Source organism: Notamacropus eugenii, chromosome 5 (genome assembly GCF_028372415.1).
Source record: "Notamacropus eugenii isolate mMacEug1 chromosome 5, mMacEug1.pri_v2, whole genome shotgun sequence".
NCBI lineage: Eukaryota > Metazoa > Chordata > Mammalia > Diprotodontia > Macropodidae > Notamacropus > Notamacropus eugenii.
The window spans coordinates 59,864,011-59,936,099 of NC_092876.1; the positions used below are offsets into that span (position 1 = coordinate 59,864,011).

General features: G+C 39.4%; 1 protein-coding gene and 1 long non-coding RNA gene across 2 annotated transcripts; one reads left to right on the forward strand and one right to left on the reverse strand.

Annotated features, from left to right (window-relative positions):
* Positions 1-22,683: 22,683 nt before the first annotated feature.
* LOC140504323 (phospholipase A2, membrane associated-like) lies at positions 22,684-29,021 on the reverse strand. Its single transcript, XM_072609132.1, has 5 exons — positions 28,964-29,021; positions 25,855-25,924; positions 25,404-25,548; positions 23,285-23,391; positions 22,684-23,027 (listed from the first exon to the last, which is right to left on the reverse strand). The coding sequence occupies exons 2-5, from the start codon at positions 25,892-25,894 to the stop codon at positions 22,885-22,887; spliced, it is 435 nt and encodes a 144-aa protein (XP_072465233.1). The 5' UTR covers positions 25,895-25,924; positions 28,964-29,021; the 3' UTR covers positions 22,684-22,884.
* LOC140504324 (uncharacterized) lies at positions 28,081-50,747 on the forward strand. Its single transcript, XR_011967053.1, has 3 exons — positions 28,081-28,692; positions 32,975-33,108; positions 46,795-50,747. It is a non-coding gene; the product is annotated as an uncharacterized lncRNA (long non-coding RNA).
* Positions 50,748-72,089: the final 21,342 nt, after the last annotated feature.

Here is a 72,089-nt window from a genome sequence, read left to right on the forward strand (position 1 = left end):
AGAATGGAGCAGATGGAAACTAATGGCTTTATGAAAAATCAAGATATTATAAAACAAAACCAAAAGAATGAAAAAATAGGAGAAAATATGAAATATCTTATTGGAAAAACAACTGACCTGGAAAATAGATCTGGTAGGGAGAATTTAAAAATTTTTGGACTACCTGAAAGCCATGATCAAAAAAAGAGCCTAGACATCATTTTTTCAAGAAATTATCAAGGAAAACTGCTGTGGTATTCTGGAACCAGGAAGTAAAACAAATATTGAAAGAATCCACCGATCACCTCCTGAAAAAGATTCCAAAAGGAAAACTCCTAGGAATATTGTAGCTAAATTCCAGAGCTCCCAGGTCAAGAAGAAAATATTGCAAGTAGCCAGAAAGAAATAATTAGAGTACTGTGAAAGTACAATCAGGATAACTAAAGATCTAGCAGCTTCTTCATTAAAAGACCACAGGGCTTGGAATATGATATTCCAGAAGTCAAAAGAACTAGGATTAAAACCAAGAACATCCTACCCAGTAAAACTGAGATATTTCACATTGTCTTCTATTCTTTTCATTCTTTTAGTTATGTTTTACAATTTCTTGGTTTCCCATAAAGTCGACTTCTATCTGTTCCATTCTAATTTTTAAAGAACTATTTTCTTCAGTGAGCATTTGAAGCTCCTTTTCCATTTGACCAACTCTGCTTTTTAAAAAATTCTTCTCCTCATTGGCTTTTTGAACCTCTTTTGCCATTTGGGTTAATCTATTTTTAAAGATTTTATTTTCTTCAGCATTTTTTGGGGTCTCCTTTAGCAATCTGTTGATTTGTTTTTCATAATTTTCTTGTATTGCTCTCATTTCTCTTCCCAGTTTTCCTCCACCTGTATTACTTGATTTCCAAAATCCTTTTTGAGCTCTTCCATGGCCTGAGACCATTGCATATATTTTTTGGAGGTTTTGAATGTAGAAGCCTTGACTTTGATATCTTCCTCTGATGTTTGTTCTTCCTCATCTGAAAAAATGAAAAAAAATATGTTTTCACCAAGAAAGTAACCTATAGTCGTATTTTTCCCCCCTTTTGGGCATTTTTCCCAGCCAGTTACTTGATTTTTGAGTCCTTTGTCAAGCTCAGTTCCTCCAAGGTGACACAACCAAGAGTTTACTCCTCTCCTGGCCTGTGCTCTTGTCTGGGAGCAACCACAAGCACTCTTTTCTTCCCAGGATCTGAGAGTAGGGGTCCCTCCACAGCTACCACCAGCTCCACCATGCCAGTGCTCCTCCTCACCCCAGGACTGCCATTCAGAACTGAGATCCAGATCAGCTGCTTGATTGCCGAGGAATCTAAAAGCGGACTCTGCTGCTGGAGTGGCTGCTGCCACCCTGGAGCCAGACAGCACAGCCGCTACTCATGATTCCACATCCCTGAAGACTGCTCCAGTGCTGTCCACATCATGCCATGGCCAAGACTGGGCTGTGTTCCACTCTGAACCTGATGTGATAGATATTTTCTGTTGGCCTTCCGGGCTGTCTTAGGCTGGAAATCTCTTTTACTGTGTTGTTTTGTGGCTTCTGCTGCTCCAAAATTTGTTTAGAGTCGTTTTTTACAGATAGTTTATGGACAATGGGAAGAGAGTTAGAGTAAGCCTGACTTTCTACTCCGACATCTTGACTTTTTTTCCCAGTCAGTTACTTGACTTTTGAGTTCTTTTTCAAGTGGAGGGTATACTACTCTAGACTTCAGAGGTTTTGTGCAGCTGTTCTCTGATATATCTCTAGGGACCTGTAAGTTACCAGTTCTTCCAAGGTGGCACAGTCAAGGGAGAGGAGTTTGCTTCTCTCCTGGCCTGTGCTCTTGTCTGTGAGCAACCGAAAGCACTCTTTTCTGCCCTGGAACTGTGAGTATGATTCCTTTTCCACAGCTACCACCAGCTCCACCATGCCAGTACTCCTCCTCACCCCAGGACCACAACTCAGGACTGAGACCCAGATGAGCTACTTGACTCCCCCATGGTCTTTAGGACAAGGGCCCCCAAAGTGGATGCTGCTGCCTCAGTGACTGCCACTGCCCTGGGCCCAGGGCTGGGGTAGGACCACACTCCCCTCTCACTCAGGTGAAAGAGCTTCCTTACTGACCTTTGAAACTGTCTTTAGCATTTGTGGGTTGAGAAATCTGGAAACCAAGGCAGCTGCCATTGATTCAGTGCCCTAAAACCTGTTCCAGCCCTATCTGTGCTTGCATGACCCATGCTAGGCTGAGCTGCACTCTGCTCAGAGCCTGATGTGATAGACCTTTCCTGTTGGCCTTCTAAGCTGTCTTGGGCTACAAATCTATTTAATTCTGTCATTTTGTGGTTTTGACTGTTCTAGAATTTGTTTAGAATCATTTTTACAGATACTTTAAGGGCTATGGGGGGAGAGCTAGAGTAGATCCATCCTTCTACTCTACCATCTTGGTTCTACTCTGTTCTTGATAATTTCTTGAAAGAAGATGTCAAGGCTCTTTCTTTGATCATGGCTTTCAGTCCAATAATTTTTAAATTATCTCTCCTGGGTCTATTTTCCAGGTCAGTCATTTTTCCAATGAGATATTTCTCACTGTATTCTACTTTTTCATTCTTTTGGTTCTGTTTTATAATTTCTTGATTTCTCATAAAGTCATTAGCTTCCATTTGCTCCATTCTAATCTTTCAGGAATTATTTTCTTCAGTGAGCTTTTAGATCTTCTTTTCCATCTAGCCATTCTGATTTTTAGGGCATTCTTCTCCTCATTGGCTTTTTGGACCTCTTTTGCTATTTATGTTAGTCTATTTTTTAAGGTATTATTTTTGTCAGTATTTTTGGTTGTCTTCTCTAGCGAGTGGTTCACTTCTTTTTCATGATTTTCTTGCATCACTCTCATTTCTCTTCCCAATTTTTCCTCTACCTCTCTTACTTGATTTTCAAAATCTTTTTGGAGCCACAGAAGTATGGCCTGAAACCAATTCATATTTTTCTGGGAGGCTTTTGATGTAAGAGCTTTGCCTTGTTGTTTGCTTCTGCTTGTATGTTTTTATCTTCTTTGTCACTAAGGTAAGAATCTATAGTCTGAGTATTTTATGCTATTTGCTCATGTTCCCAGCCAAATATCTGACTTTTGAACTCTTTGTCAAGGCAGGACTCTCTTTCAGTGGGAGTGGGATTACTGCCCCAGACCTCAGGGGTTTTGTATCAGCTGCTTGATTCCCCACTGTCTGTGGGCCCAGAGCTCTGGAAGAAGCTGCTACCATTTCTGCAGTCATTGCTGCTGCAGTTGCCACCATCTCCCCAAACCAGGTCTGGGGCTGGACTCCAGTACCACTGTACCCCTCCCCCACTCAGGTTTGACAGTTTTCCCACTAATTCTCTATGCTGTCTTTAGCATTTGTGGGTTAAGAAGTCCGGAAACTGTTACAGCTGCCAATGATTCAGTCCCTCAGGCCTACTCTGGCCTCATCTCCCATGTTGGACTGCATTCCTCTCCCAACCTGGTGTGATATGCCCTTACTGTAGATCTTCCAGGTTTTGGACTGAAGATTTGTTTCTCTGTGTCATTTTGTGGGTTCTGTAGCTCTAGAATTTGTTTAGAGTCATTTTTTACAGTTATTTGGAGGGATTTGGGGGAGAGCTCAAGCAAGTCCTTGCTTTTATTCCACCATCTTGGTTCTGTGCCTCCCTCCTCCTGAGTTTCAGATTCTCTGGAAGGATATTCATATGCTCTGTGGAAAATGGGAAATTCAGAAGGAGAGGTAATGAGTTTTGTTTGGACATGTTGAGTTTGAGATGGGTTTGGCACATCTAGTTAGAAATAAGCAAGTCTGTGTGTGTGTGTGTGTGTGTGTGTGTGTGTGTGTGACAGAGAGAGAAAGAGAGAGAGTGAGAGAGAGAGAGAGAGAGAGACAGAGACAGAGACAGAAAGAGACAGAGAGGGGGTGGAGACAAGATGGCGGAGTGAAAGCAATGACTCACCTAAGCTCCTGGAAAAACTCCTCTGGATATCTCTGGGGGGAGAGTCTGACCAGACTTTGGAGGTGTAAAATCCAGTGGGTGACGGACTTTGAGGGATTCGGAGCCCAGGCTGGACCGGAGGGTCCACGGGAGGGATCTGTTCCGCGGGGGTAAGACCCCGGCGCACAGCGCAGGGCGGTCGGCGTGGCAGGGCGGAGGGGACCAGAGGAGCCCGAGAGTGGTGGGCGAGACCAGCGGAGCAGGAGATAAGCCAGGCCGAGCCGGTGAGAGCTGCTGAGTGCCAGACATCACCGCAGCAGCCCTTGAAATATTCAGCCTGAAGACGGACTTCGGTGGGTCACTACTTGAACTTCCAGGAACTGGGATGGCAGAGTGATGAGTAAGTGCTCTCTCCTCCCCCCTGATGACCATGAGGGAACCATAAAATTCTTCCCCAGATTAATCCTGGATCAGCGGGAACAGCAGAAGGGGGCGGGTGGTCTCATAACACCAGAGTCTGGAAAAGTGGCAAAGGGGGATTCTTCCTACTGTGGTGGAGGCGATCTGGAGGGACAGATGACCCAGGGAAGAGAAAATTCCCACTGAGACCCAGGCAAGCCTCAGAGCCAGGAGACAGGAGACGAGCCCCAGGAGGGGCGGAACACGCGTTAGCTTCTAGGCGTGCCCCAGCCCTTCAGGGGAAAAGGGAAGACAATAGGGAAGCTGGGATTACCATCCCCTGACCATGCCTTTGCCTCAAGTCAGCTGAGGAGATAGCCTGAGACCAGACCACACCTCCCACACACCTAACAAGATAACCCCAGGGTTGATCGGGGAAACAAAAAACAAAAGCCTGCTTTTAGCCCAGACACACATCAGCTCAACTTAAAGATCTGTACCTTCTGACTGAGAGAACCAAAATCTACAACACTCAGCCAACATCATGAATTGGAAAAAGCAGACGAAAAGTGAAAAAACCATAGAATCTTTCTATGGGGATAAGGACCAAAACACAAACACCAAAGAGGTTAGGGCTGAGACTGTACTTCCATCTGAAACTTCAGATGGGACTATGAATTTCTCACAAGCACAACTAGATTACCTGGAACGTCTGAAGAAGGATATAAAAGAAAAATTGGCCAATGATTTTAAAACTATAAAAAAAGAATTCACTGATGAGAACATCACCCTGAAAAAGAAAATTGAAGAAATGGAAAAGGAAGTTCAAAAATTAACTGGAGAGAATAATTCCCTAAAAGGAAGAGCTAATCAAATGGAAAAGGAAACCCAAAACCTAATTGGGAAAATTGATCAGATGGAAAAGGAAACCCAAAACCTAACTGGGAAAATTGGTCGATTGGAAAAAGAAGTACAAAAATTAAATGGAGAAAATAGCTCCCTAAAGGGAAAAATTGGTCAGATGGAAAAGGAGATGGAAAAGCTAACTGAAGAAAACACTACGATGAAGATTAGAATTGGGCAAGTAGAAACTAATGACTCAATGAGGCAACAAGAATCAGTCAAACAAAATCTAAAGAATGAAAAGATAGAAGAAAATGTAAAATATTTAATTGGAAAAACAACTGACCTGGAAAATAGATCCAGGAGAGAAAATCTAAGAATTATTGGCCTGCCAGAAACCCATGATGAAGAAAAGAGTCTGGACAATATCTTCCAGGAAATCATCAAGGAAAACTGTCCAGAAGTACTAGACTCAGAGGGCAAAATAGTCATCGAAAGAATCCACCGTTCCCCTCCCGAAAGGGATCCCAAACTCAAAACCCCAAGAAATATAGTTGCCAAATTCCAGAGCTATCAAGTGAAGGAGAAAATACTACAAGCAGCCAGAAAGAAACAATTCAAATATCAAGGACACACAGTCAGGATCACACAGGACCTTGCAGCTTCTACATTAAAAGATCGAAAGAATTGGAACCCAATATTCCATAAGGCAAAGGAGTTGGTACTTCAACCAAGGATCAACTACCCAGCAAAGTTCAGCATAACATTTCAGGCAAGGAGAAAGTCATTCAACGAAATAAGGGATTTCCAGAGCTTCCTGACCAAAACACCAGAACTCAATAGACAATTTGATCTTCAAATGCAGGTCTCCAGAGAATCATAAAAAGGTAAACAGAGGGGAAAAAACAAAAACAAAAACTTGCTACTCAATTAGGGCAAACTGTTTACCTCCCTATAAGGGAAGATGATACCTGTTAATCTTGAGAACTGTGCAGCTATTATGATAAAAGGGATATATGTAGAGGGAATGGGCATAAAGTAAATGATGTCATGTCAAAAATATGATTTAAGTATGAGAAGGGAATGTAATAGGAGGTGCGGAAAGGGGGAAGCAGAAAATGGCAAATTATATCACAGGAAGAAGTACAAAACTATAGTAGAGGGAAGGAGGGGAGGGAGATGAGCATTGTTTGAGAGGTACTCTCATCTGATTTGTTCAAAGGAGGGAACAATAATCTTAAGTAGATAAGCCTAACTAGCTCTATAGGTAGTAGGAGGGGAAGGGGGAAGAAAGGGGAGGGTGGCTAAAAGGGAGGAAAGAAGCAATAAGAGTAAAGGGAACTAAAAGGGAGGGGGGTCAAAAGAAGGAGGGGAAGGCTGCAGGAGGAGGGGGAGAAAAGTGAATACTATTGAGGAGGGGAAGGGAGACGGGAGAGCTAAAAGCACAAATGGTGGGAAAGAGGTTGGAGGGAAATACACAGATTGTAATCATAACTGTGAATGTGAATGGAATGAACTCTCCCATAAAATGGAGATGGATAGCAGAATGGATTAAAAGCCATAATCCAACAATATGCTGCTTACAAGAAACACATTTGAAACGGGGGGATACACATAGGATAAAGGTCAAAGGATGGAGCAGAATATATTGTGCTTCAGCTCATGTAAGAAAGGCAGGAGTAGCAATCCTAATCTCAGACAAAGCAAAAGCAGAAATAGATCTAATCAAAAGGGATAAGGATGGAAACTATATCCTGCTAAAAGGCACCATAGACAATGAAGCAATATCATTACTAAACATGTATGCTCCAAGTGGTATAGCATCCAGATTCTTAGAGGAGAGGTTGGGGGAGTTGAAGGAAGAAATTGATAGCAAAACTATACTAGTGGGGGACCTCAACCTCCCCCTCTCTGAACTCGATAAATCCAACCTCAAAATAAACAAGAAAGAGGTTAAGGAGGTAAATAAAACTCTGGATAAGGTAGATATGATAGATCTTTGGAGAAAATTAAATGGGAATAGAAAGGAATATACTTTTTTCTCAGCGGTACATGGAACATTTACAAAAATTGACCATGTACTAGGACATAAAAATCTCACAATCCAGTGCAGAAAGGTAGAGATAATCAATGCATCCTTTTCAGATCATAATGCATTAAAAATTACATGTAATAAAAGGCCATGGAAAGAGAAACCAAAAATCAATTGGAAACTAAATAATCTAATTCTAAAGAAGGGTTGGGTTAAAGAAGAAATCATAGAAACAATCAACAATTTCATTCGAGAGAATGACAATAGTGAGACAACATACCAAAACTTATGGGATACTGCAAAAGCAGTTATTAGGGGAAGTTTTATATCTCTGAATGCTTACATAAATAAAATAGAGAAAGAGGAGATCAATGACTTAGGCTTGCAGTTGAAAAAGCTAGAAAAAGAACAAATTGAAAATCCCCAAGTAAATACCAAATTAGAAATACTGAAAACCAAAGGAGAGATTAATAAAATTGAAATTAAGAAAACTATTGAATTAATAAATAAAACCAATAGTTGGTTTTATGAAAAAACTAATAAAATTGATAAACCTTTGGTCAATCTGATTAAAAAAAAGAAAGAAGAAAACCAAATTACTAATATTAAAAATGAAAGGGGTGAACTCACCTCCAATGAGGAGGAAATTAAAACAATAATTAGAAACTACTTTGCCCAACTTTATGCCCACAAATTCGATAATCTAAACGAGATGGATGAATATTTTAAAAAATACAAATTGCCCAGATTAACAGAAGAGGAAGTTGAATACTTAAACAACCCCATCTCAGAAAAAGAAATTGAACAAGCCATCAATGAACTCCCTAGGAAAAAATCTCCTGGGCCAGATGGATTCACAAGTGAATTCTATCAAACATTTAAAGAACAATTAATTCCAATACTACATACACTATTCTTGAAAATTGGGGAAGAAGGAGTCCTCCCAAATTCTTTCTATGATACAAATATGGTTTTGATACCCAAACCAGGAAGAGACAAAACAGAGAAAGAAAATTATAGACCAATTTCCCTAATGAATATAGATGCAAAAATTTTAAATAAGATTCTAGCAAAACGAATACAGCATCTTATCACGAGATTAATACATTATGATCAGGTAGGATTCATACCAGGATTACAGGGCTGGTTCAATATTAGGAAAACTATTAGCATTATCGATCACATCAACAACAAAGCTAACAAAAACCACATGATTATCTCAATAGATGCAGAAAAAGCTTTTGACAAAATACAACATCCATTCCTACTAAAAACATTGGAGAATGTAGGAATAAAGGGAACTTTCCATAAAATAATAAGCAGTATCTATCTAAAACCTTCAGCAAGCATTATATGCAATGGGGATAAGCTAGATGCATTCCCAATAAGATCAGGGGTGAAACAAGGTTGTCCATTATCACCACTATTATTTAATATGGTACTAGAAATGTTAGCTGTAGCAATTAGACAAGATAAAGATATCCAAGGAATTAAAATAGCCAAAGAAGAAACTAAGTTATCACTCTTTGCAGATGATATGATGATTTACCTAGAGAATCCCAGAGATTCAAGTAAAAAATTACTTGAATTAATAAACAACTTTGGCAAAGTTGCAGGTTACAAAATAAACCCACACAACTCTTCTGCATTCCTATATATTAGCAACAAAGCCCAACAGCAAGAGATAGAAAGAGAAACCCCATTTAAAGTTAGGGTAGACAGTATAAAATACTTAGGAGTCTACCTGCCAAAACAAACCCAGGGATTATATGAACACAATTACAAGACACTTTTTGCACAAATAAAGTCAGATTTAAGTAAATGGAAAAACATTAGTTGCTCATGGGTAGGCCGGGCTAATATAATAAAAATGACAATTCTACCCAAATTAATATACCTATTTAGTGCCATACCAATTAAACTATCAGACAATTACTTTCTAGAGCTGGACAAAATAATATCAAAATTCATTTGGAAAAACAAAAGGTCCAGAATATCAAAGGGACTAATGAAAAGAAATGCTTGGGAAGGTGGCCTAGCGCTACCAGACCTCAAACTGTACTATAAAGCAGCAATTATCAAAACCACTTGGTATTGGCTAAGAAACAGAGAGGTAGACAAGTGGAATAGACTTGGCACTCAAGATGCAGTAGGCAAGGAATATAGCAACCTTCTGTTTGATAAACCCAAGGACCCCAGCTTCTGGGATAAGAACTCATTGTTTGACAAAAATTGCTGGGAAAACTGGATAACAGTGTGGCGGAAATTAGGCATAGACCCATACCTGACACCGTACACAAGAATAAAGTCCAAATGGGTACATGATTTAGGTATAAAGATTGATACCATGAATAAACTGGAGAAGCAAGGAATAGTGTATTTATCAGATCTATGGAGAAGGGAAGAATTCTTTACTAAAGGAGAGATAGAATGCATTATGAAATGCAAAATGGATAACTTTGATTACATTAAACTGAGAAGTTTTTGCACAACCAAACCCAATGCAACCAAAATCCGGAGGGATGTAGTAAATTGGGAAAGAATTTTTACAGCTAAGCTCGGGGATAAAGGCCTCATTTCTAGAATATATAGAGAACTGATCCAAATGTATAATCATACAAGTCATTCCCCAATTGATAAATGGTCAAAGGATATGAACAGGCAATTTTCAGAGGAAGAAATTAAAGCTATCTATAATCATATGAAAAAATGCTCTAAATCACTATTGATTAGAGAGATGCAAATCAAAACAACTCTGAGGTACCACATCACACCTATAAGATTGGCAAACATGACAGAACAAGAAAATGATAAATGCTGGAGAGGATGTGGGAAAGTTGGAACACTAATTCATTGTTGGTGGAGCTGCGAGCTGATCCAACCATTCTGGAGAGCAATTTGGAACTATGCCCAAAGGGCTACAAAAATGTGCATACCCTTTGACCCAGCAATATCGCTACTAGGACTATATCCCCAAGAGATCATAAAAATGGGAAAGGGTCCCACATGTACAAAAATATTTATAGCAGCACTCTATGTAGTTGCCAAAAACTGGAAGTCAAGGGGATGTCCATCAATTGGGGAATGGCTGAATAAATTATGGTATATGAATGTAATGGAGTACTATTGTGCCATAAGAAATGATGAACAAGAAGACTTCAGAGAGGCCTGGAAGGACTTATATGACCTGATGCTGAGTGAAAGGAGCAGAACCAGGAGAACTTTATGCACAGCAACAACCACAGTGTGTGAGAGTTTTTTCTGGTAGACTTAGATTTGTGTAATAACACAAGAACTTCTTACCAAAAAAAAAAAAAAATCCCAATGGAGGATCTCAAGGCAAAATGCCTGCCACACTCAGAGAGAGAAATATGGAAGTCACTCACATATTGTAGCAGATCATGTTTGTGTATGTGTATGTGTTTGTGTATCATGTTCTGATTTGTTATACGATTTCTTTCATTTATCTTAGTCTGACTACATAGCATGACTATAGTGAAAATATACTCAATAGGAAAGTATATGTAGAATCTATACAGAATTGTATGCAGTCGTGGGGAGGGAGGGGGGGAGTAGGGGGTAGGTGGGGGGGATAAAATCACAATTGTATGGCAGTGATTGTTAAACATTACAAAATAAAAAAAAAAAGAAAGAGACAGAGAGAGAGAGAGAAGGAGAGGTGAGAATTATATATACAGAACTATGAGAACTGTATGTAGAGAATGTCCTCTCCAAGATGTTAAGTAATTTGATAGAGGTGGTACATGTGCAAAACATTTCTATGTTAATCATGTTGTGAAATAAGACAGATTCAACACACACACAAAGTGAACAATAGTATGCTTTCATTCATCTTTGATTCATGCTTCGATCAGACTCTATCATTTCTTTCTTTGAAAGTGGATGGCATTTTTCATTATGAGTTCTTTGGAATTGTCTTGGATCTTTGTATTGTTGAGAATAGCTAAATCATTCAGAGTTGATCATCACACAATATTGCTGTTACTGTGTACAATGTTCTCCTACTTCTACTCACTTCACTCTGCATCCATGCATGTAAGCCTTTCCAGTTTTTTCTGAGATCATCCTGCTCATCATTTCTTATAGCATAGCGCAGCAGTATTCCATTACAATCAAATACCACAACTTCTTCAGCCATTCCCTAACCAAATGGACATGCATCATTTCTTAGAGCACAATAGTATTCCCTTACATTCATGCACCACAATTCTTTTAGATGTTACCTTTTGCTACCACAAAAAGTACTGTTATAAGTATTTTTATATAAATAGGGACTTTCTTCTTATTCATGACTTCATTGGGGCATAAGCTCAGCAATAAAGTTTCTGGTACAAAGTGGACATTTCAGTCACTTTATTTGCATTATTATAGATTGTTTTACAAAATTTGGGGGTGTGTGGTGGAGCCAAGATGGTAGTGTAGAAGGGCAGACCTGCTATAGCTCTCCCAACCAAAGTCCATAAATACCTGTAAAAATGACTCTAAACAAATTCTACAGCATCAGAAGTCACAAAACAGCACAGTGAAAGAGATTTCCAGCCCAAGGCAGCCTGGAAGGCTTACAGGAAAGGTATATCACACCAGGATCAGAGTTCAGTACAGCCCAGCCTTGGCCATGGCATGGCATGGACAGGACTGGAGCAAGCTTCAGGTCGTGGAATCATGGGCAGCAGCTGTGGTTCCCAGATTCCTCAACTCACAAACACCAGAGACAGCTTCAAAGGTCAGTGAGAAAGCTCTTTCACCTGGGTGAGGAGGGAGTAGGGTCCTGCCCTATCCCCAAACCCAGGCAGCTGCAGCATCCATTTTTGGAGCCCTCAGCCTAAGACCCTTGGGGAATCAAGGGGCTAATTTGAATCTCAACCCTGAGTGGCAGCCCTGGGATGAGGAGGAGCACTGGCATGGTGGAGTTGGAGGCAGTTGTGGAGAGGGAACTCTACTCACAGATCCTGGGCAGAAAGGCTTGTGGTTGCTCCCAGACCAGTGCCCAGGCCAAGAGAGGAGTAAATTTCCCTTGATTGTGCGACCTTGGAGGAACTGAGAACTTACAAGTCCCTAGAATATACCCTCCACTTGACAAAGGACTCAAAAATCAAGTAACTGGCTGGGAAAATGCCCCAAAAAAGGGGGAAAAGTAAGACTATAGAAGGCTACTTTCTTGGTGAACAGATATTTTCCTCCATCCTTTCGAATGAGAAAGAACAAAGCAAACCTTTAGAGGAAGACATCAAAATCAAGGCTTCTTCATCCAAAACCTCCAAAATAAATATGCAATGATCTCAGACCATGGAAGAGGTCAAAAGAGATTTTGAAAATCAAGTAAGAGAGGTTGAAGAAAAATTGGGAAGAGAAATGAGAGAGATGCAAGAAAATCATGAGAAGTATATCAACAGTTTGCTAAAGGAGACTCAAAAAATGCTGACAAAAATAACATGTTTAAAAAACGACTAACCTAAATGGCAAAAGAGGTCCAAAAAACCAGTGAGGAGAAGAATGCTTTGAAAAGCAGAGTTAGCCAAATGGAAAGAGAGGTTCAAAAGTTCTCTGAAGAAAATAGTTCTTTAAAAATTAGAATGGAGCAGATGGAAGCCAATGACTATGAGAAACGAAGAAATCACAAAATAAAATCAAAAGAATGAAAAAATTGAAGTTCTCATTGGAAATACAACTGACCTGGAAAATAGATCCAGGAGAGACAATTTAAAAATTATGGGACCAGAGCTGAATAGAAACTTTGACTTTCAAACACAAGAATCAAGAGAAGCATGAAAAGGTAAACAAGAAAGAGAAATCATAAGGGACTTACTAAAGTTGAGCTGTTTACATTCCTATATAGAAAGATAATATTTGTAACTCTTGAGACTTTTCTCAGTATTTGGGTAGTTGGAGGGATTATATACATATTGACAGAGGGCAGAGGGTGAGTTGAATAAGAATGATATCTAAAGGAAGAAATGATATCTAAAGGAAGGAATGATATCTAAAAAAATAAAATTAAGGGGTGAGAGAGGAATATATTGGGAAAAGAAAGGGAAAAATTGAGTGGGGCAAAATATCTCTCATAAAAGAGGCAAGAAAAAGCTTTTTCAATGGAGGGGAAAAAAGGGGAGGTGAGAAGGAAAAAGTGACACTTACTCTCATCACATTTGTCTCAAGGAGGGAATAACATGCACAGTCAATTTGGTATGAAAATCTGTCTTACACTACAGGGATGTAAGGGAGAAGGGGATAAATGAGCTGTGGGGAGGATGATAGAAGGGAGGGCAAATGGTAGAAGTGAGTAATTAGAATAAAAATTTTTTGGGAGGGAAAAGGACAAAAGAGAGAATAGAATAAATGAGGGATAGATTAGGATGGAGGGAAATACAGTTAGTCTTTCACAACATGACTATTATGGATGTCTTTTGCATAACTACACATGTGTAGCCTATACTAAATTGCTTGTCTTCACAGTGGGGATGTGTGGGGAGGGAGGAAGGGAGAGAAGTTGGAACTCAAAGATTTAGGAACAAATGTTGAGAATTGTTTTTCCATGCAACTGGGAAATAAGAAATACAGGTAATGGGGTATAGAAATCTATCTTGTACTATAAGAAAAGAAAGAAGATGGGGATAAGGGAAGGGAGGGGTGTGATAGAAGAGAGGGCAGATTGGGGGAAGGGGTAATCAGAATGCACGATGTCTTGGGATAGGGGAGGGGAGTGATGGGGAGAAAATTTGGAGCTCAAAATTTTGTGGAAATGAATGTTGAAAACTACAAATAAATAAATTTTAAAAAAAGAATATAGTATGAGCATAAAAAGAAAATATTTGCAAAATGTTTATACCATTAAACAGCACCACCAACAATGTGTTGGTTTAGGTATCATTCTACTGCCCCTCTACCATTGATTATTGCCATTTTTTTTCATATTTGCCAATTTCCAGAGTGTGAAGTGAAACCTCAGGGCTCTTCTGATTTGCTTTTTCTTATTATTAGTGATTTGGAGGATTCTTTAATGTGGTTATGAATACTCTATTTTTCTTCCTTTGAGAAGTATTTGTTCAAATCCATTGACTAACTTATCTATTGGGGAATGACTATTATTCTTATAGATTTGTTATTTTTTTATATCATTGATACCAACCTCTTATTTGATACAAATATTTTCACATTTGACCACTTCCCTTCTTATCCCAGATACATTAATTTTGAGTGTAGAAGCTTTTCATTTTCATGTAATCAAAGTTATATATTTTATCTCTTGTAATTGCCTCTGTCTCTTGTTTAGTCAAGAATATATCTACCTTGGGTCAGTGGAATAGGTTAGGTACACAAGACACAATAGTCAATGACTATAGCAGTCTACTGTTTGATAAACCACAGGACCCCAGCTCCTGGGATAAGAATTCACTGTCTGAGAAAAACTGCTGGAAAAACTGGAAAATAGTGTGGTGGAAACTGGGCATAGACAATGCCTGACACCATATTCCAGAATAAAGTCCAAATGGGTACAAGATCTAGGTATAAAGGCTGATACTATAAACAAACTAGGGGAGCATGGAATAGTTTATTTGTTACATTTATGGAGAATGGAGGAATTTATAACCAAGCAAGAGATAGATAACATTATGAAATGCAGAATGGATAACTTTGATTACATTAAATTGAAAAGATTTTCCACAAACAAAGCCAATGCGACCAAGATTAGGAGGGAAGCAGAAAACTATGGAAGAATTTTTACAGCTAGTGTTTGTGATAAAGGCCTCATTTTAAAAATATATAGAAAACTGAGTCAAATGTACAAGAATACAAGTCATTCCCCAATTGATAAATGGTCAAAGGATATGAACAGGCAGTTTTCATAGAAATATGAAAAAATGCTCTAAATCATTATTGATTAGAGAGATGCAAATCAAAACATCTCTGAGGTACCACACCACATCTATCATATTGGTTAACATGACAAAACAGGGAAATGATAAATGTTGGAGAAGACATGTGAGAGTTGGAACACTAATCCTTTATTGGTGGAGCTGTGAACTGATTCAACCTTTCTGGAGAGCAATTTGAAACTATGCCCAAAGGGCTATAAAAATGTGTATACCCTTTGACCAGCAATACTGCTTCTAGAGCTGTATCCCAAAGAGGTCATAAAAATGAGAAAAGGACCCACACCTACGAAAATATTTGTAGCAGATCTTTTTGTGGTTGCCAAGAACTGGAAATTGATAGGATGCCCATCAATTGGAAAATGATTGAACAAGTTGTGGCATATAGATACAATGGAATACTATTGTGCTATAAGAAATGATCAACAGGTAGACTTCAGAAAAACCTGGAAAGACTTGTATGAACTGATGCCAAGTAAAGTGAGCAGAACTAGGAGAACATTATACACCAACATTATACACAGTAACAGCAACAGTATGCCAGGACTGTTTTTGATAGACAGCCCTTCACAGCAATGCAACAATCTAAAACATTACCAAAGGACTCATGGTGCAAAATGCTGTCCACATCCAGAGAAAGAACTATGGAGTCAGAATGCAGAATGAAGCAGACTATTTCTTCTTTGTTATGTTTTATTTTGCTTTGTTTTTTCTCATGGTTTCTCCCATTCATTTTAATTCTTCTCTGTAACAAGACTAATGTGAAAATGTATTTAATAGGAATGTATGTGTAGAACCCATATAAGATTGCATGCCATCTTGGGGAGGGATGGGGAGAAAATTTAGAACTTATGGAAGTGATTGTTGAAAACTGTAAACAAATAAATTAATAAATTTGGAAAAAAATAAAAAGCTATTATATCTGCCATAACAACTTTGGCAAAGTTGCAGCATATAAAGTAAAACCACATAAATCATGGGTATTTCTATATATTACTAACAGAGTCCAACAGCAAAAGATAGAAAGAGAAAGTAACTGTAGACAAAATATAATACTTGGGAGTCTACGTATCAAGACAGAGCCACAAACTATATGAACACAATTACAAAATACTTATCACACAAACAAAGTCAGATCTAAATAAATGGAAAAATATCAATTGCTCAAGGGTAGACCAAGCCAATATAATAAAAATGACAATTCTACCTAAATTAATTTACTTATTCATTGTCATACCAATCAAACTACAAAAAAATTATTTTATAAAGCTAGAAAAAAATAACAAAATTTATCTGGAAGAACAAAAGATCCATAATGTAAAGGGAATTAATGAAAAAATGCAAGGGAGGGTAACCTAGTTATATCAGATCTAAAACTATATTACAAAGCAATGATTATCAAAACTACTTGGCACTATATAAGAAATCAAGTGTTGGATCAGTGGCATAGGTTAGGTACACAAGACACAGTTGTAGGAAAAGGACAACTGGACAGTTATAGTTTAACAACTGATTTGAGACTTTTCCTGAAGAGGATGTAGCTGTTTGATCACCCAACAATGCTGTAGGTGAGCCAGGGAAGTTATAAGATAAGAGATTATCCTGGAAGAGGCAGAGGAAGAATAGAAAAATATTAGTAATTAGTGATTCTCTGCTTAGGTGTAACAGTTTACTAACAACGATAGACAGGGCCTTCGACTTATCAGAGAATATTCCAAGACAACTACCCACTTCTGGCGATTATGGATACAAATGTCATTTCCAGAAGGAATCGAAAAAGTGCCAGCAATGGTGAAGTTTTCAATAAAGAACAAAAGATCAGAAATACACATGGTTGTGTTTTCCTCACTTTTGCCCATTGAAGGTAAAGGATGGAAAAGACAAAAATTCATTTGGTAAGTACGAAATTTTGTACACACAATTTTGGTATGTACTAATGGATTTGGATGTGGATTATAGCTTACATTATAGGGTTGACAGATTCCTGTCCATAGATGTAGTACATCTAACAAAGGCTATTAAGAAGGTACCTGAAGGTGACTTTCAAATTTAATCAAAAGGGCTTTAGACTAATATGAATGGGGTGAATGAGGGAGATGACTGTTTATATACATAAGTTAGACATTATACAGAGTAGCCACAAACAAATATTCCTATAAAAAAATCTGGAACTTATAAAGTTCAGAATGAGTTGAGGTTGGCCAAGGAAGCTAAGGAGAAAAAAAAGATTTTTAAAAAATTACATACTAGTCACTCACATAATGTAGCAGATCATGTTTGTGTATGTGTATCTGTTTGTGTATCATGTTCTGATTTGTTATACGGATTCTTTCATTTATCTTAGTCTGACTACATAGCATGACTATAGTGAAAATATACTCAATAGGAAAGTATATGTAGAATCTATACAGAATTGTATGCAGTCGTGGGGAGGGAGGGAGGTAGTGGGGGGTAGGTGGGGAGGGATAAAATTGCAATTGTATGGCAGTGATTGTTAAACATTAAAAAATAAAAAATAAAAAAAAATTACATACTAGGAGAAAAAAGGTAGACTAAAGAAGAGATAGGAGTTTTGCTTGGCATCTTCATGCTCACTAACCATGGGTATCCTACAAGGTTCTGTCCTAGGCCCTCTTCTCTCCTTCCTTTACCCTATTTCACTTGGTGATCTCATCAGCTCCTATGGATTCAACTCTAATTTCTATGCTGATGATTCGCAGATCTATTTATCTAGCCCCAGTCTCTTTGCTTAATTTTAGTACCAAATTATCATTTGGACATCTCAAACTGAATGCCCTATAGAAATCTTAAGATCAATTTGTCCAGAACTGAACTCAGTCTTTTCTTTCAAGCTCTGCCCTCTTCCTAATTTTCATTATTGTAGAAGGTACTACCATCCTCAACTCACCCAAGCTTTCAAGATAGGTGTTATTCTTGTCTCCCATCCCCATATTCAATTTATTGCCAAGTCCCACCAATTTTACCTTCAAAGTATCTCTCTTATAAGTTCCCTTCTCTCATCTGGCACTGGCATCACCTTGGTGTGAACTCTCATCACTTTGTACCTGGATTATTGCAGTAGTCTACTGGTGAGTCTCCTTGCCTTAAGTCTATCTTCCACTTAATTGTCAAAGTGATCTTGAAGAGTTGATCTGGCCATATTACCCTCCCTATTCAGTTAACTCCAGTGACTGCTTATTATCTCCAGGATTAAATACAAAATCCTCTGTTTGGCTTATAAAGTCCTTCATAACCTGACCCCTTTCTACATTTCCAGTCTTCTTACATATACTCTCTTCTCTCCCACCCCATATATTCTGCAATCCAGTGACAGTGGGCTCCTTGCTATTCCTCACACAAGTTACTTATATTTTCCCTGGTTTATTCTCATGTATGGAATTTTCTCCCTCCTCATCTCTGCCTTTTGGCTTCCTTCAAGTGTCAGCTAAAATTCCACTTTCTTAATCCTCCTTAATACTAGTTTCTTTCCTCTGTTGATTATCTCCAATTTATCTTGTGTATATATTGTTTGTACATAGTTTTTGCATGTTGTTTCCTTTTCTTCAGTAGACTATCAGCTCCCAAAGGAGAAGGATTGTCCTTTCCTTTCTTTGTATCCCCAGTGCTTAGTACAGTGCGTGGCACATACTAAGGTTAATAAATTCTTGCTGACTCAACATGATTTGAATGAGATGGCAACAAAGAGAATGAGGAGACAACTACCCTACTTTTTTTCTCTTCTTTTTTCACTGTCAAGGAAAATTACCTTTATCCTTGGAAATGATAGAACAAGAAAGACCAACAAGTAGTTGATATTCAAGAAAAGGAGGTTGTAAGAGAATACCTAGTTGCCTTCAATGAATTTGAGCCATCAAGCCCTGATGAACTACAACCTTGGTTCCTGAAAAAGCTAGTACATGTGATTGCTAAGCTGTTGTCACTGACATTTGAAAGATCATAGAAAAGGGAAGAAGTGCCATGAGACTGGAGAAAAGTCAATGTGCTGATTTTAAAAAAAAGGGAAGAGAACAGAATCTGTAAACTAAAAACGAGTGAGCTTGATTTCAATTTCAGGGAATATTCTGGAATAGATCATTAAAATAGCTGCCAAAGATCTAGAAAATTAAGCTGTGATTACAAAGAGCCATCATCCCTTAGGTGCCAGACTAACCTTAATGCCTTCCCCCCCCCCCCCCCCAAGATTTCTAAACTAAGGGAAAATGCTGTGGATGGATTTTTCCTAGATGTGGCAAAGTTTTTGATAAAGTATCTTATACTGTTCTAGTGGAGACAATGGGGGTATGCATGAGACCATAATAAAGTCAAATGGACTCAGAAATAAGTGGATGCCTGAACTCAAAGAGATCTGTGCTTGGACCTGTGGTTTTTTAATATTTTTATCAATGATTTGGATAAAAGCATAGATGATGTAGTCATCAAATTTTCAGGTAGCACAAAGCTGGGAGGCATAGCTAATAAATTAAAGGAACTTGAAAGAAGGTTTATTAGATCTGTAGATAGAGGAAAAGTTCATGATCAAATGAAATATAGAGGTCCACAGAGGGTAAAATGTCCAGTTTCAATTTAATTAATTTTTTTGCACAAACAAAATCAATGCAGCTAAATTTAGACAAGAAGCAAATAAATGACAAAAATCTTTTCAGTAAGTTTATCTTATAAAAGGAGTCATTTCTAAGATATACATTGAAATGATTCAAATTTATAAGAATGAGGGCTATTCCCAAGGTGACAAATGGTCAGAAGATTTCAATAAGCAGTTTTTGGAGGAAGAAATCCAACTAGCAATAGTCATATGAAAAAAATGCTCTAAGTCACTAATAATTAGAGAAGTGAAAATTAAAATGACTCTGAAGTTCCGTGTCAAATCCATCATGTTGACAGTGATGACACAAAAGCAAAATGACAAGTGTTAGAAAGGTTTTGGGAAAATAGGCACAATCATGCTCTATTGGTATAGCTGTGAAATGACTTAGTCATTCAAGAAAACACTTTGAAATTGAGTTCCTGAAACTGTTAAACTGTACAAATATTTTTGACTCAGTGATAAATTATTCAAAAGGAAAAGGACCCCATGCACAAAATTATTTATAGTGGCTAATTTTGTGGTGCAAAGAATTGGAAACTGAGGGGGTGCCCATCAATTGGGGAATGGCTGGACACATTATGGCATGTAGAAATGATGCAATATTGTTGGGTTATAAGAAATGATAAAGGGATGGTCTCAAAGAAACCTGTGAAGACTTACATGAACTGGTTCATATCATGAACTGATATGAGCAAAATCAGAAGAATACTCTACATAATAACAATATTTTAAAGACAGCTTTGAAATACTTAGAAACTTGGGTCAGTTTGATGACCAAACACAATTCCAGAAGATTCATGATGAACCATGCTGTCTACCTCCTAACAGAGAGGTAGGTGATAATCTCAGAGAGCAGAATGAGACTTTTTTGGGGACATGGATTAAGTGGGGATTTGTTTTTCTTGACTATTCACGTTTACAACAAGGGCTTTATTTATTGTTTTCTCTTTGTGTGGGTTGTTATTTGTCCTTCATTCTTAAGAAGGACCATGACATCAGGAAGTTGATGCTGTGGCTTGTGAATGAATTGGATTTAAGTGAGGGAAGACTGTGCAAAGTCACTAACCTCAACCTTTCCTCTAGAGCTATCTGGGTCCAGTGGCAAGATATAAATTAGGATGACTGGAGATGACCCTGGATGCAGTGAGAGACCTTGGCCTCTGTAATGGAGGTTAAAACTCTTCTCCACCCATTAATAAGCCTCAGCTGGAGCTTGGTTAGGGGAGGCTTGTTTGCTTGAAGGCTTTCACACCTTTTGGTAATTACGCACTGAAGCACATGGGTTGTGATGCCTTCTGGCTCCATATATACTCTGAAGTGAGGTTTTGCTTTGGGACTCAATCATTGGCAGAATGTTCATGTGATTGGCCCAGATGAGACTCTGGGAAGCTGCTAAGGAGCCCCCTGGCTTTGAAAACCCAGATGTTGGTGCTTCTCTCTCTGGTCACTATGTATGACTGTAATGGTCAGAAGCTGAATCTGTCTATTGATCTGTGATGTATGTATTGCCTATGGTCAGACAGTTGGAAGCCCTGTCTATTTGTCTCTCTATTGGTATATGTGTTTGATTGAAGCAATTGTTGACCCCTCAAAAGTTGCTTTCCTTTTAGAAAAGCAGATCTAAGAAGGCTGTACCAGCCTGTCTTCCTGGGTATGTCAGAATGCTTGCTCTTATAGACTCTCTAAGCCAAGGTCCTTCTCAGGTCTCAATTTGACCAAGGCAATGCTGTTCAATGATTAAGACTAGGTAAAAAAGGAGACAAAGAATGGCCTCTTTTACCTAGTCAAAAAAATCATTCTGGGAGGGGAATACACCCAGGGTCTCCCGCTAAAACAGAAGCAGTTGCTATCCATATTTACTCCTAACCAATCAGGGCCCAAACAATGACCATTAAGTGGGGCTTGTGCTGGGACCCACCGATGGCCAATCAATAAAAGTCAAAGTGAACTGGAAAGGAGAGGAGAGGAAAGGGAAAAGGAAAGGGAGGAGCTGCATTGTCCAATCGGAGTTGGACAGCTAGGTCAGCAGTGGGGCATCCTGTATCACTCACAGGTTATTGCTTGTACTTTACTCATAAAAAGGATCGTCAGGAAGGTGATGCCATGACCTGCAAGTGAACTAGATTTAAATGAGGGAGGGCTGTGCAAAGTGATCAGCTCACTTTCTCCTTCAGAGCCATCCAGGTCCAGACACAAATCAGGATGACTGGAAATGGCTCCCTGCATGAGTATAGAATTGGGAAGGAGAGAAGGTGGCTTTGATAGGGTGGAAGGGGAGAGAGGAAAAGAGAGAGAAAGAGACGAGAGAGAGAGAGAGAGAGAGAGAGAGAGAGAGAGAGAGAGAGAGAGAGAGAGAGAGAGAGAGAGAAAGAGATGAACCAGCTTTGGCAACAGAAGTCCTGTATTCAAATCCTGGCTCTTCCATTTATTACAGGTGTGATTTTGGCCAAAATCATCTATGTTCTCTGAGCTCCAGTTTCTTTATTTGCCAAATGAGGGAATTCATCTAGATGATTTAGGAAATTCTTTCCAGCTCTACCTCTTAAGTTCTTATATACATATGGAAGGAGTCAGTACTTTATTAAGTGTACAAAAAAGAAAAAAGAGTGGTGGCACAGATAATCCCCAAATGGGAAGTCTGGGGATTTGGATGTGACTCTTGACTGCAAGGATCCCACCTTCCTAATTGCATTTGATTGAGGCAGATACTATTCTGAATCCACATTCCTGGAGTATTGTGGATGGTAGATCAGAGGCTTTGTGGTTCTGGGGCAATGGAACCTGGGAATAAGAATTTCAGTGGATTATGGACAAAAGGATACTCAAGAGTTGTGTATCCCTCTCTAGCTCATCAGGAGACGCCTGGAGGGTAAACAGTGAGCCTGAGGAAACACTGCTGAAAGGAGGAGGGAAGAAAGGAGTCTAGAGGTCAGAAAAAAACACAGAGTCAGCTAATGGGATGTTTTATTCTGTAGGAATCTTTGAGCAGTCAGAGGAGGTAGTCCAGAAAGTGGGAAAGGAGCAGAGCTAGCTTCCCTTTTTCCTTCTTTCCCCACTCCCTCTCCCTCAGACCATCTGACCCATCCACAAGGCAAGGCTCCAGACAAGAAGACTTTAAGATTCCTTCTTGATTCGCCTTGCTAATGGAGGAGAACTTGAGCTCTCAGCACTGGGGCTTACTCCCCCAACACAGGATGTTGGGGAAGCTTTGATATTTGAGACTGTAGGTCCCTAGATTTTTCAACAAGCAGTTGGCTACAGTTCTGTCACAGGAGCAGATCTGATGTTGGCACTTGCTTCCAGACCCTGGAAACGGAAAGAAATCATTAGAGCTGGAGGACATAGACAACTGACTAATTCTCCCTTTTGTTGGGCCCTCCTGCCTCATGTAGACCAAACCCTTTCCTTGGTGCTTTGGGGAAGAGTCAGAAGAAGCAGGTGCCCTTGTCTCTCCATCCCAAGAGGGTGGGATACAGCACTCAGCCTTGAAGAGCTCAGGGGCAGGGCCTGAGTTCATGGTTCTGCCCATCTGGGGTGCTCGGTCAGTGAAGAGGCTCTCTTACCACAAGTGATGGTGTCATTATGGTAGGTGTAATCATATTTCTCCTTTTTGGGGTCACAGCCCTCCTTCATCAGCCTTGAGTAGCAGCAGTCTTGGGTTGCACAGCACCTGTAGTGAGGACCTTTGCTGAGAACTGCTCTCTCCCAGGGGGAGCAGTCAGTCAACAGACATTATATTCAGTGCCTTCTCCCAGCTCCAATGCAGGATTATTCAAGAATCAGTAGACATGGAAGAAGTTAATGGAGAGAATAGGCCTGAATGTTGGCACAGCTGGATCCATACGATCTTAGGGTTTAGAGCTGGCAAGGACCTTAGAAAAGAAGATAAACTCTCTGGTTTTATAGACTATGAAACAAAGGGTTAAAGGGACTCACTCAAGGACCTGGTCTTGGTTCTGTCACTGACCTTCTATATGATCTTGGGTGGCAGAGGTAGACAAATCTACACATAACTCAGGGAACATTCCTCAGATAATGCAAGAAAGGATTGGTTATGGGCCCCCATGCTATATGAGTGAAGGTGAGAGAGGAAAGGGAGTCTACTTACATTTTCTTCTGGAAATTCTGAACAGGAACCTTAAGAAAATCAATTCTCTAGAAGAGAACTGATTTGAATTCCTCATTTTTTAGTTCAGGCTTGGCCCCAAAGTCTCACGGTAGAGAAGTCCCAGTTTCATATGAGTTAATAATGCCTGTAAAGTACTTGAGTAATCTCAAAGCACTATCTAAAAAGCATCTATCTACCATCATCATTTTCATTCTCAGCCTTCCATTGGGGGCATCTCAAGGGCTTACACAGTACCAGTCACTATGGATCCTCACTGGTGGTCAATCAGTCAGTCAATGAGTATTTAATAAGCATTTACTATGTGCTATTGGGGGCAGCTAGAGGGTTCAGTGGATAGAATACTGGGCCTGGAGTCAGGAAGACTTGAGTTCAAATCCTAATTTAGACACTTACTAGCTGAGCAAGTCACTTAATCTCTGTTTGCATCAACCCACTGGAGAAGAAAATGGCAAACCAGTTCAATCTCTGCCAAGAAAACCACATGGCCAATATTGGCATGATATGGTCCACGGGGTCAAGAAGAGTTAGACATGACATATGCTATTTCTCATACGAGGTGTTGGAGATACAAAAACCAAACAAAATAGCTTCTGCCCAAAAAGAGCTGACCTTCTATAAAATGAAGATGATGATGGTGATTCCCAGTCTCAGAATTGGGAGGGAACTTGGAGGTCATCTAATCCAGTAGACCCAAGGAGCTCCCTTTATAACATCCCTGACACAGCTTTATCTGGTTCCTTAGGCAGCCTATTCCACTTTGTGATGACTCATTATTTGGAAGTTTTTCCTTATGTCATGCCTAAATATTCCTTTTTGCTTATTCTACCCATTGCCCCTAGCTTTTTCCTTGGGGTCCAAGCAGGATAGGTTAGATTCCTATTCCCCATAATGGTCCTTCAAAGATTTAAAGACAGCTTACATACCAGTTGAATCTTCCACACCTTGTTTTCATTCTCTAGTTAGAATTTCCCCATTCATTCTTCTTCCTACCCCAGGGACACTGTCTTCCTTTCTTGTCTTGGATCTAAGCTGAAACATAAATGAGTCCTTCCCTCCAAAGCCTGTGTGTCCATTCAGTGGATACAATAGACCTTGTAGCTCAGCCCCTAGTCTTTGGTACTGGCATGTGTGAAAAATCTGTAGAGCTTTGGGTGTCTTGGACACCTTTGGGGACAACTGCCTATAGGCTTCTCTAGGCCTGTCTCAAACAAAATGTTACCTGAGTGATCTGGGTGGGTCCAGTCATTTCCCTCTTGAAACTTTGGTCTCACCATCCTTAAGATGAAATGTTTGGCCTGGGTGATTTCTAAGATCCCTCCCAGCCCTAAGTCCTGTGCTGCCTATTAGGGATTTGCAGTCTGATCTGGGGCCATTCCTTTAGCCCCTACTTATGGAAGACTTCACAGGCTCCTCTGTTTCTACTATTTCTACTCTCAACATGTCTTTCCTTGATTCCCCTGCTTCTTGTCCCATCCTTAGCCTGGTTTAGAAGTAGAGGCTGATCCTGGGAGCTGTGAGACCCACCCTTACAGGACCAAGAGAGAGCAACTCACCTGTCAGTGGCATCTTTGGGGGTCCCCCGCCCCCCCAAGCCACAGTGGCAGCCATAAAAGCCATAATTAAACAGGGCATTCTTTCCTGTCACCAGCTGAATGATTTCTTGCAGTTGCTTCAGGTTCCCCTGTACTTGAGATAGGTCTGCAAGACAGATACATTCTGTTGACATCTTCATCTGCCTCCCTGGGAGTGAATAGTGATTGACTTTGCCTCTTTCCTTTCCCCACCCACCGCCTTTCTGTCTCTCACATTTCCTATTGGATAAGGGAGGTCATCTTCTTTCTCCTCTTTCAAACTTACTACAGGGAGGGATTGGAAGCAAAACTGGGGGGAGCCAGAAGTCCTGGGAGCAGGCATGGTGATAGTAGTGGGGGCTCTTTGTATAATCCAAGGGTGTGTCCCTCATGGGGCTCATGTATGGGGAAAAGTCATAGAGTCAGCTCTTACCATAGACCATCAATACAGCCAGCAGGAGGAAGGTCTTCATTCTGAAGGTATTGAAGGTTCTCCCCTCCCACTGGGAAGGGAGAAAAAGTTCTCAGTCAAGAGCACTAGGACATTTGGAAAGAAGGAAGCTGAGATCACAGCTTTGAGAAGATGAAGGAAGACAAATGTATCTGCTGGAGAGAGTGAAGTTTTCAAAGTATCCTGGTCCACTCTCACACAGACACATTTGTAGCCACGGAAACACACAGAGATGAAGGGCCACTATTCAGTTCCATACAATTAACATTTGCTCAGCACTTACTACATGTGAAATGAGAGACATTACAGGGTTATGGAGAGAAAGTCGGCCTCCCAAGGAGGAAGGCCAGAATTCAAGGGCCACCTATGACCTATCCTGGCCGTGTGACCCTAGACAAGGCCCTTAACCTCTCAGTGCTCTAGGAAACTATGTAAGACTATAAATGACAGGGCACATGCTAAGCTTCATTGATAGAGGGAATCAGTCTCTTTACCTGGTAGTTCTTTATACCAATGAAATTGTCTCATCCTTATCCCCTATAGATGTTTAAGGAACTTTGCTAGACATTGGGAATAGAAAAGGAGGGAAACAGTGCCTGCCCCTTTAAGAGCTTACATCCTGCTATGAGAGTAATGCAACATGTATAAAGATAGCATAATACAAGATAATGTGAGGAAGAATGACATACTAGGAGCCAAGGGAATCAAGGTGTCAAGGTGGAGGTGATAGTGCCTGAATTGAACCTTGAGGGAAAAACAAGGGTTGATTCCAGATATGGAAGAGACAGTTCATACAAAGACACACAAGTTGAGAAAGAAGTATGAAATTCAGAGAACAGCTAATGGTTCAGTGTGCCTGGAACGTAGAGGAGTGTGTTAAGGAGAACTGTACGAAATAGAGTTATCTAGAATGTAGAGAGCCTTGAATACCAGGCTAAATTTGTGTGTGACCATGGACAAGTCAGTTAAATCTCTCAGAGCCTCAATTTCCTCAATGGTAAAAAGGGAATAATAAAACTTGTCCTACTCAGTTCAGAGAGTTGTTGGAAGGAAAGTGTTTTTCAAATCACAAAGCACTGTAGAAACAGTGAGTATTGCTGGAATGTACATAGTAGGTGCAGTAAGATTGTACACAGTAGACACAGTAGGTGTGGTAAGAATGTACGTAGTAGGCATAATTGGTTGGGGTGTTGAACTGGTGGCTATAAGGAACCTATATATGCATATACACCTGCACAAATACATATGCACATGTTCTATAAACTAGGCATGGAAATACACGTTCAGATAACCTAAAGGCCTATGTTAAAGAAGTATTGACAATCCGGAGACCATTTGGCATAGTGGAATGTTATTTTTTGAACTGGGAAGACAAGTTTAAATTTCACTTTAGACATTAACTATATGACCATGGGCAAGTCTCTTAACTTTTTTCACCCTTAATTTCTTCATTTGTAAAGTGGAGATAATGGCACCTACCTCCCTGGGTTGTTGTAAGAATCAAATGAGATAATGCATGCAAAATGCTTTGTAAACACTGATGGGCTATATACATGTGAGCTATTAATATTATGATAGATTTAATCAGTCAATAAATTGCTTAAGTCATTTCCTGGTAAAAATGTCTCCACTGTAGGAGGATTGAGATCTAGAGAGCTTTAGGCTAGATCAGTCCCAGAAATAGACTTCATAGTTCCCAGCAAAATCAGGTGCCCACTTCCCATCCAACTCCCCTTTCCACAATCCTATGTAACACAGACTGTCCACATTGCACAAAAAGGGTCTGGGGTCCAAGTTTACTAGAGGAGCCCAGAAGTGGATTCATCTCCCACCTCCAAAGGGGAAAGCAGCCACCTTGAATGGAATTAGAGGTGAGAGACTTGGCAGTGATACCCTGCTGGGTTAGAGCCAAGGCCATCACGTTCCAAGCATGAAAGTGGATGCTCTCACATTCCAACTCAGGACACTCTATGCTGCTTCAGAGGCTGGATCACAAAGGGCTTTGTACACATTTGTCAGACTGACCAACCATATGCTTATGGCAAACATTTAAATGCCAGGTCAACACTCCAACTGAGTGCCACTGTTTACATTTCACAATAGTCACTGGCATTTCTATGTGACTTGCAAAACCCTTTCCTTCCAACAACTCTAGGACCTGAGTAGGACAAGTTTTATTATTCCCTTTTTACTGATAAGAAAGTTGAGGCTCTAAGAGATGTGACTGACTTGTCCATGATCCCACATTAAGCTAGGAAGTAGCTGAGTCAGGTTTTTTGCCCTGGTCCTCTGACTCTGAGACCCTGCCCCTCTTTCTTTTCCAAAAACCCATATTCTTCCTCTCCTTCAGATACTTTCTTTAGGAAGAATTAATTAATCTATCTTTGTCCCAGTCAACATCCATTTTAACATCTCCTCTATGCTTATACAGATATATAGTTTACAGTTGTCTATTTTGGAGGACACATTTTTGATGCCTTTTTGGGAGAAGAGAATCTGGAACTGTGATTTCATTGGTACAGGGCCCATAAGGAAACTCCTTCAACCAAAGCAGATCCTTTCTTCTCTGCTAATAATCTTAGTTGCATGGAGACACTGAAAGTTTATGAGTTCTACAGTCGCCATATGTCAGAGAGCCCAGGTTTTCCTGGTTTGAGGCCAGTTTTCCATCCTCTGGACCATGTTGCTTTCTTTCATGCCTCTCAGATATGTGTTCTGCTTCACTTCTCAAAGCTAGAAGCTTAGAAAGGAGACTCTCCACCAGTCTTGAAGCTCCCTGAGGACAGCAGCCTACATACCACTCTGGGACTTCTTTTCAAGGTAGGGACCAGACTTCTTCTTTATTCAATAAGGCTCAATAACCTTAACCTCCCCTGTGTGTCTTGCATCTAGTTCAAGACTCCATTGAGTGTGTGTGTGATGACCTGTCTTAAGTCATTCCCCTTCTAGTATTTCTAGACCCTCCCAAGAGATATCCCTCACACCAGAGTAACATGTCCTTCCTTATATTGTCCTCTCACCCCTCACCCTTCCCCTTTTCTCAGATGAGAAAGCCAAACCCCATCTTGCTCAGCATCCACCTGAGACTCACCTGGGATAGACAAGGCTTCTCCTTGGTGCTGACACTACTGCTTATGCTGACTTTGCCATCCCCCTTATATAGCCTGTCTTGCTTTACTTGGGATAGGGAGGTTGTGGGTGGTGGAGATGTAAGATGGAACAAGAAGAAACTAACATTTACATAATGTTAGCATCTGTGGGCAGCTAGGTGGTGAAACAGAGCTCCAGGACTGCAGTCAGGGAAACTCATCTTCAGGAATTCAAATCTGGCCTCATACATTTATTAACAGCAAGATCCCAGGCAAGTCACTTCACTCTATTTGCCTCAGCTTCCTCATCTGTAAATGAGCTGAGGGAAATGGCAAACCACTCCAGTATCTTTGCCAAGAAAACCCCAAAATGGGGTCACAAAAAGTCAGACATGACTCAACAACATGAACATCTACATTGAAAATATCTTTAATCAGAGCCTTGTCAGAGGGCAAATCTGGAAAACCATCTATCCTCTGGATAATGACCAGCGCAAATTCCAGGTCATTCCCAAGTCCTAACTAGTCCCAGGCCAGACAACATTCCAAAACTGTCTCTAGATGGAAAAATTATCCTTCCTTTCCCCTCACTGCTATTCTCCACTCCCAAGAGACACATAGGGTGAGGGGTGAGGGTGGGGGTGGTTAGAATGAGCTGCAGGTGCAAGATTTAGGAGAGTTCATTGGCTCTAAGACTGAAAATTTTAGGGCTACATTCCCTTCTTCTGGTGATGGTAGTACCTGAGAGATGTTAAAAATTAGAATAAATTAAAAATTATCTTATTTAGCCTGACTGACTAGAATCCTAGGGTTTGGTCTTGACTTATCAATGAGTATAGCCAATATTCATATAAGTTTACAACTTAGTACATAATTTATATTTTCTCATTTGATTCCCCACAATAGCCCTGTGAGATACATAGTAAAAGTATAATTTTCTCAATTTTACAAATGAGAAAATTGAGGTTGAGATTAAATGACTTGCTCTTGATCATGCAGTCAATGAATGTCTGAATTACAACTTAAATCCATGCCCTCTAGATCCAACCTCTTGCTTCCCCCTCCCCCAAGACAACATTACATTCTTTTGCATCACAAGTGGACTTTTTCCTGTATTTTCTAGATAGAATGATTGATTAAGAGGTGACCTTATACATCATCTAGGACCATCAAAGGGACCTTATAGGTCATCTCATTCAAGCTACTTCATTTTACAGATGAGGAAGATGAAGCTCAGTGAGAGAAAGTGATTTGCCCAGAGTCATGTAGACTAGAATTCTCAAACTCAAGTAGAAACAGATTTCTGCAAGTGGCATGTTGACTTAGGAAATCACATACTAAGATTATCTATGTTCTGTCATATATATATATATATATATACATACATACACACACACACACACACACACACACACATTGCTAAATATTTTTCAGCCCTATTTTAATCTGGTTCAACTCTATACTTGACTTCTTGCCACCAAGAGATCATACATTTGATGACTATGATACAGATCACAAGAAGTGATCTATACTTATAGGTAACAAGCTAGGGCCATACTTTGGGATATATTTCCAATGTGGATGAAAAAATAAATTTTTCATGTGACTTTATTTCAATAAACAGATGCTAAATGATAACTTTACCTGAAAATCAATAGTGAAGAAAGCAGAGAAGATGCACAGACCCACTGAAAACTGAGAGGAAAGGGATAACCTACAAAAAAAGAAACTCCCTGAAAGGCAATTGAGCAAAGTCCTTGTGTCCTTCCAGACAAGTGACAAGGTCATCAGAACATGATGTTTCTTCAAAGAGAATTTCAGACATGAGTACCAAGCTGATCCCTAATACACTAGCTCTTTTCTGCTAATGGACAGTGTACTGAGAATTTGAAAGGCTTGGGTTCTAGTTTCAGTACTCCTATATGTGGTATTCCCTTGGAAAATTGACTTGACTCTCAATCCTTGAATTTCCTCATCTATTAAATAATAAGATTGGACTAGAGGAATGGTTCCCAACCAATGGACCAAGAAGCTTGAGGGGGAAGTGTGTGGGTGAATGTTATAATAAAGGGTCTGTGAATTCATGAATAATCAAAAATACTTCCAATACACTGGATAAATAATATGTCTTATACTCCTTCACATTACTATTTTTCAAATGTCTGCTGATACTGTAGTTGTGAATAAAATACAGAACATTTAAAAGCATGACTGAATTTTTGCTGTTTTGAATTTTCTCAAGTAGTAAATCTCAATAGTATAGTGACTATCTTGTAGGGACACGAAAATTTTTTTTAACATTCAGTCCTCAGACTTGAAAAGATTGGCCATTATTGGTCTATGTCATCCCTCCAGTCCCTTTTAGTTCTAACACTCTATGTTCTAGAGTAACTTTCTGCTCTAATAGCTCACATTTATGTGATGTTTTAAGTCAGAAGTGTCAAACACTTGTTCTTCCCGAGGAACTAGATTAAAATGTATTTGATAAATATTGTCAAATATTTAACAAAAAATAAAAATGCAATGAACTATAGATAATGTTAATATATGGTTTCTTGCAGGGATGCTTTGTGTGGTACAAGGAAGTCCAGTTTCCCTTTGAGTTTGGTGCCACTGCTAAGGTTTATAAAGTCCCTCACATTGGCTCTGAAGTGAAAGTACAAATCTCACTCCTCCAGCTCTCTAGATGAGGAAACAGATTGGTTGTGATTTGCTGAAAGTCAAGCAATCTATAGAGAGTCACTCAAACACAGTTTTCCGATTCCCAATTCCAGTCATCTTGCCACTGCTCCTCTCTGCCTCTAACATTCTTGGGGTCTCTCTGAACTCTAAAAGTCTAGAGTCTCCTATCCCTCCTAGCTCTAACTAAAGTCTATTCAAGTAGCACTTACTGTTTATAATAGAAATCAACAATCTTTTGAATTTTTTTAATATATCAATCTATTAAATACTAAGGCTAAGTAGGATTAACCTGCCTGATGATACAGATGAAGAAACAGACTAAGATTGTGAACAAGTCAAATTGATTCCTTCAGCTTGCTTCAGAGACCCCAAAGACACAGCTCTTAGAACAGGGTCCTCCTGCTATCTTTAGCACAGATCACAGGTCTCTGATCTTATTCTCGAGTCACTCAACCTTAAAGCCAGGCCATTCTTACAGTTAGCACATCATTGCCAACAGCCAGACACGCAATTCAGCCTCGGGCAAGAGGAGAGCTGCTGGGGTTCATAAAGTACAGTTGGTCCTGTTCTCTACAGAACAAAGAAAGCCAAGTTCTTTCATTAGTGGGGAAAAGAAGTAAATGTGTTTGGCTATAGGGAAATTCTTTCATGATGTTCTTTTTATTAGAAAAAGAAGGAATAAATTTTGAAAAATAAGTTGTAAACAAAATGGAGACAGTGTGGTAGAAGGAACATGTGGATGGTATCTAAGACTCTTCGGCTTTATTTCCAGCTAAACTGCAGATTTACTATGTTATCTAGGTACATAACAGAATCAGAGCATTTCAGAGTTGGATGGGACCTCAGCAGCCATCTTGTCAAATCCATACCCCAAAATGAATCCTCAACCCTCCATAGTAAACCTGACAAGTGATCATCCAGTCTTTGCTTGAAGATGTTCCATGCCTCTTGAAGCAGCCTATTCTGCTTACGGTGGAACAACATAGGGTGGTCACACTCCTAAGCTTCAGGATCCAGAGGAACCCTGGCTGTCAGTCCCCTCCCACCTTGTGGGTGGTTGGGAAACCAAAGTACCAGAAGCTGTGGCTGTCTTGGCATAGGGGAGTTGTTGCCATAAACTCTCAACACCTCCTGACTTGGTTAAGACCATTTCTTTCAAAGATCAACCTCCCATAAAAGCATGAGGAGACAGATATCTATCCCAAATCCTGGAAAACAGGGGACTGACATATCCTTCCATGCTACTACCCCATGAATATTCAGAGTAGGAATGAGACCACCGTTATTCCTGATTCAGGTTGAGTGCAAACTTCTGTTTTATTGTCTTCCAGACCCTGAAGAGAGTCCTGGATCCTTTGTTGCCTCTTCCTGGGGCAAGGCCTTACCTGCTGTAAAGAGCAAGAGGGATAGATTTGTCCCCAGGGTTGTGACTACGTACAGATGAGGATAGTGGAGGAAGAGTCAGGTGAGTAGAAAGGAGTACTGGATCTCTCTATCTCCCACAGGTACCATCCTGAACCAGACATACATGGCCTATTAAGGTCATACATGACATGTAACTATTAGGAATAATTATTTTAGCATTTTTATTTTCAGTTCTAAATCTTTTCCCTCCCTTTGCCCCCTCCTTTACCCAATGGGAAAGCAAAAAATATAATACACATTATACATATGAAATCATGCAAAAACATATTTCCTCATTAACCTTGTTGTAAAAAAAAAAAAAAGAAACGTAAGAAAACTAAGTGCCAATCTGAACTCATAATTCGTCAGTTCTCTCTTTGAAGACAGATAGCATTTCATCATGAGTCCAATGGAATTGTCATGGATTGTTGTATTGATCAGGTAGCTAAGTCTTGATTATCACTACAATATTGCTACTATTGTGTAGAATGCTCTTCCAAGTCTGTTCACTTCACTTTGCATCAGTTCATGTATGTCTTTCCAGGTTTTTCTGAAATCATTTCCTTCACCTGTTTACAACAGAAATCAACAATCTCTTGATTTATTTTTTACATTGTTATGTTTGTCCTTCGTTCTCAAAGAGGACAATGACATCAAAGAAATGATGACATGACTTGCAGTCGACTTTGATTTGAGTGAAGGAAGGCTGTGTAAGGACATCAGCCTCACTTTCACCTCCAAACCCATCTGGGCCCAGGGCCAGATATTCATCAGGATGACTGGAGATGGCCCAGGATGCACTGGGGGACCCTGATGGCCCTTTTATGCTGAATTCTTTTCAGTTTCTCACTTTGAGAAACTAAATTCATTGAATAGGTCTCTTTAAGAAGTGAGTCAAGGGATGGCCCCTTTAATACATTAAAAAAAAAAAAAAATCAAACTTCAAGGGGAAGTTCCTCAGGGTTCCTGGCCAAAACAGAAACAGTTACTACTCTGTGATAGGAGGATAGGGACCTGTTATTGTTATCTAATCTATGAGTTCCAGAGTGAATTGGGTTTAAGGACTGGTCTTTGAGAAAGAAATCTAGTCAGTAAACCCCAAGTTAATGAAGACAATTTCAGCCATGGACCCATTCTAATGAGGGGTTCGGGAATGTAATTCTGATCATGTCATTTACTTCCAAATCACCATAGCCTCAGGGAAATCTAAATAAAGGATCTATATATTCCAACCAAGCCTGAGAAGAACACAGTGTGCTGGGAGTTCAACCCTAGATTAAATTCCTTGTAAGGTTGGGTGGCATAGCAATGCCTACATTGAGGAGATTGGTAATTCTCTGTCATCATCAGTCCTGTCCTTCAGAGGCTGAAACTTAAAATGAGGATCATAGAAAAGGGGGAGAACTCTGGATCTTTTCAAATCATTGGTTATTAATAATCATTTCTCTTATTCATTTCTTTTTTATTTTTGTAAAGAATTCATTTTTAATAGATTATTTTTCCCCAATTACAAGTAAAGCAATTTTAGCATTCTTTTTTTTTCAAAATTTGAGTTCCAAATCCTGTCTCTTCCTCCCCTCCCCCCTTCATTGACAAGGCAAGCAATTTGACATAGGTTATACATGTATACCCATGCAAAACACATGTCCATGTAAGTCATTCTACGAAAGAAAACACAGATTAAAAAAACACAAGAAAAATAAAGTAAAAAAAGTGTCTTTCATCTGTATTCAAGTTCCACTAATTCCTTCTCTGGAAATGGATAGCACCTTTCATCATAAATCCTTCAGAATTGTCTTAGATCATTGTATTTCTGAGAATAACTGTTATTCCTAGTAGATTATTATAAAATATTGTTGTTACTATGTACAATGGTCTCCTGGTTCTACTCCTTTCACTTTGCACTGATTCATGTAAGTCTTTCTGGGTTTTTCTAAGAGCATCCTGTTCATCATTTCTTATAGCACGATAGTATTCCATTACAATCATATATCAGGACTTCATGGGCATCCCCTTCATTTCCAATTCTTTGTCACCACAATAAATATTTTTGTACAAATGAGTCCTTTTCCTTTGATCTCTTTGGAATACAGACCTAGTAGTGGTATTGCTGGGTTTTATGCAGTTTTATAGACCTTTGGACACAATTTCAAATTGCTCTCCAGAATAGTTGGACCAGTTCACATCAGGGTACGAAGTTTTCTATATCCCTTCTAGCGTTTGTCATTTTTCTTTTCTATCATTTTAGTCAATCTGATGGATATGAGATAATATTTGAGTTGTCTTAATTTGCATTTATCTGATTATTAGTGATTTAGAGCATTTTTATGTCACTATTGATAGTTTTGATTTTTTTCTTCTGAAAACTGCCTGTTCATATCCTGTGGCCATTTATCAGTTGGAGAATGGCTCCTATTTTTATAAATTTGGATCAATTCACTAGATAGTTGCAAAATGAGGCCTTTATCACAGAACTTTACTGTAATATCCCTTGGTACTCTTGTAATTTCCTGTTTTCTTTTTAATTTTGATTGCGATGCTTTTGTTTGTGCAAAACTTTTTAGATTTTTTGTGTGCTCCTCTACAGTTGGGCACAATGTACTCTGACCCTAACAAAATGATGTCATTTGGATTTTTTTCAGTCATAAAGGACAACAACCAACCACTACAGTATTTGTTTTATATGTTGCTTGCAATATTTTCTCCTTGAACTGGGAGTTCTGGATTTTGGCTCTAATGTTCCTGGGAGTTTTGATTTGAGGATCTTGCTCAGGGAGTGATTGGTAGATTCTTTTCATTTTTATTTAGAGCCCTGTGGTTCTAAAGTGTCTAGGCAGTTTTCCTTTAAAATTTCTTAAAATAGAATATCTAGGCTCTTTTTTGATCATGACTTTCAGGTAATCAAATTATTCTTAAATGATCTTTCCTCAGCCTATTTTCCAGGTTAGTTGCTTTTTAAATGAGATTATTTCATATTTTCTTCTATTTTTTACATTCTTTTGACTCTGTTTTATTGTTTCTTGGTGTTTAATGGAGTCATTAGCTTCCACTTGACCAATTCTAATTTGTAAGAATTTTAAGGATTATTTTCTTCAGGGAGACTTTGAACCTCTTTTTCCATTCTTATTAAAGAGTTATTTCCTTCAATATTTTGGTGCCACTTTTTACCAAGCCATTAATTCTCTGTTTATAATTTTCTTGCATTGCTCCCATTTCTTTTCCAAATTTTTCATCCACTATTCTTATATAATTAAAAATTTTTTCCCTCTTTTTTTTATTGCTTTATTTCTTCTAAGAATTCTTATAAGGCTTGTGTCTACTCCGCATTTTTCCTTTTGTGGCTTTGCTTGTAGCTGTTTTACATAATTGTCTTCTTTTGATTCTTGAGCTTCCCTGTCACAATAATAGGGTTTTCGGGGGGTTTTTTTTTGTTGTTGGTTTTTTTTTTTATTTTTTTATGGTCAGGTTCTTTTTTTTTAAAATTGTTTGGCCAGATTTCCAGATTGTTTCTTGACTTTGACTTTTGCGCTAACTCACTTCTGTGGGGTGAAGGGGTTTGGGTGGAGTCAAGGTCTCAAGTTTCAGGTTTTTTTGCCCTACTGTTTTCATAGCTAGTTCTGGAGGTCTCTAAGTTTTCAGTGCTTCCAAGGTGATGGAATCCAGGGAGAAGTGTGACCATTGTTTTCCTGGTCTTTGTTCTAGTCTTTATCCAAGGTCCCTTCCTAGATAAAATTCCTTGCGATTATAAACCCTAGCACTCTCTCTCTGCCCTGAATTACTACCAGGAGTCTAGTTCTCTTTCCATACTGGAACTGAGCTCACGGTCCCTGCTCCCTTGTTACCACTCTTCTCTACCCTGGAACTGTGACCTGGAACTGAGTAACAGGTAAGGAAGCTGCCAATTGACTCCCAGTCCTGCACCCAGTGCCCACACAGGAGGCCCCCGTAGATCTCTTTCTGATTCAGCTATTCAATTCCCTTACCATCTCTGAGTGATGAGGAGCTTCCAGAACTGTTGCTGCTGCTGTTGCCAAGGCCTGTAGTTATTGCTGCTGCCCACATTGCACTTCAAGTCATCCTCCCACCCCGCTGTCATAGATCTTTCCTTCTAACCTCTTAAGTTGTCTTGGGCTGGAAGGATGTCTCCACTTGACCTGTTATTGGCTCTCCTACTCCAGAATTTGATTTGATGCATTATTTTAAAGTTGTTTAGAGAAATGTTGGGAGAGTTCAGTTGGAACAATCCCTCTACTCTGCCATTTTGGCTCTGTCAGTGCTAGCTTGGTTTTTGAAGGCCACCAGAAGTATTGCTGATTCTTCAGTCATTTAATGACCAGTCATCTTATAATTTGGGTAGCTAGGGGGCACCATAATGCACAGAACCTGGAGTCAGGAAGATTCATCTTCCTGAGTTCAATCTGGCCTCAGACACTTATTAGCTCTGGGACCCTGGAGAAGTCACTTAACCCTATTTGCCTCAGTTTCCTCAACTGTAAAATGAGTAGAAGGAAATGCTGAACCACTTTAATATCTTTGCCAAGAAAATCTCAAAAGATGTCAAGAAGAGTTAGATGTGACTGAAACAACTGAACAACAAACTATCATTTCATCAGATTTGGTTAAAGGCCTTTACAGCTCTTAAGGGAGGATAGGAAGCACAACCACACCTTTATATTTTCATCATTCCTCCTTTACATACTAAGAGGAATAATATATAATTAGGTTAGAAAGGTGTATTTGGACTGGGAAGAACTTTAAATGCTAGAAAGACACTTATATTTGCTTTGAGAGGTAGAGGAGCAACACGATCAGGCTTTTACTTGAAGAAAATCACTTTGGTGGTCAGTATCATGGTATAGTGGAAAGAGCACTGGTTGTGAAGTCAGGAAGACCTCTGTTCAAATCCCCCCTCAGACACTTACTAGCTGTGTGATCTGAAGAAACTCACTCACTCTTTCTGTGCCTCACTTTCCTCATCTGCAAAATGAGGTTGTTGGGTTGCATGTTTGGACAAAAGGGAGTGAAATTGAGAGATGTTATGGATGTAGAAACAACAAGTGGCTGGTTATGTGAGATGAAAGAATGTGACAGTCTGAGGATTATTCTGAGGCTGAGAACCTGGGTGACCAAAAGATTGATAGTGCCTCAGATAGAAGTAGGAAAGTTTGGAAGCTGGGTGATTCAGTGGATAGAACCTTTGGTCTCAGACACCTATTGGTATGTGACTTGGGCAAGTTATTTAACCTTTACTTGCCTCCATTTTCTCAACTGTAAAATGGGGATAAAAATAGTAACCACCTCTTTATTGTGATGATCAAATGAAATAATATTTGTAAAATACTTTGCAAAGCACTGTGTAAATACTAGCTTAATGCTAAAAAAAAAAAAGTTTGGAAGAAATGACATTGGGAACATGGAATTCGAGATGCCTACAGGACATTCCATTTGAAAAGTCCAATAAACAGTTGGTGATGTGAGACTGGAGCTCAGGAGCGAAACTAATGATGGGCATATCAATTATAAAGATAATACTTAAATTATTATTAAATTAAATAATTAAACTCATGGGAGCTGATGATGTCAAGAGAGAGGGTGTAAAGAGAGCAGTCAAGTCCTCAAGACTGCGTCAACTAGTGTTTATTAGACTGACATTCTGACATAGCCTATATATCCCAATATACTCACAGTTAGGGCATTCTACATGGAGGAGAGCCAGAGAAGGAGCTTGAGGAAAACCTGGTGAAGAGTTAGGAACGAAGAGAAAGCAGGATCATGGAAAGCTAGAGAGGAGAGGGCATCCTGTATGCAATGTTCTCCTGGCTGCTCATTTCACTCAGCATCAGTTCACATAATTCTCTGCAGGTTTTTTCCTGAAATGCACCTGCTCATCATTTCTTATAACACAATAATATTCTGTTACACTTGTATACTACAACTTGTTCACCTATTCCCCAATTGATGGGCATTCCATCAATTACCAATTCTTTGCCACCACAAAGGAGCTGCTATATTTTTGTACATGTAGGTCTTTTTCCCTTTTTTATGATCTCTTTGGGGTACAGACCTAGTAGTGGTATTGGTGATTCAAAGGGTATACACAGTTTGATTGCCCTTTGGGCATAGGTTCAAATTGTTCTCCAGAATGGTTGGACCAATTCACAACTCAACCAACAATGTATTAGATCCCCAATTTTCCTACATCTTCTCCAATATTTATCATTTTCCTTTTCTGTCATATTAGCCAATGTGAGATGTGTGAGGTGGTACCTCAGAGTACCTCAGAGTTTTTTTAATTTATACAATACTTACACAATTTATTCAATACTTATAGGACTGGCATTGGTAAGGACAGAGGCCACCTATTCATCAGGGGCTTAGATATAAGAGAAGAAAATAGGCATCTTGTCAAGGGATTGTGAGATAAAGATAAAGGAAGAAGAAGAAGCTCTACAGAGAATGGTCTTGATTTTCTCGGTAAAGTAGGAAGTAAGGCTCTCAGCTGACTAGACGAAGGGAATCGCTGGTGTGGGCAGCCTGAGGAGAGAAAGGAATCAATTCTTAAGAATAATTACCCTGCTGCTGTGAGAGCCCAGTTGAGACAAGATAACAAATTTGTGTCTGATCCAGTCACCATGGTTTTATGACTTCCTCAGTTCTGTTCAGTAGTGCATGAGTTGGAATGGAGGTGGTGAATGATGGGTTTGGCTTTAGTAAAGTATGAGTGGTAATACCAAGGGATCTAGGGATTTGGGAGTAGAGGTTGACCTACTTAACTAAAGGGTTGATATTAGAAAAGGAGGAAAGTGAAGTCTGTGTAGGGGTGATGGCCTATAAAAGTACTGAGTGATTGAAGGATTTGAGGTCAAAAATATAGATTAAATACAAATTTATAATTTTTACATATAAATAAATATATAAAGTATAGATTTAGAATGAGTAAAGTATAGGAAAAAAGAGAATGATGGAAAATAGTTATCAGACAACAGATTTTCAGAGTTCTTGATCATATGTGGGTGATGGCAAGATCAAGGGTATGAAAATTCTTGAGGGTTGCTCAGGTGGAGTGGAAGAGTAGTTGATGGGAGTTGAATGTATTGGGGAACTAGGATGTTAGGGTATCTGAGGGAACATATATGTTGATATTTTCTAAAATAAGGCCAGAAGTTTGTGTAGAGAGGAAGACTGTGAGTCAGTCTCCATGAGTGCCAAAAGATGAAAGGAAAATAAAAAGAAGTCTGAAGTGAAGGAAAGCTTGTTATAATGTCTGGGTAATTCCGGGAGGCATGGAAAAGGATAGACTGAGCAATGGTTCTTATTGCTTCTGGACACATGGCAGAACCAACTCTATAAGCTTTTTTGTTTTTAACCTCTCTAAGGAACACCTAGGAACTCTCCTTCTATTTAACTGCAATCGTCTTCTGTTTTCTGGTTTTATTTAGAACAATTATGTCAGGACTGATACGATTCAGTTCCTACAGAATTCATTGGTCATCGGACAAGGATCTCACATTTAGAGTGGGTAGAGCTAAGTTGAAGTTTACAGATGATTTGAACTCAGGAAGAGGAGTCTTCCTGGTTCCATGCCTGGCACTTTAATCACAATGCCCCTCTTCCCATTGGATTACAAAAATCTTAATAAGAAAATCAGTCCTAACTACCCTTCTATCTCTCTTAGCAACCTAGCAGAGTGTCTTGTATATAACTGGTGTTCAATCAGTGCTTATAGAATTGAATTGACTTTGTACTCAGTAGGTGCTCAATCAATATTTGTCCTGTTGTCTATGTATATAGTAAAATTGACTGTAGAAACGATCATTTCTGTCTGGTTTGTTCCTCTGTCACTTGATTCTTTAAACTCCCTGCAATGTGTAGGGGTAGAAAATCCATTGGTTTAGGTCACAGAATCTCAAGTTCTGAGACTAGAGTCATTCTGAGCCACGCTTTTGCACCTGCTCCTATTTCCCCTTCTCCAAACCACCACCCATAAAAAACTCCCAACCTTCTGAAAAAAAATAACAGTAATTAAAACTTCAGGGGAACTTGGAGATCATCCAGTCCAAATTTCTCATTTTATAGGTGAAGAAACTGAGATCCAGGGGGGTACAGTGACTATTCAAGTGAATAGCAAAGGTAGAATTGGAAGCCAAGTCTTTTGACTCCAAAGCTCATGCTCTTTTCCCTTTGCTTGTAAAGATGAAAATAACAAAGGAAAATTAAAGATTAAAAGTCAAAGAGTTGCCAGGAATTAGGGGTCAGTGGCCTTCCTGAGCAAATACATATATTCTAAACCATTAAATCAAATGTTGACACAGTGAAACAGGTGATTTGTGTGTGTGTGTGTGTATGTGTGTGTGTGTATGTGTGTGTGTATGTGTGTGCATGAATAGAATGGAAAGTGGGAAGGGAGGGAAGGGTTAAAGGTGGTAGGACAGTAAGAGGGAAAAAAATGAAGTGTTGGTACCACCCTTCTGAGGATTCCATTAAAGATGTCTTGAGGATGTGGGCTTCAATTTAATTGAATTTGCAAGCATTTATTAATTTTAGGAACTATTTGATTTATGAGAGGGGATGTGAAAAAGCCTCAAACCAAAACCAACCAGGAACTTTTAGTGGAAGGCCATTCAGAATGAGCCAGCTGGTGTTATGGCAGCTGATGAGACTGATTCAATCTCAGGTTACTTCTAGTGACTTAATGTACATGGAGAGGATGACTGTTCCACTGTCCCTTTCTGATCACTTTGTTCAGTTGTGAGTCCCACATTTCAAGAAGGATATTGACAAAATAGAAATATGTTCAGTGATGAGCTATGCAAATAGGAAGTGGGCTAGAAATCATGAGGACCTGTTAAAAGAACTGGGATGTTGAAGAAGAGAAGACTTGAGAGTTGAACAGGGAGATGACATGATGACTGGCTTCAGGTATCTGAAAGACTTTCATGCAGAATAAGGGTTAGCTTTGTTATGTTTAGTCCTTGAATCAAGAACTAGCAACAATGGGTCTGAAATGGTAAGAAGCAAATTTGCTGTTCAGTCATTTCGGTTGTGTCTGACTCTTCATGACCCCATTTGGGGTTTTCTTGGCAAAGATACTGGAGTGGTTTGTCATTTCTTTCTCCAAATCATTTTATAAATGAGAAAACTGAGGCAAAAAGGGTTGAGACTTGTGCAGGGTCATTCAGCTAGTAAATGTCTGAAGTTGGATTTGAATTCAGTAAGTTGAGTCTTTCTGACTCCAAGGCCAGCGCTTTATGCACTATGAGGTCACCTAGCTGCCTATCAAGCAAATTTAGGTACAACACAAATTTCCCAGCAAGAACTGTGCCCAAATGGAATGGGATGCCCCAGAAGACAGTAAATTTTCTGTTACTGGAGCTCTTCAAGCAGTGACTGGAAGATCTCTTATTGAGTTTGCTGTAAAAGGATCCCTATTTGGGTAAAGGAACTGAATAGAGATACCCACCGGCTCAGAAGGCCCATAGTTCTGTGGAGTGGGAGGTCTGGCACATGACATGAAGCCCCCAGAGATATTTTTCTAATTTTGAGTCTCCTCTTTTTTTCTTGCCCTGGGCATCAATGCCATAACCTTTTCCTTTCAACTGAGTTTCTCTCATTGACAATCCTAAAGAAAGGGACTCAGATTCACAACTTTTCCCTTGTCCAGATGTTTCCTGTATAAGCAAACTTTTTGTTTAGATTTTCTATAGGTTTTTACTAGTAGTCAATACAGGGAAGCAGATGTGGGTTAAAGTTAGCAAAAAGGTAAAGAGATCTCATTATAAGGAATCTTCAACAGGCTCTCTGGTCCTCAACTAGAGAGCGATGGCTGGAGGTCTCACTTTTCTTATCTCATTCCTTTGTGCATGCCTCTATCTTTTTGTCCTTTTAGGTTGTTGATCCTCTGTTTCAAAAAGGACCAATGACATGATGTCTTGACTTCTTCATGAATTGGATATGGCACCAAGTCATCAGCCACACTTTCTCTTCCAGATTCCTGCAGGGGCTTCTTCTGTCAGAGCTAGAAGGGACCCTAGAACACAGCAGGTCAGAGTTTGAAGGAGCCTTGGGACATAGAATGTCAGATCTAGGAGGGGTCTGAGGCCACAGATTGTCAGAACTGGAATAGCCTTAGAACACAGAATGTTAGAGCTGGGAGAGCCTGTTAGAATACAGAATGTCAGAGCTGAGAGGGCCCTTAGAACATAGAATGTCAGAGCTGGAGGGACCCTTAAAACACAGAATGTCAGGGCTAGGAGGACCCTTAAAACATAGAATGTCAGAACCGGGGAAGGGTCCTCAGAACACAGAATGTCAGAGCTAGGAGTGTCTTTAGAACACAAGATGTCAGAGCTGGGAGAGACCTCTAGAAGATAGGATGTCAGAATTGCAGAGGCCTTAAAATGTAGAATTTCAGGGCTGGAAGGACCACAGTATGTCAGAGGTGGGAGGGCCCTTAGAACACAGAACAAGAGCTGAGAGACACTACAAGAGAATGTTAGAGTTTGAAGGGGGCTCAGGACAGAGAACACCAGAGTTGGAAGGATCTAAGAATATAGAATGTGAAAGCTGGAAGGGACTTTAGACTAGAGAATGTTAGATTGGAAGCATGTTTGGGGCAGAACCTTAGAGACCCTCTTTTTCAATCCATCAATTTTGTAGAAACTGAGACCCAGAGAGAAAGAGTAACATCCAAAATCATACATCTACTGAGTCACAAAGACAGGACTTGGATCTTTCTACTTGACTGCTCTTATCTCTGATGCAGAAACTTCTACTGCTTTTTATTGCATGGGCTAATGTTGCTGGAATTCCCCTTCCCTCCCCCTTCCTCCACCCTTGGTCACAGAGTAGCAATAAAAAGAAATAGTCTTCTTGTCCCATCTACTCTTCAACCTGCACCCCTAAAACACCACAAATAATAGTTATCAATTTTGTTGGGCCTTACGGGGCCCCCCAAACTAAAGTCAGGTTCATTAACATCTCAGGGTTAGTCTCAGTCCCCACAGAAAAGTCAAGGTGATTTCTCTACAGAAGCAGAGAAAGAATGGTTTAGGTTCAGTATTTAGTATTTTTAGTCACAGAGCCCCAAAACAACAGCAACCATCTAGTTGAACCCATGCCCCTGCAAAGGACCTCACCCCCACTCCCACTATAACCCATCCAGTGTCTGGCCAGCCTCTGCTTAAATCTCTCCAATGAGGGGGAGCTGAATCCCTCCCCAGGGAAACCGCTGCACTTGTGGAAGACTAATTGTTAGGAAGTTTTCCCTGATCAAATCTAAATCTGCTTCCTTATAACTTCCTCTCATTGTTCCCGGATCTTCCCTCTGTGGCCAACATAAAAAAGTCTAATCTGTCTTCTGCTTGCAACCCTTCAAATACTTGAAAACACTTTCCTGGCCTCTCCCTAGGCTGCTCTTTTATTTTCCAGGCAAAACACTCAACCTTGCTCCATCTGGTCTTTACACATGGATCAAATGCTATTATCCCTACATTGTAGCATCTGGTCTAGAGAATATACTTTGGTGGATGTCTCAGGTGGTTTCCTGTCTCTTCTCCAGCCCTTTCAATTTGCTAGTTAGTCACAGAGCAGCTGAGTCCAACAATTTCAAGATCAGAAAGGTCCTTGGAACATAGACCAAATATTTATAATTTGCAAGGCATTTTTGTGAAGGCCAATGCTTTCCATAATGTCTGGTCTCTCTAGTTTCTATGGTCCTTTTAAATTATGTATATAAGGATTTGGTTTGATTGTTTCAGAATTCTGTAACTGCAAATACTATCTTTCTCTGCTCTGAGGAGTGTTGTGAAAGATTCACCATTATTTGCTATAGAAAATATACATGCATACACACATTTATCCACAGCTGTGGAGAAGGAAATGGCACACACTCAAATATCTTTGCCAAGAAGCCCCAAATGGAGTCACAAAGAGTCAGACGCAACTGAGAACCACTAGACAGCAACAACAAATATTAATAAGTGAGGGCTTTATCCCTTTGATAGAATCCCTGTTTATAAGTTTATTCTCCATCTCCAGTGGAGCCTGAGTTAAGATTTACCCAGAGGAAAATACTCCACAAGCACTTCTATAAGGTCTTTGATACCTCACAACCCAAGATCCTTCTCTAGGTGCTTGCCAGGTAATACCCTGGGAGTATTATATGTTCCAAGTTTTTTTGTTTTGATCCTGACAACCAACTGAAAAGGTCCTTCCCTCTTTGCCTGGAAATAACTTTGTAGATTAAGTACCCATATGCGTTCAGATGGACTGGCAACACTTGGCATCATAGCTAACAAACACCCACTCCATCCCCCTGGTTAACTAATCTTGAGTAAATATTATTTATTATTGAGGAAATGCTATCCTTTCATACCTCCTTCCTACTCAACCAATTACTATGTTTAAAGATTCCAAAGAGCAGATTTGGAAGCAGAGGGAGCAGAGAACACTTTGTTCCCCCAAATCACCAACCTAAAAGCCCTCAAATGGAGGGAGCATCTCTATCATGTCAGAGATGAAATTTTTCCTGTATAAAAGTGAAAGCTAGGAAGCCATATTTGAAGGTTTTCTACCACCACAGTCTGGGGAACTGTGATATCCCAATCTGGGGGACTGCCATACCATCACCCCAATTTGGACATGGATTTAGAGGCTCACATTATCTTAGCCCCTGTTTCTAGTAGATGATAAAGTAAATCATTTAATAAAGATCTTACTAGAAAGAACATCCTTTAAGAAATATCTTTTGGGGATATAAACAGTTTTTCTAAGGCAGAACTTAGAGTGAACTCTAAGCTATCAACAATCACATGAAAAAATGCTCCAAATCATTTATTACCAGAGAAATGGCTTTTATTTCACATCCATCAGGCTGACAGAGATGACGAAAGTGGAAAATAACAAATGTGGCGGGGGCTGTGAGAAAGCAGACATGCTAATACACTGTTTGTGGAACTGTGAATTAGTTCAGCTCTGCTGCAAAATAATTTGGAATTAGTCCAAATATCACTAAGCTGTTCATACTTTTTAACCCAACTATATCCCAAAGAGATCAGAGAAAGAAGAATATAACATATATTTGCAAAAAAATTATAGTAGTTTTTTTGGTAGTAGCCCCAAACTGGAAACGAATGGGATGCCCTCCTATTAGGGAATGGTTATGAATATATGTTACATATATGTATATATGTAATATAGATGTTTATTTACCCTCAGTATTCACCTTTTATCAGTATTGCTTCATGGAAAGACCTCAAAACAGGGACAAGAAGCCTAGATTTTGGCATAGGCTCTGTTTTGTAACGCTACATAAATCACTTTGCCGTACAGTCCCAGTGCCTACTTTACTTGTCAAAAAAAGGGGGAGAGGAGAGAGAATAAAAATGAATATAATATAATGGATAAAAATGAATATAATATAACAAACATAATAGAATTTCATTAAACTTTAAGAAATGGGGAAATGGACAGTTTCGGAGGACCCTAGAAAGACCTCTATGAACTGATGCAGGGTGAAGTGAGGAACACTGTAACTATTTATAGAATGATGATATTTGAAAGACTAGAATTCTGATTAATACAACGATAAACCCCAAAATCTGAGGACTAAGATGAGACGTGCCACCTACCTCCTGCCAGAGAAATGATGGATTAAGTGAGGCATGCTCTTTTGGAAATGGTCAGTGTGGAAATTTGTTTTGTTGGACTATGTGTATTTCTTCTGAGGGTTTTCTTTTTCTTTTTTCAGGACTTGAATCATAGAAGTGGTCAAGTGGGTACAGAGAAGAATGGGGAAAATACTGTAGAGGTAAATGCAACTAGACCTGACAACTGATTGCCATGGAGGTGAGGGAAGAGCCAATGATGACTCCAAGTCTGTGAGGTCAGGTGATTGGAAAAATGACTGTGGCTTCAGTAGAGATGGGGTCATTTGGAGGAGGAATTGATTGAGAAGTAAGGGACTGAGTTCAAGTTTGGACAGGGTGAATTTGAGGTGCCAGTGGGACATCTTGACAGAGACATCCTCCAGGTGTTTGGCAATGTGGGGGGGAGGGCTGGAGTTCAGAGAAGAGATCAGAATACAGACTATCTTATTACAAAATTTGGACCTTAGAAGAAAGAACATCGAAGATGGAGGTGTCCTTAGAACATAGCATGTTGGACCTAGATGGGATCTTGGAATATACAATTTTTTTATTTTAGCATTTTAGAGCATAAAAGGATCTTAGAGACAACAAGATCTTAAAATTAAAAGTTTTGACTTATAAGAGATTTCAGAAATCTTCTGGTCCAACCCATTCAATCTATCCATTTTACAGATGAGGAAAACTGAGACTTGGATAAGTTAAATGATTTGCCCAAGACCACTTGTCTTGTTGAACTCATCTCCTTCTTTTATTTTTCCTCTCTTGATTATCTTGAGAACATCAGGTACTTTGTACTTCATCTGAACCATTTTAGACAGTCTCTTAGTTAATTATTTTTTAATATCTGACAAACATAATCCCAGGAAGAATCTCTCAGTATTCATCTTTTATTACTATTGCTTCAAGCCAGGGGCAAGAAGCCTAGATTTTGGCATAGGCTCTGTTTTGTAACACTACATAAATCACTTTGCCCTACAGTTCCAGTGCCTACTTTACTTGTCAAAAAAAAAGAGAGGAGAGAGAATAAAAATTTTCCCATTTATTTCATAGGATTATTTTGAAACTAGAAATAAACAAATAAAGTTCTTTTGGATAAGTTTAATAGAATAGGTTATGAAAAGGCACCAGAGGATGGCAGGAGAGACAATAAAAGGATGAATATGATTGGAATTCTTGGCTTTGGTAATAACTTGCTATGTGGAAGTCAATTAATCATGTTAACCGACCTTCTTCCAAGACACAAAGGAGTTAGAAGCCTGAGCTTGCTATGAAAATCTTTGCCTTGTTGCTTATCTCCCTAACTGGATTGTAACTAGAAGTATGCCATATTTCTTCTGGCTCCTCATAGAGTCTAGCTCTGTACTGACTCAGTATTTGTTTGTTGATCGAGTGACTGAGAGAATTCTTTTAATTCAAACTGGTTGGTGACTGAGTTAATAAAGGTATTTGAATCTCCTATCGATACTTGCTCTGGGAAAAAAAAATACTCTCCAACCTTTCATTTCCAAGAATATAACTTAGAAACAGGCTTGAACTATGAGCCAAGGAAGTTAGTTACCATAATGAAGAACTTCCTGATGGGGAGAGCTGTAAAATATTTGACTAATTCAAGGAAATTATAAAATCCCCTTCTCTGAGAAAAAAAAGTATTTGTCTGGAATGGTTTATTTGACTGACTGGAGACAAAAGACTGGATGAAATGACCATTCCTGATTTATTCCAAGTTGTACAGTGGGAATCATATCAGACTCCAGAATTCCAAGGTAATAGAAAACATGTGTAAGCACTGAATCAAGGAGTTAGGGAGAACCTCCATAGGGCACTGGGATCTGTCTTAGCACTTTCTTCCTCCAATCATGACTGCCTTTTAAATCTCCCTAACTTAATGGGCATCATTTCCATTTAAAGATCTTCATAGATCATGCAAGCCTTCCGAAATTTCTCTGAATTTTTCTTATGTGTCATTTCTTATGGTGTAACGATATTATTTTACATTCATATACCAACTGAATTTCCTGCTCAGCATTTCCTGACTTGATGCTGAATATCCATTTTCCTTCTTTGACTTCCTTAAAATATATGCCAGTGATGTAACTGGGCCAAAGAGAACATTTAGTGCCTGAAAAAAAGTATAATTTTAAATTGTTTTACAGCTTGATTGGACCTAACAGTACATTAACGTGCCTATTTTTTGCATAGTCCTATGTCATTGACTGTTTTCATCTTTTGTATTCTTTGCTAATCTAATGGGTATGAGGTGAAACCTCTGAATGATTTTAATTTGCCTTTTTCTTATTAGTGATTCGGAACATTTTTTATGGTTGTTGATAGCTTACATTTCTATTTTTAAAAATATTTCCTATCTATAGACTTTGACCACTTATCAAGTGAATAGTGACTTTTGTTATATATTTATGTCAATTCAATTCCCTTTAGAGCTTGGATATTGGCCTTTTATCAGAGAAATATGTACAAAGATTTATCTCAGTTAGCTGCTTCTCCTCAGTTTTAACTACAGGGATTTTTTTCCCCATGGAAATGAAATTGAATATCAATTGAAGTTGTTCATTTTTTCTCTTATGACCGTCTCTATGAAGGCTTTAAACTAAAAACTAAGGGGGAGATAGAGAAAACTACCTTTGTATCTTTCACAAGCTAGATAAATTATGCCTATAGTGAAGACAATAGCAGTTGAAATACCCAAAAGTTCAGTCAATTAGTAAGCCTTTATCAAGGCCTATGATGAGCCAGACACTGGAGCTCACAGTAGGGGAGACTATATGCAAACAACTGTGGACAAGCAAGCTAAACACAGAATTGGAGAGAAGGCACTAGAATGAAAAGGGACTGGGAAAGGGCTCCTGTAGATGGTAAAATTTTTAGCTGAGTCTTGAAGGAAGCCAGAGAAGCCACAAGGTGGAGATGAAGAGGAAAAGCATTCCAGGAATGGGGGACAACCAGGGAAAAGGTCTGAGATGGAGCCTTGTGTTTGTTGAACATCAAGGAATCCAGTGTCACTGGACCAAAGAGCACATGGGAAAGGATATAAGGAGGCAAAAAAGCCAGTAGTAAAGCCCATGGTACAAATGCTTAGAGGAATTAGAGGCCCCAGTGAAAAAGGACAAATTTAACCTCATAGGTATGGGATGAAGCCCATGACTAGACCATGGCTGTAGGGGGTGTACTTTCTTTAAAAGTAACAAGACAGTCAAAAGCAGGGAGAAAGGGCCACTCTTGTGAGGAAATGCAGGGAATCAAAGAGGAAGCATCTGGGTCAAAGTCAATGTAAAGAAAAAGAAAAAGAATTTTGTATTGGCATACACTGTAGACCAAACATAGGTCCTACAGCACTGAGAGGAAATGCATGAGTTTGGAAAGCAGCACAAACCTGTCACAGAGGCATGATATATACTGATGGGAGACTTCAGTTATCCAGAAGGCTGTTAGAGCTCTCTCTCTCTCTCTCTCTCTCTCTCTCTCTCTCTCTCTCTCTCTCTCTCTCTCTCTCTCTCTCTCTCTTTCTCTGCCTGTCTCTGTCTCTCTCTGTTTCTCTGTCTCTCTCTATTTCTCTGTCTCTCTCTCTCTGTCTGTCTCTCTCTCCTCTGTCTGTCTGTCTGTCTCTCTCTCCTCTGTCTGTCTGTCTGTCTCTCTCTCCTCTCTCTCTGTCTCTCATCTTTCTCTGTATGTCTATCTCTCTCTGTCTCTGTGTCTGTGTGTCTCTCTCTGTCTCTGTCTTTTTCTCTCATTGCTCGCTCTCTCTTTCTCTTCTCTTTCTCAAAAGCAGAGCAACTAATAACTTCTTGATTTGCCTTAGTGTGAATTTCATCCAGGTGGAGGAAGCAACAACAGCAAATTCTATTTCGGATCCGATACTAGGGAAGAACTGGTTGCTAGGATGGAAATGAAGGGAACCTGGATGGAGGAGGGAGGACAGGAAAGAATATACATTTATTAAGTACCTAGAAAGTGACTACTTTCCTTCTCATTTGTGGCTTGTTCAATTTTTGATATTGGATTATTTAAATTTATTTAAATCCTCTATTTCCATTTTATTAATCTGGGCATATATACATATCTTAAATATTTTATATATATATATATATAAATATATATGTATGTATTCATTTAATTTAGATCGTCAGTTTTATTGTCATACATTTGGGCAAAACTTTGTTAACTAACTAACTACAGTTTCTAACAATTCCCTTTTCTTTTTTCACATGCTATGAATTTTTTTTCATTTTTTATACTTGTAATTTGGCTTTCTTCTTTTTGAAAAAAATCATATCGGTTTTTAAAGAGCTCCCAGTTTCATTCAGTTATTTAATGATTTTCTTTCAATTTTATTAATATCTTCTTTGATTTTTAAGATTTCTATTTGTGTTGACCTAGGATCATGTTTTTTCTATTTGTTTTAGTTGCATACCCACTTCACTGAGATATTCTTTCTTCCTTTTATTGATGAAGGTGTTTATAGACATAAATTTTCTCCTAAGTACTGCTTTGGCTATATTTCAAAAATATTGGTATGTTGTCTCATTATTGTGATTACCATTAATAAAATTATCTTTTTTCTACAATATGTTCTTTGTCTTAGCTGTTCTTTAGATTTCTATTTAGTCTCTAGTTTATTTCTGATCTTTGCTTCAAAGTTCCTTTATTAAATATAATTTTTGTGGCAGGGTGGTTTATAAAAGATGCGCTTAATATTTCTGCTTTTCTGCATTTGTTTGTGAGGGGTTCACACCCTAATACATGGTTAGTTTTTGTAAAAGTGCACTGCACAGCTAAGAAAAATGTATAATCCTTTTTATTCCCACTCACCAATCACCACAGGTCTCTCATATTTAATTTTTCAAAAAAAAATGATTTGCTCTTTAACTTCTTTCTTATTTATTTTTTAAATTAGATTTATCTAGCCTGAAAGGGGATACATTGAGAGCTCCTCTGAACTGTCTACACTTTTATTGTATATTTCTCTCTGTAAATCATTTAACTTTTCCTTTAAGTATTTACTATGCTTAGAAAATATTTGCTATGTCTATTTGCTATGTCATTTGGCACATATCTGCTTAGTACTGATATTAATTCATTGATTATGGTACCTCCCATCACCATGTATTTTTCTTGTTTAATCTCTTTTAGTTAAGTCTGTTTTTTGCTATTGATTCATCTGAGATCATGACTTCCTTTATTTTTTTTTTACTTCAGCTGAAACAATAGATTCTGCTTCTGCCCCTTTTTTAAAATTCAGTGTATCTTTACGTTTCAAGCATGTTTCTTATGAATAACACACTGTTGGATTCAGCTTTCTAATCCATTCTGCTATGCCCCTTCTGTTTTATGGGTGAATTCATTTTATTCATACTCATAGTTATGGTCATTGATCATGAATTTCACTTTGTCCTCTTTTTTTCCTCTGTCTTTTCCTTCTCTGTTTCATTACCCCTCTTAATAAAGAAGACGGTGGTGAGTACATTGTGTGCTCAGAACCTGTGCTCTAGGTTTTACACAATCTGCTTCTATTCTTGTTTTTCTGCACCTTGTTTCTGGAGATTATCACAGGTTCTTACCTTTAAAGCCCCTCTTCTTGATCCGCCCTCCACCAGTGATTTCTTAATTGGCAAACTGAATGATCTTTTGTCAGTCCTTATCTTTTTTTATCTCTGTGCAGCATTAGACACTATCACTCTTTTTTCCTTGATAATCTCTTCTCTATAGATTTATGTGACCCTGCTATCTCCTATTTATCTTCTTACCTATTTGACCACTCATTTCAGTCTCTTTTGCTGGATCTTCATATGAGTCATATCTGTTAACCAGAGGTGTCCCCTGAGGCTCTGTCCTGGGGATTCTCTTCTTCTATACTACTTGATAATCTCATTTTCTGCACTGATGATTTCCAGATTTATTTATCCAGTCTTATTCTCTCTCTTGACCTTTCAGTCTTACATCTCCAAATGCTCACTGAGTTTCTTAAGCTAGATGATCCTTTGCATCTCAAATTTAACACGTCCAAAACTGAACTTAATATCTTTCCCTTCAAACCTTCCTCTCCTCTGAACTTTTCTATTACTGTTTATGGTATCACCATCCTTCTAATAACCCAGTATCTCTTATTGCCTACTATCCAGCAAAGAGGTGATGGATAGAAGGTGTCAAGGTAAATGTATGTTTTTGGACATGGTCAAAACAGGGACTTATTTTACTTGGTGATGCATATGTGTGTGTGCGCCCACACGTATGTTTATGTGTGTGTGTGTGTGTGTGTGTGTGTGTGTGTGTGTGTATGATTGAAAGGGTCAGAGTAGAGAGGAGAGGGGTAATAATGGTGATGCCAAAAGAAAAAAGTAAAGAGAGGAGGGTCACTGAAATATTTTTAAAAGTATACAGGGGAGTTCAGAAGGAAGTTTAGAAGGAAACACAGCAAAGTAGTACATTTTTGAAAATATCAGGTGTAATTCATTATATTCTTTAAAGAAGGTGGTATAGAGAGTCATGGTTTCATATACAATCCCCTTTTAGTGCTTTGCTTTCTATCTGGAAATGCTCCTATTTTGGGAGTTCTTGTGAAGTTTAGAATTTAAAAATTTACCATCTTCTTTTCTCTGACTTTATTTGGTGTTCTCCATATCTAGTACCTCTTTCTTTTTCAAATTAAGTTTTATTTCTTTTTCAGTCAATGAAAATTCACTTCTTTCCCCTCATCTCCCTGTAACAACTTCCCCTCCCCTCATTGAGAAAGAAAAAAAATCTTGTTATAAACAAGTGTATTCGAACAAAGCAAGTTCCCATGTTGGCCATGTCCAAATGATATATTTCAATCTGCACTCTGAGTTTGTTCCCTCTCTGTCAGGACATTATTAAATATGTCTTGATTCTTTTCTTGAAGAATGTATTTATAACATTAAGGTGGGAAGCTTCTGTGCAATCTACGAACCACTGGACTTTCTCATTCTTTGCTCCAGAATGCTAATTTCTAACGCGTTTTTCCCATCCTCCCAAATGCCAACATTTGTTTTGACTTGCAGGTCATGTCATCACCTCCTTGATGTCATGGTCCTCTGAGAATGAAACAGCAACAACGAGAAAATTGAGTATTAAAGTATATCTTCACTTAACTTGGAAGACCTTAATGAGTTCTACATAATGTTTCTCTACTTCCTCATCCTCTGTAATCAATGCTGTTACCTAAGCTGTAATTATTTTCCTATTAGTTTTTCACAAATCCTTTCTATAAGTATTGCCATATGAAATAACCAAATGTCTTTTGAAATGACATTTTTTGTTGCCTTTGGTTGCATGATAAAATCAATCCAGCCCATTCCTTCATCTGCCTCTCCAAGGAGAATTTATGAACCATCCTTCCTTTTAGCTGTAGCTTCTTTCTCTCTTTTGTTTCCATTTATAGCAAAATGTCAAAATTAGCACTTCATTTTCTCTCTTCATATTTCCATTCATTAATCAGTGGACAAAGATCTCACATTTAGAAATCAACAGCTGTTAATATTTAAGCACAGTGTGATCTTTAGCACTCTCTGTCACTGTTTCTGTTACTTTTCCCACTGTCACTACTATTACAGAAAATAACTTCAAAAAGACTGAGGACTATTTTGTATAGCCAGTAAGAGAGGATTGGAAGAAGATCAAGGAAGGGAATTTTTTTTCTGCCCCACCATTTGCAGTGATGTCTTGCAGAGGAGTAACTGGCTCAGTAAGAATCATGATGGCCAGCTGGGAGCAGGCCCCAGAGAGTCTAGCAGACTAACATTCTCAGAAGAGACATCATGCTCTGTAAGAAAGACCATGAATATACCATGAGAAGAGAAAAACCATCAGGTCGCTGTAGTGCCAGAGGTCAGAGCTACCTTGATCGCCTGTTTTCCCTGTGCATGTGCTTACCCATTAGAGTGTTCCATATGCTTGCTCTTCCCAATGATATGGTGTGAGTTGGTGGAATAGCATGCCAGGTGTTGGGGAGGAGGAAAACCTTGTTTGTAACTATTATTCATACTAGGTCACTTCAATAAACACCTTTTGTTTGAACCTATTTCGTCATATGTCTGATTCATAAGTGGGATGTACCTGTGGGGAGCTTGTGAGTCATATATAATGTTACGAGTGTTGACCTACATATTACCTTGAACATGGAGCTGTCATCCCTTGTGTGACTCAATATTATGGTGTAAGTTAGGAGTTACATGCCCTCTGATCTAGACTAGGGGTGGTCATATGTGGCCCTCTAGGTCCTCAAGTGTAGTCCTTTGAATCCAAATGTCACGAACAAAATCCCTTAATAAAAGGATTTGTTCTGTAAAACTTGGACTTAGTCAAAAGGCCACAACGAAGGACCTAGAGGGCTACATGTGGCCTCAAGGCCACAGATTCCCCACCCCTGGTCTAGACAAACTGGCCTCCTTACCATTTATCACACACAGTACTGCCTCTCATCTCCATGCCTTTTTACTGAGTATCTTTCATTCCAGAAATATACTTACTCCTCACATTAACCTCTAAGAATCCTTAATTTACTTCAACATTCAGTCTAAACATCACCTTTCACATGAAGCTTTCTTAATGTTTCCAGCTGCTACTGTACCCGTCACCCCCCAGCCAAAAATCTATCTTGTATTTCTGTTGCATATATTTTGTATATATCTATGTGTATACATATTATCTTCCCACTAGAATGGAAGCAAGGTATGTTTCATTTCTGCTTTTGTATCCTCATTGATTATGTGCTTAATAAATGCTTGTTGACTGACATTGACTTTACCTCCACAACATTTTTCCCATCTGTCCCCTTATCTTCACTCAAACCATTTCAGGCCCTCATTGCTATGTATACTTATGTGATCTCCCTATCTCCACCTTCTTTCTATTCCACTGCCCATATAACTTTCAACAAGATTTTCCTAAAGCGAATGTCTGATCATGTCACCCTCTCTCCTCCCCCAAATTATGAATAGCTCTGTTGCTTCTAAGATAAAATACACAATTTTCAGCATGGAATTTAAAGCCTTTGGCCCCCATCTTCCTTTATTTCTGGTCTTATTTCATATTATTTTCCTGCATATAGTCTCCATTCAAATCCAACTGGCCTCCAATCTGTTCCTTGTACATCACTCTCCAGCTCTGCCTCCATGGACAAGTGTTTCCATGTCTGAAATACTCTCCTCTTCTTGCTCCCCACTGCCTCTTACAATCTCTAGCTTCCTTCAAAGCTTAGCATAGGTACCACAGTCCAGGTGAGACTTTTCCTAATTGTTCCAGTTCTCTCACTTTTGCAGTTACTTTCTATTCCTGTTTTTAAAATAAATTTTACATTTATTTAGTTGTAGACATGTTCTTTCCCTGGCAAAATCCAAACTCTTTGAGGGTAGTGACTCATTTGTTTTTAATTTGTGTCTCCAGGACCAGACACAATTCTTCTTGTATAGGCACTCAGTAAATGTTGAATTGAACTGGATCCCAGAGCTAGATGAGACCTTGTAGTAGCTGTTGTCCAATTGTTTCCACTTCTAAATAATTCCACGGATTTCTGTCCATGGGATTTTCTTGGCAAAGATACTAGAGTGGTTTGCTATTTCCTTTCCTAGTATGCCCCCATTTTATAGATGTGGAACTGAGGTAAATAGGGATTAAGTGACTTTCCCAAGATCACACAGCTAGGAAGTATCTGAGGTCTGACCTGAACTCAGATCTTACAGACTCCAAACCCAGTACTGTATCCACTACACCACTTAGCTTCTTTGGATGAGACCTTAGAATATGGGATATTAGAGTTGAAAAGGTCGTAGATTTTGAGACCATAGAATGTCAGAGTTGAAAGGGACTTTGGAATACAGAATTTAAGAATTGGAACAGATCTTAAAATACAGAATCCCGGAACTGAATAAGACTTTAAAATATGAAATGTAAGAGCATATAACTTTATTTTTAATAAAATTATTTCAATGAATAAAAACATATTTTATCTCCTTCCCACCTTCTTTGCCCTCTCCATTGGAAAAAAAAAACAAAAACAATCTCTTGTAATAAAAATCAATAGTCCAGCAAAATATATTCTCACATTGACTAAGTCTAAATATATATTGTATTTCGTACCCTGAATCCATCACTTTTCTGTCAGGAGGTTAAGTAGCACGCACTATCATTGGCCTTCTGAAATTGCGGTTGGTTATTACATTGATCTCAGTTCTTAAGCTTATGAAGTTGTCTTGGCAGTGGTATTGCTACATCAATTGTTGTTTTGGTTCTGCTTATTTTACTCTGCATCAGTTTCTACAAGTCTTTCCATGTTTCTCTGAAACCATCTCATTCATCATTTCTTATAGCATAATAATATTCAATTACATTTATATACTATAATTTGCTCATCTGCTCTCTAACTGATGGGCACCCACTCGGTTTTTAGGTCTTTGTTAGCTCAAAAAGAGCTATAACAAATATTGGTACATATTATTTGTTTCTGTCTTGATTCTCTTTGGAATATAGGACTAGTTGTGATATTGGGTCAAAGGATAGGCATAATTTGATAATTTCTAGAGCCATTATTTCAAATTGTTTCAGAATGACTGGATCAATTCACAACTCTATCAAGACGGCATTAATATGCCTTAATTCCCATAGCTTCTTGAGCATTTGTCATTTTTCATTTTTGTCAACTTTGTTACTCTCATAGTTATGAGGTAGAACTCCAGAGTTCCTTTAATTTGCATTTCTCTAATTATTGTAATTATTTGGAGCATTTTTCATATGGCTATTTATAGCTTATATTTCTTCCTTAGAAAACTGACAATTCATATTCCTTGACCATTTATCAGCTGGGCAATAATTCTTATTTGAATCAGTTTCTTATATATCTTGGAAATAAGTCCTCTAACAGAGAAATGATGAAATATTCCCTCCCCACACACAATTATCTACTTTCCTTTTGATTTTGTGGCATTGGTTTTGTTCGTGGAAATCTTTTATATTTCATTGAATCAAAACTGTCTATTTTATTTTCTGCGATCTTTACACTTTGATCAAATACTGTTGTCTGATCTATAGATCTGAAATGGGATTTTTTCCTTGGCCCTCTTATTTGTTTAAAGACAATTAAATAGAACAACAGAGAGAACACTGGACCTGGAATTAGGAAGACAACCCTAAATCCAGCCTCAGAGTAAGTCACTTACTCTGACACTTAGCTGTGGGATACTGGTCAAGTGTCTGAAGCTGGATTTGAACGCAGGTCTTCCTCACTCCAGGTCCTGGAATCCACCTCTATTTATCTCAGTTTCCTCAACTATGAACTCCCAGCATTGTTGTGAGGATCAAAATGAGATAATTCTTGTAAGGCATGTAGCATAGTGTCTGGCAGAGAGTGAGCTCTTAATAAATGCTTTCCATCCAAATGCTTTAAATCACTATTGATTAGAGAAATACAAATTAAAATAACTGTGAGGTACCATCTCACAATGATCAGATTGGTTAATATGACAGAAAAGGAAAATGATAAATGTTGGAGAAGATGTGAGACAATTGGGATACTAATGCACTCTTTTTGGAGTTGTAATCTGATCCAACCATTCTGGAGGGCAATTTGGAACTATGTCCAAAAGGTAATTAAACTGTGCATACCCTTTGATCCAACAATACTAGTATTACTGGTTATTGTCCTTCATCTTCAAAGAGGACCAAAATGACATCCTCATTGTAAAGTAAAATTTCAGTGTGTCCGACTGTGGCTGATCAGACCAATATGAGCTCTAAATCCTCTACCACAGGTTGGGCACAGATAGTCCATGTGAATATTTGGGGTGGATATCCCAAGTTTGTGCATCCTGTGTTTACTTTGTGCTGTCTCAATTCTGCTTTGCTCAAAGAGCACAGCACCTTTTCTTATGTGGGCACACCATGCTGAGTGGTCCTGTGCCAGTGTCTCCCATGTTGCACAGTAAAATCCAAAGTTCTTGAGTGAGACCTTAAGAGTGTCCTTGTATCATTTCTTCTGGCCACCATGTGATTACCTGCCTCATGCAAGTTCTCCATAAAATAGTCTTTTTGGAAAGTGTACATTTTGCATTCGAACAACATGACCAGCCCATCGGAGTTGTGTTCTCTGAAGCATAGTTTGAATACTTGGCACTTCAGCTAAGGCAAGGACTTCAGTGTCTGGTACCTTATCCTGCCAGGTGATCCTCAGAATCTTCCTAAGACAGTTCAAGTGGAAGCAATTCACTGGTGCTGGTAGACTGTCCTTGTTTAACAAGCATATAACAATGAAGTCAGCACAATGGCTCTGTAGACCTTCAGTTTGGTAGTCAGTCTAATACCTCTTCTCTCCCAAACCTTTCTTCACATTCTTCCAAACACTGAGATAGCTCTGGCAATGCGTACGTCAACCTCATTGTCAATGTGTACATCCCTGGAAAGTACACTACCAAGCTAAGTGAACTTATCCACAGCATTCAAAACTTCTCCATTTGTTGTAATTGATGGTTCCACGTACGGATGGTGTAGTGGTGGCTGATGGAGCACCTGTATATTTTTGGTTTTAAGAAAGACCAAAGTGGAGGGAGTGTTGGTGCATGACTTTCTGTTTGCAGATGATTGTGCACTCAATGCAGCTGAGATGCAACAAAATATGGATCAATTCTCTGCTGCCTGTATTAATTTTGGCCTAATAATTAACATCAAAATTAATAATTTACTACTACTACTACTACTACTACTACTACTACTACTACTACTACTGCTACTACTACTACTTCTGCTAATGCTGCTGCTACTACTATTACTACTACCACCACCACCACTACTAGTACTACTACTACTGTCTCAAAGAGATCAAAAAAAGGGGGAAAGACCTACATATATAAAAATGTTTATAGCAGCTCTTTTTGTGGTGGTAAAGAACTGGAAACTGAAGGGATGCCCATCAACTGAGGAATGCCTGAACAAATTGTGATATCTGAATGTAATAGAATACTATTGTGCTATAAGAAATGATGAGCAGGTGGATTTCAGAAAAATCTAGAAAGACTTAAACATGAACTGATGTTGAACGAAGTGAGCCAAACCAACAGGACATTGTACACGGTAACAGCAACATTGTGCAATGATTGACTGATTGACTTAGTCACTGTAGCAATACAGTGATCTAAGACAATTTCAAAAGACTTATAATGAAAAATGCTATCCAAATCCAGAGAGAGAACTGATGGAATCTGAATGCAGTTCAAAGCATACTATTTTCACTTTATTTTTTTTTCATACTTTTTTCCTTTGGTTTTTCTTTCACGACATGGATAACGTGGAAATCTGTTTTAGATGACTACACATATCAAATTGCTTACTGTCTTAGGGAGGAGGGAGTGGAGGAAAAGAGAAAATTTTGGAATTCGAAATCTTATAAAAATGTTAAAAATTGTCTTTACGTGTAATTTAAAAAATAAAATATCATTAAAAATGCTTCCCTACCCCTTTCTTATGATTTCATCCTTTATGTCTAAGTCATGTACTCATTGGGAACTTATCTTGGTATACAGTATGAGAGTTTGGTCTATGCTAGTTTCTTGCAGACTACTTTCCAGTTTTCCTAGCAGGTTTTGTTAAATAGGGAGTCCTTACCTCAGTCACTGGTGTATTCTGATTTATCAAACATTAGGCTACTGTGTTTGTTAGCTCCTATGTATTTTGTATCTAATCCATTCCATTGATTGACTTTTCTGTTGGATTACTCTTTTGAGATTTGATTTTGCTAGGCTCCCACTTCAGTGCCATTCTTTTTCCCTCCTATTATTTCCCTTGACTTTTTTGACCTTTTGTTCCTCCAGAGGAATTGTATTATTGATTTTTCCAGCTCTGTAAAGCATTAGTTTGGTAGTTTGATTGGTAAGGCACTAAATAGGTAAATTTAATTGTCATTTTTTATTGTGTTGGCTTAGCTTACTCATGAGCAATGGACATTTCTTCAATTATTTAGGACTGTCTATTTGCGTAAAGAGTGTTTTGTAGTTGTACTCATATTGTTTCTGTGTGTGTCTTGGTAGGTAGACTTCCAAGCATTTTATTTTCTGTGGGTATTTTAACTCTTTCTATCTCTTTTACTGGGTTTTGTTGTAACATGCAGAAATTCTGATGATGGATATGGTTTATTTTATGACGTATAATTTTGTTGAAGTTATTGTTCCAATTAACTTTTAGTTAATGCTTTAGGGTTCTCTTAGTAAGCCATCATATCATTTGCAAAGCAATAATTTTGTTTCCTCTGGGCTTTCATCTTAAACCTATCCCTTTCTCACACCAATCTTTTTGCACTCACTGAGACCTGGCTCCCTCCTGATGACATAGCTTCCATGGCCACCCCTTCCAGCATTGGTTGTACTTTTCACACATACCCCTGACTCATTAGTCAACATAAGGGAGTTGGAATACTACTTGCTCCCCATGACCACTCTCAGACTCTTCTGCCATCATCACTTATAACATCTCTTCTTTTGAGGTTCACTCAATCCATATTTATCATCCAATCAGGATTCCAGTGGCTTTACCCTACTGACCTCTGGTGCACTCTTCTTTCTTACATGAGTTTAGTGCCTAGCTCAGTCTTTCCCCCTGCCTTCATAACAGGGAACTTCAACAAATATATTAATACTGTCTCAAACACCCTAACCTCCAAGTTCCTCAACTCACTCATTTCCCATGACCTAATTATTCATTCCACCTAAGCTACATATAGAGATACCTTTGATCTTGCCATCACACAGAAAAAACATTACTTCCATGTTTGTGAACTCCAAAATTCCCTTAGTTGATAATACTCTATTGTCATTCTACTTCATTCTCTATCTTGCATCCCCTAATCCTATTCTTTTGAGTCACTATGGCTTCTACTTCCTCTACCCCTCAGTTCTTTGCCAGGCCAAATCCCTACACGCTCCTTCCTTCCTCATCTTGACTTCTTGGTGAACTAATTCAACTCTACACTATTTCTTTCTCTCAAGTCCCTTGTCTCTTAACCTTATCACCAATCTCATCCTGCTAAACTTGCTGCTTTGATTGCTCCCATCATCCATTACCTTTGCTCCTACTCACATGCTACTGTAAGGAGTGGAGAGAATCAAAAGACTGCTGACTGGGTCCACTACACTTTTGTTACATAATCTCAACTGGGCCCTCACTATAGCATATCAGTACGTAATAATTCATATGCACATGCCTAAGCACATTGATATTGATATGTATATATATATGTGTATACATCTATCTATCTATCTATCTATCTGTCTATCTATCTATCTACATATCTATCCTTTTTACTTGTTCCCAATAGATTTCTTAAATGAATGTTACTCTAACATGGGAGTAATACCATGTTGTAGTATTTACGTGGTATATTGACCTATATATGTAGTTTCATTGGTAAAAATCCAGTCAAGGGGTTTGGATGAACCCAGAATGCAGTGCCTGAGACAGGTACCATTTGGTGTTTTCCTCCAGCTGTTCCTTTAGATTTTCCATGCCAACACAGTGATTAAACACTAGAGTGGATTGTCAGCCTAAATAGATCCTGGTGAGTTTTCCTGTCCCCACCATGTATCTTACCATGTGCATTATTTTCCCCTGGCTCTTAGGTTCCCATCTTTTTTAGGAGACAAAATATTGATCAAAGAAATGATTCTATAAGGACAGTGATTATAAGTTCTGTGTATTTGACCTCAGAGCTGTGAGCTGCCAATTGTAAGTTCACCTCTTAATCGTAAATTAACTAGAAAAACCCTTGTTTTTTCTTGTCATAGTGACCAAGTCCAATGTGATGGAGGTGGCTTAACTACATGGAAAATCACCTAATTAATTTTTGTGCCTCCGCACCATTCTCTCTTGTTCAACATGAGTAGGAGATCATCTTACGAACATGTTATGACCACTTAGTGCTGATGCCCCATACTTCACCCAATCTGTAACCCTCTCCCCTCCCCAATGTAATTTTTGGCCTTCAAGAGCAAGGTCTATCAACCAATGAGGCTCTGTATTTTGCCACGCTTCTTTTGCATATTTGGGCAAGAATAAGTAATGTATTAATCCATATGTTGTATAAGTCACATAGGAATATAGATTCTAATAGAAGGGCCCTAGGACATGTTTCAAACTCTAATTTAATATTCATTACTTGTTTACCAGCTATGGAGCTCATTTGCACAACCATAAGAAATGCTGACAAAGATATCTCCCTCCCGCTTTGCTCAAATTCCATGATGAAACCAAGCATGGGTGGTGGCATGGTACGGCAAGTCCTCCCTCCCTGACCCCCCATTGTATTCTTAGAGTGTATGTCTAGTTCCTAAGGAGAAGCCCATCCAGCTTGTGACTACTTAGTCAGCAGAGGTATTTCCTGCTTTGCCCAACCTGTGACCCTACTGATATATCGTTTTGCTTATTTTAACCTATTTATCATATGTCAACCAATGGAATTATTTTGTATTTGGTAGAACTGTTCTTGAATGTCTAGATCTCTAACCCTATAAAAATAGGGCCCTGAAAGGAGGGGGCATCTCAGATCATGAGGAAGATCTGGGGTCCACTTCATTAGAGGAGACCACGGAGCCTTTAATAAAGTGCCATTGGCTCTGCATCAGTCTCTCTTATTAGGTTGAATAATTTTTATCCCCACACAGTATAGTGTATTGCAGTCACATAGCTTTACTAACATGGAATTAAGATTAAAAAAAACAGTGCAAACCTTTTCTATCATGCTTGCTCCTTTCTAAATCCTTGTTGTGGAAAGGAATATTTCCCAAATGTACTTAGCTGAGGCTCATCAAAATGAAATGGCTGTACCTGTACCATACTTATTTATAAAGTCATAGACATAAGCTCCCAAAACACATATATACAGATATGTGAGTACACATACACATATAATTTTATGTAAATACATGGGCATATTCACCCCAATATGTATATGTATATGTGAATTTGCTCTTTAGTTTTTTCTTCAAATCCATATCTGATTCTTTGTGACACCATTTGAGGTTTACTTGGCAGAGATACTGGAGGGGTTTGCCATTTCCTTCTCTAGATCATCTGACAGATGAGGAAACTGAGGCAAATAAGGTGAAGTGACTTAGTCTGAGGCCAGATTTGAACTCGGGAAGATGAGTCTTCCCGACTCCAGGCTAGCTGCCTGTATATGTGAATACACACCTATAAATTATGTATTTATACTTACACTCCCAGGCTGAGGGAACTTTATCTATACTTTAAGGCCCTTAGGGTGACTTAGCTCAGTCCCTAAACTGCAGCTGGCTGACAAGACTCCAGGTTTAATTCAACTATTCACTGAGAATAGCTTCCCTTCTAATAGAAGTTATGGCCCTTAAGGTAAGTCATAACAGGTAAGCATTACAAGTCCCTTTGGCAGGTGCTTTTCCTATAGATCAATTTTAACAAGGGCCTTAACTTGTCATTACTGATTTGAGTTGACCAAGCCAGCCTTCAGACAGGAGTGACTTAGCTTATTACAGAGGGGCTTGTATCTAGCTGGAAAAGTCTCTTAACTGACTGCTGAGACAGAGGGGATGATAACTCAATGCATGTACAAAAGGGATTGATCTAACTCTCCCCTTTTACCTTTCCCCTCTTACTTTGTGGCTGCAAATCCAGAGAGGACTTTTTTGAGATAGTTCCCAGGGGTTAGGTGGGCTAAGGGCAATTACTTCCATCTACCCCTTGACTTCCATGGCCATGAGGCATGGCTTAGCCAAGCTTGTACTTGAGTCCCTGGTATAGCCTTTGCCTCTTTTGTGTTTCCTGTCTCTTGATCTTAGGTAAATGGGTGCCCAAGATGGATGTGTCTAGGCTTAGACGCATTCTTGTGAGTTTGAGAGGTCTAGGCATGTTGGATCTCACCAGGTTGGAGCTAACTGATCGCAGAGGAAGTTTCTAAATCAGAGGGGTGGATACCAAGGACTGGTTCAAGCCTGATCATCTTTCTAGGCATCTAGGCATCTTGCCAAGGCAGTTAGGGGATGGCGTGAAAGTTAAGATGACTAATTAGTAGGCCTGGAAATTATCATATGATCATATTTAAGTATCAGTCTCCTAGAAGATTGTAACAGCAGTTATAAGTCATGTTACTGAATTCTGTTCTAATTGTTCTATTAATATGTTCTGCCAATCTTTTATGTTTACCATGCCTTTGTTTGTAGGAATAGATTAGTTGTCCCATAAGCTGATTTATATTGTGAATTGAATATCTTTTTTTTAAACTCCTGCACTTGTGAGCCATATTCTAATTTAACATAATTAAAACTGTCCCTAGGATGCCAAGATAGAGGACTTAAGCTGATATGTAAGAGATAAGGAGTAAAGAAGAGTAAGATGATAAGTAAGAGATAAGGGAGTCCCTTTTCATCAGAGGCCAGGCCCCCTTGAATTGAACTTGGTCCAAACTGTATTCTTGTGTAGAGATTAGGGAAGAGCTTGTTCCCTTGTTTCCAGAGGCAGTGCTTCAATTTGAGAAAAGAGAATACTAAGAATGTCAGAGAATGCCAATGAGTCCAGTATCAGAAACAACTTCCTGACCCCAGGTTTATCTTTTATTGGCCCTTTCCCAGGAAAACCAACATGATATGCTTTGGAAAACAGTTGGTCTTGCATGTAAAACACCTGCAGGGGGCCTGTAAAGGGAAGAAGGAGGTTTGTACCATAGAAGAAACATAGCCAAAGCTGTAAATAGCACTGTCAGTACTGTGGAAAGAAGGCTGCAAGATGATGGTATGATGTCCAATATAAATGAGACTCAGCACCAGCAGGAAGAATGGACCTGCTGCCATTTGGGTTCCTCATCCCCAGGAAGAAGGACCTCAGGTGAATGGAATTTCTTGTGCAGGATACCCCTACTATGAAGAGTAGAATGTGAATGGGGTAAGATGAGCTATGCGGGAGATAGTGAAGGCTAAGACACTATTGAGAAGGATGGTCAGGGATCCCAGGATTTGGAGCTGAAAGGGACTTTGAACATTATCTAGTTAGACCCTTTTGTTTCGCAGATGAGTTTCAGAGAGCTGATGGGACTTGACCAGGGTCACACAGCTGGTCATTGACAGAGCAGGGACTCAAATCCAAGTCTTTCCACTGTAAACCAAGTCCTTTCTCCCTGATGCCTTGCCTGGCTTCTCCTTTCAGATTAGAGGGAAATCACTGCTTTGGGCTGGGTTCCGATAGTCCCAGCAGTTACTCATATATTTCCCTACTTCCTAACAGGGACTGGGGAGAAGAGCTCCAGGTTGTGGTTTGAAGGACCCCTGGAAGTTTCCTGGAAGACCAGCCCAACCCAACCCAGCCCAGTGCATTGATCCTGCAACCCCATAGTCTGTAGTTTACTTCTCAGCCTGTCTGTCTCTGTTGATCTTGAAAGGTGTTATTATCATAACCACTGTAGCCCTCAGGAGTCAGTCCCATATTTTCTTCCTTGTTTGATGTACTTTCTTCCCTGTTTGATGTAGCTTTCCATTCTGTGACAAGTCAAATAAAATGCCTTCTTCACCTAGGATCACATTTTTGCTTTCTGTTTCTTTCATCCCTTTCACCCTTGGTTCTTTCCTCCCAAATATCCTCTATCCAAGTATTGCCAGGGGAGCACTGCCATCCTAATCAGAGACACTGGGGTTGGGGTGGGTCAGGAGATTAGGGAAGAAGAGAAAGCAAAGAAAGGAAGTGTGGAAGAAGATAGGACCTCCTGAAGGACCCTACATTGATAAGCAGAGGAGTCAGCCTTCCTGGGCCACTGAAGCTCAGGTCCTTGTCATCTTTGGGAATGTCTCTGGAATCCAGAGTTGCAGTTAGAGAGGAGTCAGATCATCTGGGGATGAGCTGGCTCTTAGACATGGAGAAGCCAGGGAAATCTCTCCTACCTTCCTACTACCAGGACCTCAGGAACCTCTCTCAAAGTTGGATCTCAGTTTTCTTATCTAAAATAAGAGAATTCGATTAACCAATATTCAAGGTTCCTTTCAATTCTAAATCCTAAGGTCCCTCTTGGTATGCCACAGGGTGGTTCTAGGTACAATGCTAACTTAGAATTAATGACTTCCATAAAAGGGAGAGGTGAAATAAGATGGTGAAAGGAAGCTTTATTCAGTTACAAAATAAGGACATGTCCCAGGGCCTGGAGGGAACCAGGCAGGAAGCTTTAAAATAAGGCATCAGGCTCAACTAAAAGCTCTGGTCTGTGACAAGTGGAATTTTCTTTGCCTTCAGTGCTGTTTGGGTCACACTGCTTAGTTTGAGGTGGTGAAAAAAATTTATGGGTGAAAAGAAATCATCATGAGGGGCACAGTGTGGGGAGGGACTGCCTTCCTAGAAGATAGGGGGTCCATATTTAGACTGACCTTGAGAAAGATCGTGGTGAGGGCTGAACCTAAGAAAGATAGGAGCAGGAAATGCAGGGTCCTTCTCAGAAATGGGTGCTGTAGGGTTAGGTGGGAGGTGACTAGCAGGGTCTGGTATGAAAGGAAAATTGAAAGGTACTGATTTTTTTTCCATTCCATCTTCCTTCCCTGTCCCCATCTCCCTATTTCTCCTTTTTCTACTTCTCTTTTCCCCACAGTCAACAAGATGAAGATAGTACTTGTGCTGTGTTGGTTTCTGGTACTTGGTAAGTGCCAACCTTATAACTTCTGAACCATGACTTTTTACCATGACTTCATAACCCACAGACCTTAGAGTTGGGTCAGGGTCAGGGAGGAAGAGGCCTATGTAAGGAAAGATGAAGGGGCATTGAAAGGATTTCCTACCCCCTAAAGCATCCCCCCTAAAAAGCCTGCCAGTGACTGAAGTTCTCATCTTAAGTAAGTAACTTAGCAAAGGGTTAGTAAATGTCTCACCTTAAGTAACTAGAACTTTATTAAAGGGTTACTAAATGTGTCCCCTTCCTTAGGACAGGAGTAGAGGGTAATGGTTTTCAAGCAGGCAGAGGCAGAGTGGTAAAGTGGGTAGAGCCCTGGGTGTGGAATCAGCAGACCTTGGCTTAAATCCTGATTATGCTTTTCATAACCTATGTGATGTCAAGCAAATTACTTAACCTTTCTGGGATCTAGTTTCCTTTTCTGCAAAATGGCAAGAGTGATGATAGAGGATTTCTAGGGCTTTCTGTACTTCTAGATCTAGTATCTAATGAAGGTGTGGCCAGGAATTAGAAAACATCTGGGGACTCTCGAGTGTGGCAATGGGGAGCTCTGGCAACCAGAGCCAGAGTAACAGATATTGAACATGTTTGAGAGTTCATTAAATAATTGAAGGGGGACCCTCAAGTCATATTTAGAATCACAAAGTCATAACCCATTTTAGATGAAAGACATTAATTAACCATTCAAAGGATTTCAGTTAGAAGGGAGCTCAGATGCCTCTTGGTCCAACCTATACCTGAAAAATGACCCCTCTACATCCTATGTGAAAAATGGTTAATTGGCCTTTGTTTAAAGATCTCTAGTGAAGGGGAACCCACTGCCACTTGAGAGAGCCCATAACATCTTTGGACAACTTTAATTATTTGGAAATTGCCCTTTATATTGAGCCTTAATCCATCTCTGTAATTTTCCCACTTTGGTCCTACTTTTGCATTCTGGGTCTAAGGAGATCAATACATCTTCTTTATGACAAACACTTGAAAGTAGGTGTCATGGTAGCCCTCAGTCAGCTCCAGATTAAATACCCCCATTTCCTTTGGCTGCTTTTGGAATCTATCACATAATCGTTTGGTTGCCCTTTTCTGTATGTTTTTCACCTTATCAAGCAATGGCTTTCCTAGATCGTAACACCCTGAACTGAACATTATATTTCACATATACTCTAATCAGACCAGAGTATACAGTGGAATTATTGCCACACCGTTCCTGGAAGCTTTATCCCTTCTTAGAGTCTTTGGGGCTGCCATGTCACACTGTTGGCTTCCAACTGAGCCTGCATTCCACTAACACCCATAGTCCTCTTTGGGGATAAAATGCTGTCTTTTGCATCTTGTATCTTGAAGCTGATTTCAAAAAATGCTGTCCTAGAACTCTTCCTCTAACTGATCTATTCTCTCTTTCTTGGTGTAACTAAAGGGGAAGAAATGTTCCTGGAGCTGAAAAGCAGAAGTAGGGACAGGGGGAGAGGAGGGAATCTGTCAGAGTCTGATGGATACCTGTCTAAGCTGAGATCATATGGCAAGAACCAAAGAGAGAAGGAACCTTTCAGATGTGCCAGAGGACAGGGGACAGTGCCACATTTCAGGAAGAGGGCAGAGGAGGCAAAATGGCCATGAGCATGGATCCAGTCTGGATGAGACTTTAGTTGTGAGGTCGAGAGTGGAGAAGTGGATGTGCAGGCAGGAAGAAGAGGTATGGACAGAGAATAATAGGCAACAGGAAGGAGATGAGATTTCCCAAGGAGGTATCAGCATCTAATCAAGATCTTAAGTGGGGAAGGGTAGGGAGAAGGGGTAGAAGCCACCCATATGAAGGAGCTTAAGCCTGAGGACCCAAACTTTGTCTTTTTTTAAAGTGGAGTTTTGGTCTGAATGGGGATATTTGAATCTGAGCACCTGAATGAAATATGTTCCTTAAAGTCCTGGGTTTTGGCTTGCCTGCAGACCCTAGTATGGAAAGAAGTCATGGGTTCAGACTAAGTATTTAGTATACCTAGGTTTATTTCTTTTTCCTCTTAAATGCTTGTTGACATATAACCGTATGCATTATGCCATGCTTATATGACGGACTTTCATCAAAATGCAGCAGAGAAGAGAACTGGGCAGAGTGGAGAGGGGGCTGAGCTGAGGGTCTTAACTAGATAAATCTACATGAGCCAACCCTTCTAAGGGGTTTGTTAACTAGATTAGTGTTGCCATCCATGAAAGGTACAGAACAAGGGGTAAGAGGTGGCCAGGTTTCAGAGAGCCGGAGGTAGATTGGCGTTGGGCAAGAGTGCCTTCTGGTGTTGGTTGGAGCACATTCCTTCTGAGGACAGTGAATCAGTGTAAATCTGACCCTTATCAGTGAATGGAATCAGGCAACTGGAGAACATAATTCCTCAGGGTTACTTTTAGTCACAGAATCCAAGATTTTTAAAAGTCTGATTAAGAGAATTCTATGAATTTCACTGGAGTTTTGATATTTTGAAGACCTGGTCAAGTTCTAAACCATGCTATCTGTACTCTGGCTCACCTCCACCTCCCACTGGAACTTGAACTCCTCCACCTAGAACCCTGGACTGATAGGTGAGCCTTCATCCTACCCTGTCCAGAGCCAGGCCATCACAGCACATCCCAGCCAGCTCCACTCCATGCCTCTTGCCCTATGGCCCACTGGGACTTGGACTCCTGTCCCCTGCCTTTGACAGGTAAGCCTATGTTGTCCAGTACTAGGCCACCATTTGCTTCCTGGATAGTGCCAGACCCTTCTGCTATGCTCATACCCTTGCCTCCTTCCCAGGCCTCCCTGAACCTGGCTTTCCAATGCTGGCCCTTGGGTGTGCCTTATCTTTCCCTATTTGAATGTGAATTTCTTGAGGGTGGGGACAATTTCTAACATATAATAAGAGAATGTTAGGATATGGGATTCTGCCTTTCTTCTGTCCTCTAAACTCTTTGAAATCCAGGTTGCATGTGAGATTATGCTTGACTTTCTTATCCTTCTCAGTGTCCTATGCAGTGCTTAGCACATAGTAGGTGCTTAATAAATGTCTATTTACTGAGTCCTCAAAAATGGAGTGCTAACTTCCCTCCAAGGTTCCAGTCATTTCTACTCCAGTCCCTATTTAATCCTTGAAGAAAAGAACAGATTCATCCTTTTTAATTGCTGGGGTTGGAAGCTCAATTCCATGTGGACAGTCTCGGGTGGGTAAAGGTGGGAACTTCTAAATCTTAGAGTTCTCACGAGGCCCCCCCAGGAAACGACTGGGAATCGAGGTGAACCGAGCTATCTCGTGTCTTTCCGCCTCTTCCCGTGAGAAACGTGATGGGAGAGAGCTCTCCCCGCCCTCGAGATTGTCCCGGATCTGGGCACACCTAACAGCATGGTATTCAGATGCAAACTATGCGGCTGGAGAGCTTAAGTAGGATCAGGAAAGCCTGAAAGCTCTCTTGGGCAGAGGGGCCACGTGTGAGAACACAAGGCTCTGCTTTTCCTCTCTCTTCTCTCCCCTCCCCCTCTCTCCCCACTTACACTTCTATTTCCAATCTCTTATTGTAAGATCTTTGCCTCCTTGGGAGATTCTTTGCTCCCTCCTAAGGAAGAATTCCCCTGCACTTGTAACCAGAACCCTGAATAAAGCTCAACCCTTGTTCAACTCTGGAACGTCCTTTCTCTCATACGAGCATCCGGTTTGGCCAGCCGAAGACCTCCGATAGAGGTAAGGTAAGACTCGGGTAGCCCTAAGGCCTCTAGGCCTGGCATTTAATGACTGAAACAATCATTCAGGCAAGGCAAGAAATGATCAGACCAGGCTTGGAATCTTCTATATCTTCCTCATCTATTTCCTCTCTCTGTTTAGGGGGATTGTAGGATATTCCAATGACAATATTCCGGTTTTTCCTCCATTGATATTTACCCAACTGCTCTCCATCTGTTGTCTCTCCTTTTTCCAAATTTTCTCATCTAAGAACATGTTCTTAACGTACCATGATACTACAAGGAGAAAAAGGAAGAGAAGGAAGGTGGAAAAAAGAAGATAAAAGAAGACTGAAGAAGGAAGAAGAATGCAACTGCTTTTATTTGCTTCTTTGGGAAAAGATAACTTTCTCAGAAGGCTGTTCCAGGCATGGGTTCCATTCCCTTAGTCTGCCTCTTTGTATGAGAACTTGCACAGCCCTCCCTCACCCAAAACAAAGTCAAGTGCAAGTCATGTCATCATTTCTCTGATGGCATGGTCATCTTCGGCAATGAAGGACGAACACAATGAGGCCCTGTAGTTCATTTTGCTTCTCTCTCCCTTCAGCACCTTCTCAGGACATAGGACCTTAGAATGCAGAATGTTAGATCTGTGAGGGACTTGCAAAGAGTATCAGAGACGTCAAGCTATGAGGGACCAGAAAGATTTTTTAGTACAAGTTCTTAATTTTATAGAAAAAGGTACAAAGGAATGGTGAAAGTAAGTGAATAGCCCAAGGTCATTTTGGGAAGAAATAGCAACTCTGGGACAAAACCCCCAGGTACTTGACTGTTAACCTGGTGTTCTTACAATTCCTGGTATCACTCAGTGTACCTGTCACAGGCAAAGCTGTGGGCAGGATCAACTGCTGTCACTTTAGTACTTAATGAAAGTGGTATAAAATTGAAATTCAGGAATATTATACTTCAAATGGGCAACATGGAAACCTTATCTATGATCCTACTGGTCTCTGTCTCTGTGATTCTCTCTCTGTCTC

What these genes read in the sequence shown, in the direction of transcription:
- LOC140504323 (XM_072609132.1), bottom strand. Translation starts at nt 25,894, where the DNA reads ATGAAGACCTTCCTCCTGCTGGCTGTATTGATGGTCTATG. An exon ending in CCCAAAGATGCCACTGACAG is followed by an intron (nt 23,392 to 25,403) that starts GTGAGTTGCTCT and finishes TCCTCACTACAG; the next exon opens with GTGCTGTGCAACCCAAGACT. An exon ending in TAATGACACCATCACTTGTG is followed by an intron (nt 23,028 to 23,284) that starts GTAAGAGAGCCT and finishes TTCCGTTTCCAG; the next exon opens with GGTCTGGAAGCAAGTGCCAA.